Here is a 66,662-nt window from a genome sequence, read left to right as displayed (position 1 = left end):
CGAACCCTGGGTTCTAGCACCAGAACTCAGGTCCCCACACTTTTTTAGCAAGCACTTTACCAGCTGAGTTCTCACCAGTCCCAAGACATCAGGATTCTAAAAATCTTGCATGTCATGTAAAAGTCCCCCTCCAAGTGGGGATCTTGGCACAGTTGCTATGACAAGGCAATTTCTTAGCCTGTGCTATTGCTCAGACAGTGACCCTGAAAAGGAACTAGACAACTGAAATGTGGATTTCACTAGAGAGTGTCTGTGTCCATCTGAGGGGGGAAGGAGGTTAATATATAAATTTGGGGAGAGTGATATATTGTCTGTGCTTTCTTATAAAGTCAACTTAAGATTACACAAGAAAAAGAACTGGTTCGGGGCTTTTATTTTTCCCTTAGAAGAGGAAATAAATGATAGCAGCAATAGCTGGAAGTGGAAATGTATAACAGGGTAGCCACGGGCCTGTTCCAACCTCTGATGTTTCATACGCACACACAGATATCAAGAAAACCAGGAAGATTAAGACCGTGGTAGAGGAAGTGGTGGATGGCAAGGTCGTGTCCTCTGAAATCAAGGAGGTGGAAGAAAGGGTATAGCCCGCTGCCGAGGGCAGGCTGCTCCAGCTGAAAATGAGAGAAAGTGGCCATCAGAAAACGCCATCAACACTGTGCAGTGATTATGGTGGGATGGGGAGTCTACGTATCAGTCTCTGTAATTAAATATAAATGTTCTCGCTCTGCGCTGAAAAGTTGCAAGACTGAACCAGGGAGTACCAGCCTGTTTAAGTTATCATCACTGCCATTGTCATCACAAGGCCCCTTCGTTTATGTTGAAGCTCTCAGTTGGAGGCGCTCTAGAAAATTGCAAATAAACCTCTCTCTGTTTGAGTTTCGTTTTTCTTGTTTCTGAATTTCTAAAATCAGCAGTAGGGAGTCCGTGAGTTCTCCATGGAGGCAACTTCCTACATAATCTCATTGGATTTGTTTCCTTCAAGCAGGTCTTGCCTTTCCCCATTGTCTCTGCTACCTCTCCTGGTTCACCTTAATTCTTTGAATAATTTAAAAGAATTTCCAGTCACAAATGCTGAACAGGATTAGAGCAAGGCACACAATGATTGAAATGGGACTCAGTTAAGGGCAAAACTAGACTGAAGGTAGAATGTGTCTTCTTTTCGTAATAAATTGCTGAACTCATTGAGCGCCACTTCATTTGGTGAATCTGGAGTATCAAATGTCTCTCATGGTTTTTTGGGAACCGCTTTCATGAAACACAATGAGACACTGAGACATCCACCTTTGTAGCAGGTGCAGCTTAGTGGCCTCCCATGCGCCCGTGGGGTGTACAATAATTACCATTAATCATAGAACATGTCCATAACCCCCACTGACAATCATTCCCAGGCAACAATGATTCCCGACCCTGACCTTGGTCCCCAGATGTGTGCACACACATATGCACACACACCCACACGTACATACATGCGCATGCACCCACACCAGTGTCCACACTAATACAAATATGCATATATATATGAAAGCAGGAAATAAGGAAGCCCCCAGTAGGGAACCAGCTGGCCAAGTCACTGTGAAGACTGTTTGTGGGTGCTTACCAAAAATCTAAAGATTTATAGAACAGTGCATAATTTTCTCCATGTTAAATATTCCCTAAGTTATGCAAAAATGGAAGGTATATAAGACACAAATGTGTGTGTGTGTTTGTGTGTGTGTGTGTGTATACAAATTATTGCAGTGCTGGGGATCAACTCCATTGTCTTATGCTTGCTAAACAGGTGCTGTGTACCAATTCAAGAAGATCGGCTGTTCTTTCTCTCTCTTCCTCCCTCCCTCCCTCTCCCTCCCCCTTGTCCCTCTCTCCCCTTTCTTCCCTTCCTCCCTCCCTCTCACTCTTTATGTCTCTCACCAGTTTCCTGTGCATTCCAGGCTGACCTCCAACCTATGATCCTCCCGTCTCAGTCTCTCAAGTTCTGCTAATAGGAACATTGGCCACCACACCCAGCGAACTCCTGTTAGAAAGTCACGGTAACCCTGGTCTTTTCTCCCTGCACCTCAGCTTATGCAATCACCACACCAACAAGCCCAGGACTGTTCTTGCTTGAAGCATCTCCACCTTTTTATCCATCTACATGGCTGTCAAGCACAATTACGGTCACCTCTAAAACCTCAGCAGTAGAAGCTTATGACTAGTACCATCCTCCAACCAACTAAGCTAACAGGCATGCCATGGGGAGGTGGGCTGATGAACGCAGCATCCTGCCTTCAAGGACAGCCATTGAAGAAGAAATACGGCTCTTTCCGACTGCCGAAGTGACCCCCCTTCTGCTTAAGTTCAGAATAAGTTTTACTCACGCCTTCCGGAAAGCAAGGCAGTACCTTTTCACGGACACATTTAAACAAATTACAAAGAAGTTCTTCCAAGCAGAACAACTCCGGGTACAACAGGAAGCTTTTTAACCAAACAATAGGCTGGGACTCGGGATAAAACATCAGTTGGATGCCTGATCTCTACTTTAGAAGCCAATGGGTTCAGGAGAACACACGTGTAGAACATCAACGTGTTTTATGGAAGCTGAATATGGATATGGAGCAAAACTATTTAAAACACACATGTGAGCAGTAAGGATGGGAAGCACACATCTCAGCACAAAATGGGCTCCAAGTTCAAGAATACATGCTAGTCCTGTCCCTCTTATGTGCTCCTAACTAAGCGGTGATTTGGGTTTGGGTGCATCCCTTTTGACTCTGTAAGCAGATAACAGCCTCTGTCTTATTTCTCTAGTGGTAAAATGGAGCCCCTCAGCCTTGGGAGAGCATTGCTTGTGAGTAATAGTCAACCACAATGCCAATCACTTATGCTTTATAATAAGTTGGGACATGAGCCCAGAGGACAAAACCCAAACTTGAGACACATTTGCCTAAACACTGGTAGAATTTCACATGCTGTCATTTTGCATAAGTCATGGAAAGTCATTCTGTGGGTCTTAAGAAGTTCCAGGAAGGACAGAGCCAGGGTTCCTGGTTGGTATGTAGGAGAGAACTCCAATCCACAATTAGAGAGGCCAGAGTCACTTTGTGTCCCTTCCAATTTCACAGAGAGCAGCAGCAACAGGGTTGCCCTGTGTGTAGGATACACTGCAGATGCAAATGATACCTCTGCCTTAAGTCAACGTCCCGACCTTGAGATGATTCCATTGTAAAACGGGATGAGATTACCACCGCGGGAGCTCTCGGAAACACAATGTCTGTGACCTGCTTGCTTGGTTCAGTGTCTGCACAACAGCAAGAACGTGAGCACTGATAACAGTTCAAACAAGGACAAGCTCAGCCCACAAGCCTGGGACATAGTGTGTGTGTAGGACGCCTTGGTGAAAGGCATCCATCTGGTGCTGCAGGTCTTGGCATTCCCAATCAACACCTTCACATTCTCCCTACAAATGAAGCTAGTGAGTTGCAGATTCTCTCATTAAACCTTGTCTGCCTGAGGTTGCTGGTCCTTCCCATGTTCACAGTAAATGGATAACTTCTGCAAATCTCATGCTCAGAAGTCCTGCTTGTTCTTCGTGACTGCACATAGGTCAGAATTTATCTCTTGCCTGTGTTCCTTATTTAACATGGTGAAGGAGAGTTGTAATTGTATGTCACTATGGGCTCAGTATTCCAGACCCCGGGAAAGGGATTTGAAAAGGTGAGTTTCGGTCTATTTGATCCTGGGTGTTCCTTATTGAGGACGGCCCTGACGCTCACCTGTGACCCTCTGCATCTGTCCCTCAACCTCCAAAGGGCAGCTCCAATTGTGGCCTGGTATGACTCCAGATTCAAGATTTCTCCTCCGAGACGGCTGGATAACTCTCCGGATGTTAGGTGGCTATGGATACTGAATGAGAAGGGATCTAGGCTTCAGATCCGCACTCTACCACTGTAAAGCAAGTACCAACCTTGAGGCCAACTCTGATGACAGAAAAGCCAGAGGAAGAAGTGTTCTTTGGGGGTCAGAGTTCCCAGGAAAGGCAGAGATGCTATTAAACGCTCTGCTTGGGGCAGCCATGCACCAGAGCCTTCTGGGAATCTTTAATTGTTCTCACTAGGATGCAGACAGTGAGACCTTCACCCCCATCTACTGTGCCAGAGTCCATTAACACTCTTGAATTCTGTTGCTTGTCTCTGTATCAATACTTTCCTAATTCTGTAACACACATCATGACTCAGCAGTTTGACTTATCAAGAGAAAAATCAATCCAATATATCTTGAATACTAATTTTGTAAGACTTTGAGAAAATGGACCAGGCATTGGTAATATCCAGATAGTTGCTAGATATGTAATCTTAGTTAAGTAATAATACCAATTATGTTTAAAAATATATATAATGCAGTCATCTATACCTGTATCCTCTTTATATTAGAACATATAATATATAATTATATTATATTCTTTCTATATAGAGAGGGGCAGATAGTTATTTTTGAAGTTCAAGAATAGAATCATTTTACAATGAGGAACATAGACACTTGGGACATCATCTCAAGGAAGCATGTAACAGGAAACCCCTTCCCTTTCTCACCCATTGGAAATGCCCATAACCTAAATTCCTGAAGAGTTCTCCGTGCCCTGGAATTTCACTAATAGGTTCCTCCAGGCATTGACATTTTCTCTCCAGGAACACCTTTCAGGTTAACATACTTCCCATTGGAATATTGTTTTCATGACCCATGTATAAACTGTATCTGTTTCAAAGGCAAAAATTATTATCAAAGTGTAACAGAAATGTTAGTTTTTAAAAATGACGACACCAGATTAAAAAATTATTTTTATTAGCTTTAATAATGCATGGTTGTGTGTGTCTGCGGGTGGGTATGTGGAGATGATTGCCGGAGCCCACTGAAACTGGAAGTGTTAGATCCCCTGGAGCTGGAATTAGACAGTTGTGAGTTGCCATGTGAGTACAGGGAACTGAACCCAGGTCCTCTGGAAGAATAGCAAGTGTTCTCCAACCCCTGGATAAAATCTTAGGACCGTGCTTCTCAAAGCTTTAGCAAGCCAGTCTCCCATGGGTTGTTTTATGCTGCACCCCTCCTCCTCGAGCACTGAACTGCCATGGCTCACTGGCTTCTTAGGTATAGAATCTTTACCATTTCTTATTCTGGACAGTGCTTTTTCTTTGTGCGTATTGGTGAGATGAAAAGACCTGGGCGACACACAATCCATCCAGTCAACACACTTCTTACAAATTTCCCAAAAGGTGGTGTGGTTGAAGGAACAGCAGTGAACATCCAGCCAAAAGCCCCGTGGTTGACTAAGGACAATTCTGGTGTAACTGTAGCATTCACCTTCCGAACAGCACTTTCCCATGATCAACTGCTCTGCTTCCCACGGTCAGAAAAACAAGGACCGTGAAGCATCCTAACAGCAACTGTTTCTATAGTCTTGAAAGCTAAAATTCTAGTCTCTGTCCAGAAAAGGTATTTGCTTCCCGCCTTTCTCTTCTGCCCTGAAACTGTTTCTACTGAAAGAAACGCAAGCTTGATTGGCTGGGTTACAATATATTTCCAAAGGAGATAGACAGGGAAGAGGAGGGAAGCGCTTCAGGAAGCATGAGGGTCCCTTAGAACTCCATCTGTCATCTTCCTGGTGTGTGGGAGACGCTGGCAGTGCTGGGAACACATGCAAGGAAACAATGAAGGTGACAGATCCTTTACGACAGTCTAGCTGCTCCACCCAGCCTCCTTGTGTGTGTGACAGACATCTACTGGAAATGATCATTCAATTATAGCTTTATCAGTGAATTTTCATGATGCATAAAATCACATACCCACTGAGCTGGCCAGCTAGGGTGGGGGTGGGCATCCTAGCTGGAATGCAGCGATTGAACGCTTCAACCGCAACACCTACCTCCCAGCCTATAAAGGCATGACCCTTCTGGTATACCAGCATTAGGCCTCTCTGGGGTCACCACCTTGCCAAACTCCCTCTGCAACCACACCATGTCGCTTTCAGTCTGTACCTCTGGACTGTCCAGGAGGTCGTCCTCACAGAATGGGGCGGCAGGCAGACCTTGGGGTGCATCTGCTTCTAGTATCGCCTGTGGCTATGGGGGAATGGCCTCTGGCTTTGGAGTTGGCTGTGGGGTGCTCATTTCTGCGGCATCCATGTTTGGCTCCAGTTCTGGCTTTAGCGGTGGCTCTGCAGGCTTCTTACCAGGGCTTGCCACTGCTTATGGTGGACCTCTGGGAGGTTGCTTGGGAGGGCTGGGGATGGGAATCGGGAGAAGCTCTGGTGGTGGGTCTCTGTGTATCCTCTCTGACAATGACGGAGGGCTTCTTTCCGGTTCTGAAAAAGAAACAATGCAAAATCTGAACGATAGACTAGCTTCCTACCTGGGCAAGGTTCGCGCTCTAGAGGAGGCCAATGCGGAACTGGAAAGCAAAATTCGAGAGTGGTATGAAACACGAAGGACTGGAGGCTCTGGGCCCCAGAGTGATTACAGCAAATATTACCCCCTGATTGAAGACTTAAAGAACAAGGTAAGGGGAAGGGCTTTAGAAACCTTTTCAAAAAAGAATTACAATATTTTATAATAACTTTATAATAACATAAGATATTATTTTATAATAATAATAATCTCTTAACTCAGATCCTATTTTAACTAGATTGTACTTGGAGAAGTTTCTCCTCTCAGGAAATGCAGCTCTGTTAATCATAAAATGGCTGTACTTCCTCAGTCTTCCTAAAAGAAATGTACATTTCTTAACTTGTAGACATTATTTTATCAAGACACTTGCTTTTAAAGTGAAGCTGTATTGAACCCTTTCAGGAATTTTGTTCTTTGTTTGTTTGTTTATTGTGGTGCTGGGGAGCAAACACGGGGCTTCGGGCACGTGACCAAGTTTTCTCTCATCAAGCTATATCCACAGCCTTTGCCTTAGGAAAACGGAACTGAGGACTTTATACTGAGAGCGGCAACTGAAGCCCAGAAAGTCAAATGCCATCTGTTCTCTTCTAGATGTGGATTCTAGTTCGGGATGTTTAGATTTCTATGATTGAGTTGCAGGGAGTGCCTGCAGAGGTAGAAAGCAAGAGAGGAGCCGTGGTGCTTAAAGGGGATGTGATAAGAAAGTAGAAGGGGATGCTGGCCTGAAAAACTTTAAACAAGGATGAGGTGGAGATGGAGGGAAAGGCAGGGGTGGGGAGGGAAGAGCAATCAAAAGTAAAGATTATGAAAAGCCATCTAGAAGCTTAAAGCTTGAAAAGCTGATTTCAAAATAAAGAGTTTGAACGGAGGGAGAAAAGTCTTTAGCGTCGCCATTTATTCTTACATCCAAAACGACATTTGGAAACTACCGGTACTTTAGGGCTCCATTTTCATGTGTCTCCTGTTACTCTTCCAGATCATTTCTGCCAGCGTTGGGAATGCCCAGGTCCTCTTGCAGATTGACAATGCAAGGCTGGCTGCCGAGGACTTCAGGATGAAGTGAGTCTGTTACACCCATGCTAGGCAACTCATCCTTCCTCCCATTCCCCACTTCCTGCCTCCAGTGGCGGCAGAGGAGTTAGCTCGAGTCCACACGCTCCTCACCTCCAGGGCTCTCTCAAATCCACACGACCCTTTAAGAAGCACTGAAAGTCCAACAGTTCACTTTATATAGCTTTAAAGTATAAGTAGCTCCCGCCTGGAGCTATGAACCATCTCTTTGTAATGACTCATAATTCAGCACAATAATTGCACCTATGTTTAAGCCTGAATTTTCAATGTATCAAAATGAATTAATAATATTTTTTGCCAAGGGGTTAAACGAAGCGATTGTTTCCCTGATGACACATAAAACGGAAAGCTTAACCGTGCATTTTTTTTTATGTCCCAACTCCTTTCCCATGCCTCGCCCTCCTACACAGAGGGAAAACAACCTAATTTCCTTTCTGTATTACAAAATGTCCCCCACAGGGAGTTGTAATGACCATAGTCTTGAACTTGTAGAAGCCCGACAAAAGCTACTAACGAAGCATCAAGATTTAAAGCCACTCACAAAGAAGAAGAAAAAGAGTAACTATTAGTTTATCACCAGCTAGTTTGGGGATATTGTTAGAAAGTCAAACTACAGGGAGACTTCTCCCTGGGGTGCAAGAGTCACTGTTGGGGAATGTTAGTGCCTGGTTAGTCTTCGTTTTTCTTCTCTTTTCCAGATGAGCAGTAAGAAATCATACGCACATGAAGAAGAAAGGTCACTAAATCAAAAATTGCATCATATGCTCTTAATGCACTATTTTTCCTCCCTTTTTTTAGGGTCTCATGCATCTCAGGCTGGTCTATAATTCACAATGTAGCTAGAAATGACTTTGAACTCATGCCCCTTCTGCCTCCACTTCCCAAGTCCTGAGACTTCAGATATGTTCCCCTGTGTCTGGCTCTCCGTGCACAGATCCATACGTCAATAGCCCTGAAGATGTCCAGGGCCCGTGACAATGCTGTGTGTTCATGCTGACTACCTAAACTGTTGGCACTTGGTTTTCAGGTATGAGAATGAGCTGGCCCTGCGCCAGACCGTGGAGGCTGACATCAACGGGCTGCGCAGGGTGCTGGATGAGTTAACCCTGGCCAGAGCTGACCTGGAGGCACAGACAGAGAACCTGACTGAGGAGCTGGCCTACATGAAGAAGAACCATGAGGAGGTCAGAAATAGCCTTTTTTTCCCCTCCCAGACCCAAACATTACAATTTTGAATTAACAAAGCTAGAGAATACATTACCTCTGTGTTAAAATGACTATTAGTTTTGGTGTTCTTGTATGTGCACCCCCTAGCCTTCACCCACCCCTCCCTCCTCCCCCCCTTCCTCCCTCCCTCTCTCTCTCTTTCTTGTGTGTGTGTGTTACAGTATTGTTTGTTAAGGTTTACTAGATTAGAGTATTAGACTCAGGATGGCAAAGAGTATTCTGATTCTATTGCTTCCATTAAGTAATGGCAGGAATTTTAAACGGAGTATTTTTTAAAAACTAAAACAAAAGTCTGCAGATAATATGTAGGCCACATATGCTAGAGAAATGTAACCAGAATGACATCATATGGAACTCTGATGTGCACATCCAAGGCTGGGGCATGGAGAGGAGGAAGGGTTGCTGACAGTGGGCTTCTAAGGAAGTTCCTGCTGGATTCTCCATGACTGTGAAACAGTGTACGAACCAGGGTACCACTTGCAGCCCTAGCTTTGCAGCAGTTGCTGGAGCAACCTGCACACCAGGTCCCTTTCTTTTCCTTAATTATAGGAAGTGGGTGTTCAAGAAGCAGAGCCAACAACCACGGGCACAGAACGTGGAGCCCTTGGTCATTCAAGAAACCTGTGAAAATATCATGGTTTCTGTTCGTTTCTCTTAATCAGAATAAAAATAGGTTTTCAAGTTAAAAACGTACTGGTGTCTTGCATTAATATTTTGCTTTTATACCAACTCGGTCAAAAATGAAGTTTTATTATCATGGAAGAAGAGACCCCGTAAAGCAAAAGTACATAGGGACCCCACTAGTCACGTGAACTTCCACATCCTTCTCTCTCCTTGCTGTCCCTAGGAACTCCAGAGTTTCCAGGCAGGTGGTCCAGGTGAGGTCAGTGTAGAAATGGATGCTGCACCTGGGATAGACCTCACCAAGGTCCTCAATGAAATGAGGACCCAGTATGAAACCATGGCCGACCAAAATCGGAAAGACGCAGAGGCCTGGTTCCTTGAAAAGGTAACACCAAGACAGAGATTTGGTGCGTTCCCAGAAAGCCCGTTAAGCCAGCGCAGAGCTCACCCATCTACCCGCTTGGCTGTTGCAGAGCGGAGAGCTCAGGAAAGAGATCAGCAGCAACACGGAGCAGCTTCAGTCCAGCAAGAGCGAGATCACCGACCTGAGGCGCATGGTGCAGAACCTGGAGATTGAACTTCAATCCCAGCTCGCCATGGTAGGACAACACGCAGGGGGCGAGAGGGCCGCAATCTTGAACTTCCACAGAAATTGTTGCACCCACCATATGTGGGACCGTGGGCTGTCGTCTTGTCTTCAGACCCTCACACTGCTCTGTGTCTCTCCCATTTGCAGAAGAAGTCCCTTGAAAACTCACTGGCTGAAACCGAGGGCGGTTACTGCTGCCAGCTGTCTCAGGTGCAGCAGCTGATAGGCAACCTGGAGGAGCAACTCCAACAGTTGCGGGCGGATGCAGAGCGCCAGAACGCCGACCACCAGCGGCTGCTGGGCGTCAAGGCCCGCCTGGAGATGGAGATTGAGACCTACCGCCGGCTCCTGGATGGGGAGGCGCAAGGGTGAGCAGACAGATAGTGAGGTTGGAAATATCACAGGGACTGATAGGCAGTAGACTCTGGCCGCAGCGCAGATTGCTTTTTTTTTTTTTTTTTTTTTTTTTTTTTCTGCAATGGAAAAGAGGTCTGTAGTAGATTAAACAAGGAACAGTTCTTGCCAGTAAGCCTAGCACATGGAAGGCTGAGGCAGCAGAAGCCTGGACTACATCTATCTAGTAAGACCGTCTCCGGGAAGCAGAGGTGGGCTTGGTGAGTAGCTCAGAGGGTAAAGAGTTTGCAAACGTGAAGAACTGAGGCCAGAACCCCCAAACCCACGTATGTCTCGAATTTCATCTCTCCTACTAATTTCATCCCTCCTACTGAAGACGGAAGGTGGAGACAGGAATATCCCCAGAAGTTTATGGCCCAGTGTGTCTCAAACAAGGTTTAATCCAGGACCAACCTGGGGTGTAGCTGACATCCATGTGTGAAGTGGCAAACACACCCTTACACCTACACACATGAACGTGCATGCACATAGATACACACAACACACACACCATACACACACATAAAGATTATTTTTAAAGAGGAGGAAGAAAGGATAAAACACCAAATCTAGGAAACACATACCTAGAGTTTATTAAATACTACACAAAATTATCTAGTCATTTATTACTCAAAACTAATTAATAAAATGCTGCAGTGGACAAAGACTATTGTAAATGATCACTTACATGTCCTAGAAGATCCATCTGATGGCCTGATGCTAGGGACGGCACATCAATAGTATCCATCTGGACCACCTCCATCCCACGGTAGCAAGTCTGTCAGAAACAATAGCAGCTCAATATGGAGGGGAAATACTACTCCAAATTGTAAATCAAGAAAGCTAATTTCTGAGACCACACTGCCTCCCTTCAGAGCCCACTCACTGTAGGGGGTTTAGAAACCAATGTGTGTTGGCCCAATAGTTACCCTGGTGGTGCATCATTCAGCCAAGAAACTTGTAATAGCATCTCTATTTTCTGCATAGTGGCATAGACATCCTTAATGTTTAAACTCCAACAGCAGATTCTCCTTACCCAGCAATCTCATGAGCACCACCTTTGTTTTCTTTACAGCGACGGTTTTGAGGAGAGTTCGTCCCTTGCTGTCTCCAAACCTCAGAGTCAGGCACCATCAGTAGACTCCTCAAAAGGTACAGAGACAAGAATCATTCAAAACAAGTCAGAATCTTACTCGTTAAGGACTGAACTGTGACATCTCACTAAGGGTTGAGCAGAATTAACTTCTGATGTAGTTGTGTTCTGAGCAGGGGACACATCAGAGTCTTTCCTGAAGCGAAGTGAGCAGTGGGTAACTTATTAAACCTCTCAGCAGGCTAAGTCAGGGGAATCCACTCCAGGGAGGTGCGGTGGGCACCACACACACTTCAGAAATGCTTTGAAATGCTCCAGGCCTGGTGGTGCTTGCCTGCCATTCCAGCTCTTAGAAGACTGAAAGAAAGAGGACAGTGAGCTCCAGGCCAGCTCGAGCTACTTAGCAATACCCTGAGCTGAAAGAAAAAGAAAGGAATAGGGAAACAGAGAGATGGAGGGAGATATTGGGTGTCTTGATTTGTGCACAAGACAGCATCGAATGAATGAGTTTCCACTGAATAAAACTCATTGGGTTTGGAATGAAAGTCACTCCCAAAAGTCTAAGTTTGAAGAAAAGCTTAGGTTGAACAAGAATAAACTTTGGGTTGATAATTGGTTCGCAATAATCATTACCCCCTTTTTCTGTGTTTCACCTTTAGACCCAAATAAAACTCGGAAAATCAAGACAGTTGTGCAGGAGATAGTGAATGGCGAAGTGGTCTCATCCCAAGTTCAGGAACTTGAAGAAGCAATATAAGACCTCACGCCGGCTCCTTAGGAATGCAGAGTTTACAGCTAGAAGTTCTTGCTTCCATATGCTACATCTGTTTTGACCGATTTCCCCTTCTTTGGATTCTCTGTTCAGGTTGGGTCTTGTTAGCATGTTTGAACACAAGTCCCCGTGGCTGTGTTGATCTTTATTGTTCATTCACCTTACACCTTTACCTTTACACCTTCCTGGGCTCCTTCAGGAGTCTTTCCAGTAGGTTCTGTTTTCTGGTCCCCGGGACCATTTGTTTCATCCAAGAGCTTTGATGGAATAGCATTGTTTTAACAGAGCTGACTTTGATTAAAGATTAATGGCCATAAAATGAAGTGTGTGCTTCCTTGATTGCAACAGTAGTGTTGAGGGCATAGGCACACGCTTCTACGATATTGATAATAAAGTACATAAGCACTCAGACCAAAAAATAATGAGGTTGGAGATTAAGATTATTTTAAGGGGCTGTCCTCTGTGCCAGCCCACTGAGGTTGCTGGAATTTTATAATTTCCACTGTAGGAGAGGACAGTTGTTCGATTCGTTTTCTAGGGTCTTAATTCATACAGGCAATGAGTCCCTACACACTTAATTCCACCCTTAGTGAGTCCCTGTAGAATGGAAGATAGGAGAGTCAAGGGTAAACTTGGTCCTTGTCCGAGGGCAGAGGTAGACATCTACCAGGCTTGGTGACACCTTGACAAAGGGCTCACAGAAGTCCCAAGGATGCATGGGAGAAGTTCAAGTTATTTCGGGGCAGCTAAATGTTTCATTCAGAAGCCAACCAGGTGGTGGAGGGAGAAAAGAACAGAGTGTACACCTGTAACAAGATCCAAGGGTGGAGACCTCCCTTGCTTGGTTCTCCTTTCTCCTGTCTGGGAGTGGCAAGGCCTAGGGTGGGGCTTTTTATGAGAGAGAGTCTGAGCCAAAGCCAATGACAGAAGTCAGGTTCTGGGTTGAGATAGAAGGTAACCAAAGTCTAAACCAGAGAAGATGGTGGTTTGACCTAGGTTGTCAAATCCAAAAGTCCTGAACGAAAACAAGGGTGGGATTCAGTGAGGAAGACCCAGGACTCCAAAGTCAGAATGGGTTCCAATCCTAGTTCTGTTACGTAATCTTGAGCAGCTCCTCTCTGCGTGCCTCTGTCTCCACACGTGTGCCCATGACCTTGCAGGTGCACGCATCCTCGGCCATGGATGTGCAGGCCAGAGCAGAACATTGGGCTCCTTCCTCTGTCGCTCTTCCTCTTGAGACAGGCCCTCTCATGGAGCTAGGTGGGCTGGCCAGGGAGTTCTCTTGCTCACAGCGCTGGGATTACATGTTGTCTGGCCTGCTTCTCATGTGTGTGCTGGGGATTCTAACTCAGCTCTTCATGCTTGCAGAGCAAAGCTCTTTTTACCCCTTGTACCATCTCCCCAGGGCAGTACAATAAACCAACAGGAACCTAGAGAGTGTTGGCGCTAGACAGCGCCCACTTGAGGCAGAGGAGGGGATAGCATGGTTTCTTTGTTGCAATGCTCAGCATCTCAGGATGGATCTACTACTGAGCTGTGCGCCCAGGCTCAAAGTGCTCAGTGTGTGTGTCCCTTTATTGTCCACTCTCTGGAAGCAAAATGGGATAGAGAAACCCGGAGGAAGATGAGTAAGGAATAACGAAGTGGGTAGAGGAGAGAGGAAGCCTGGAAGACTTCTACAGCTGAGAAAAAACCTCGGAGGGTTACCCCATTTTTTGGCTGGTTGGCTTCAGCGTTCAGTTTCCTGAAGTCATCTTCCTCTTAATGTTCAAGTGGCTTCGGATCCCCTGTTCAATCTCCTCTAGCGTGCACTCATCTCTCTGTGTTTAGTATTCGCTCCCAGCACCTGTCATAGATGATCCTGACCTTTCAGACCCAAAGAGAGGTCCTAGGTCTACTCCTGAGCAAGATCCTCAGCCCCCATCTGACTAAACCAGAGATAATAGACTTGAGGGATCTCAAAGGGGTATGATCAATGCAAACCTAATGGTCATTCCTGAGATAGCTTGGTTTCTCAGCCTTCCTTCCCTTTGGAAATGCCCCCCAGCCCTGCAATGTGACTCAGAGACACCACTCCCTCTGGAAGCTTCCTCATAGGGCTTTTCTCTATGAACCTTGGGCTCCATCCTCCCATCTTCCCTCTACACCCACTCCCTGGTTAACCTCATCTAGCCCTGTGTTTTCATCTGTTGTCTATACTTCCGTTACTTCTTGGGGTGGCCTCCATCATGACCTTAGGTAGCCTCACCTCCTGACACACATGTGGAAGGAAGTGACAGAGGAGGACCTCCAAGGACAACCCCAGCCCCTAATATCACTCAACAGAATCCTAACTCTTCCCAACATTGAACTTAACTCTAACCCTAACCTAAATAGTACAAAGCAGAAGGAGGGAGGTGGCGGTAGGCGGCAGCCATGGAAGTGAATGTGATCAATGTATATAATATATAGGGATCAAAATGCTGTTTGCTGTGCTTTGGTCTCAGGGAATGTCAGACACCTACAAGGTTATACTACAAGGGAGGGCAGTTGTCTAAAAATGGCCATTTCACACATTCTCCCACTAAGGCTCCCATGGCTGGGATTTCATGGAAGGGCAGCAGGTTCCAAATCTCACTCTTTTTATCACGCTATCTCTGGGATATTCTTCAGTCTCTACCTGGTGTAGGAAGTCTGAAATTCGCATCCTCACTGGCAAGAGAGGCAACTAACACAGCACGCAGCCTAGCCCCCTTGGACGGCTGTGACGACATGCTTTAGACCACAGGAAGGGAGCATAAATAACAGAAGCTGCTTTCTCTCGGTTCAACAGGCTGACTGGGTGTCTGCTCAGGGCCCACTGCCTGGGCACGCGGTAGAGAATGGAAGCCACTCCCTGGGACCTCTGTTCCATAAGCCACTGGTCCCATCTGCGAGGGCTCTGCCATTAGACCCTCCCAAATGTCCCACTTTGTGATGCCACCACACTAGTGACTAGATTTTAATACACATATTTGGGGAGAATACAAACTTTTGGGCCACAACAATGACCTCACGAGAGTCCAGCTTCTACCACCAGACCACGGTCCCTGATTCAGTGCAGCTGTGAAAGGCCTGGACTCTGCAAGACACAAGTTGTGAAAATGTCCTTAGGGGAAATAAGTCACTGGGGGGGGGGGAAGCTAAGAGATCAAACAGCAAACGCCAAGCATCTTGTTTAAAATTACATTAAGCTCTAAAATTTTGCAAATTTAAATTCTTGTTTATATATGCGATTGCTGTTTTGTCTAAGCTAAGGAAGGGCCTGGAAGATGCAATGTATACTGATTTATTACAGCAATCTCTCAGGACTAGCAAGGGCCTTCACAAGTATGCGCTATTATTCCTTCTGTGTATGCCTTAAAAGCTTAGCAAGCAAGTGTATTGCTCTAATAATCAAGGACAAAATAGATTTTAGTCAACCAAACAAATGTGGTTGAGGAAAGGTTAACAGAAGGGAAACCACCCAAACAAACTGCCGCGCACCGCGGCCCCGATCTGCGCTCTATGCACTAGACCCCAGTTCGCGAGCTTCGGGCAAGGGGCTGGAGGTTGAGAACACAGACGCAGAGAGAGACCGACACGCAGACCTTTTAACACTGATACCAAAGCCCTTCTTTAATAGCACCATGTAGGCTTAAATACACTGCAGTCAATGGCCAACAGGTGAAAATCCCATCCTCTGATCCTCTAAGCTAGGCACAGCTTCTAGTAACTTTAATTAGAAGGTTCTAGGAGGGAAGAGCAGCTGAAGGCCAGGACTCTTTAATCCCAACACAAACCCTTAGGACGCAAAGCAAGATTCCTTTCAGCGTGTGTAGAGCGCCACCTGCTGGACCCTCAGAAAAGGACCTTGAAAAAACTACCTCCTTTGTTCAAATCATTTGAGATAAGAATATCAGATTTATTAGAAAAGAAGGAAGGCAAGAAGAGGAACAAGAGGTGGAGGAGGAAGAAGATAATATTTCTTTTCACTATCAACTTAGTAGGTAATATTTCTTTTCACTATCAACTTAGTAAGATAAGACTGTCTTATTTAACTAGTAATCACTCCCCCACAGGTCTCCTAGACCACTTAGGGAAAATAAAGTTAGTAATCAATGTTCAGAATACCAGGCAGGCAATCAGATCACCTTGAGCTCTTCAAAATGTACTCAAATATCGAATAAAATAAAAATGTATTCATACAGCTGAGTGAATGATCTTCTGTAGGGTAAATGTTTCTTAAATGTTAGACATAAATATACGTTTAAATGTTATAGAGATTAATATCATGGGCTGGAGAGATGGCTCAATCAGTAAAGCATTTGCCACATAAGCATGAGGGCCTGAGTCTGACTCCCAGAATCTCAGAGGCTGAAACATGTAGATCTTTGGGGCTCACTGGTCAGCCAGCCCTAAATTAATGGTGAGCCTCAGCCGAAAGAGAGACCCTGACTCAGGAAGCAAGGGGGACAGAGAGCCTGAGGAACTGCATCTAATGCTGACCCTTGACCTCTACAGGCTCATACATCTGTACAACATATGTGTGCACACACCTTAGAGAGAGAGAGAGAGAGAGAGAGAGAGAGAGAGAGAGAGAGAGAGAGAGAGATTAGTATCATAAACTCAAAATCAAACTAAAAAGCCAGCTGTTTGTATCTTTTATCACTGCAGCTGGTTCCAAAGGCTGTAGCTGCACCATTTAGCAACATATCAAGAAAAGGTCATTAAGATCAGAATTCATGGTCCTATCCCTAATCACCTGATAAAGTCCACACACTAGAACACAGCCCGTCAATTTATGAAGCACAGAAATGCCGATACAGAAACCCCATGGAAAGCGGGGACGTGGGCCATGCAACCAGAGTCCCAGCTACGCAGAAAGCTGAGACAGGAGGATCATTCCAGTCCAGGAGTTTGAGGTCAGTCTAGTGGCTAAGCTAAAGAAGCCAGGCACAAGAGAATACATCTCTGTGATCCCATTTATGTAAAACTTTAAGGCAAACAAGCCTCCTCTTCAGTGACAGCTGGTCAGTGGCCCCCTGGCATAGAAGGTGAGGGAGAATAAATGAACTGGCCTTCTGGGGAACTGAAGGACCTGCTGACTGTGGGGATGGTGACACAGGTGTAGCTAATCCTCAGGGCTCTTCAAGCTGTGAGCTTTGAGTAGGTCCATTGCTTTGTATGTAGATCACCGCAAAGACGATCTTAAATGATAGCATCATCGGGATGGGGTTGCTTTGCCTCTACGATGATGCTGCAGTGGAATCATGGGGCCATGTGGGATCAGCAGGGGGATGTCTGAATGAGTCGGTGCCTGCTCTGAGCACTGACTGTTAAATTGCCAGGGATGTGGAACATTACGGCAAAAGCCCAGGCTTCCTCATGCACATCCTCAGAGAGCTCTCGGGCACCTGCTCCCCACTGTGCACAGTGGGTCAGGGCAGAGTCAAAGGCTGGTGGTCCAGATGGGCTCCAGCTCTCTTGTTTGCTAGTAGTTTTATTTACCACTCTCATCTGTAAACTCATGGTAAATCAGTGCCTACCAAGCTGGGCGTGTCACACAGTGGGAGAATTCTTGCATAGGCTTCTTAGGTCCTGGGTTCAATCCCCACTCCCACGGGAAAAAAAATGAAGTGCCTACCTCACACAATTATAAGAATTGAAGAAGTTAACTCACTCACGGCACTAACTCAACGTCCGTCATCATCAGTTAGAAAATTAAACACAAAGTCACTCTGCGACTCAAAACATCGGCTAATTTGCATATGGTCCCCTTGACCCCTATTCTTTTCCAGCCCTTCATAGGCACTGCTAGATGATTTGGAAGACGGGAAAGAAACGCGCAAGCGTTCATCTGAAATAGTTCTCACCTGATACACAGGCAGGGGGTCAACCCTACCCTCCTCCCTGGATGGCAGGTGACCTTCAGCGTCAGAGAAGCCAATTCCCTGCAAGAGTTTCGTGAGTGGCAAACCCCTTCAGCACTGTAGGATGGCAGCGCTCCACAGCTGCTCAAGCTGAAGGAGAGAGCTCTACCCAGAAACCCCCTGCCACCTATAAAACAGACCAAGGGAACCTTAGCATGCCCAAGGCTTTACTCTTGTGACACCAGGGTTCGCAGTACAACTTACAATAAAGTCATGAATAAACCCACAGCTTTGCAGGCATGCAATGGTGTGTTTGCAAAGCTCAGGGTAGATAGGAAAGCTGCACAGAAAGCAAAAGTATGGGCATAGAGAATCTCAGAAATAATGTCTGTACTCGGGTCTTCCCTAAAATTCAACTGTGAATTTTAGTTGCAAAAAGATGTCGTTGTTGATGTTTGTTATACATATGTTCTGTGCATGTGTGCATCCGTGTGTGTGTGTGATGCGTGTGTGTGTGTACACAAGTGGCCGTTACGCGTTGTGCAGAGGTCAGAGGTTGCCATCAGATGTCTTCCTTTACTATTCTCTGTCCACCTTATTTTTTTATGCTTATTATTACTATTTTTGAGACAAGGTCTCTACGCTGAAACTGGAGCTAGGCATTGGGGCTTACATGTGCAGGATGCCACACGCAGCTTTGTATGTTTGCTTTTAACATAGGTGCTGGGGATCCACGCTCATGTCCTCATGCTTCTGCAGCAAGTCCGTTCCCTTAAGCTAGCTCCACGGCCCCTATACATGCATTCTTAACTCCCGGGATGCTGTTTCCTTCCTCAAAATCATGGAAACAAATGCATGACGTCGAAGCAGACCTTTGTTTAAATGAAACAATTCACAAAGGGTGGCGAGCTCTAACACGGAGAGCAGGTGGGACTTCAGACTCTGCTCAGACTCAGACTTCAGACTCAGTGATTGTCCTCTTGAGAAAGTTGCTCTGCTTGAGCTGGCTCACCTATTACAAAAAGATGGCCATGATATCGTGATATTCATAGGAGTTCAGCGTTTGGAATGGGGGGAAACGCCACACACACAGGACACTATGACTGAGGCTGGTCAGCGTGTTCACTGGGACCCACCACCTACAGTTACATAAACACGAAGTTTCTACCAAGGAAAGTGTACGTGTTTTGAAATATTTCATTTACTGGGAACTACTGAGGGATTTTTAAGGGATCACTTAAGGGTGCAATTTCGCTTTTCAAGTGAACAGGCTACAAAAATAATGTTTAAAGCAGTTTGAGTGTAACTTATTTTGAAGAAATATCCCATCGGTATTTTTTATATAGTGTTATGTATTTCTATATTTGCATATTAATCCAACAGATTTATTCACCATCACATATCTGTAAGTATAATAGTGCCAATCTGTATGACCTAAATGCAGCTACATGATTTATGCAGACCACACATTGCTTTCCTTATCAGATTGGTGCAGATGGAGTATGATGTCATTGTTGTTACAGTTCCCCAGATAAGATACACGACTGTTTAACAAAGGCGTGAGGAGGAGGCACTTGTGCGGAAGATATGACGGTCCTCACGCCTTTTTTATTGGCTTTAAAAGGAGCAACTATTAAACAGATATTCCTGGGGCATGTTTTTTAATGCTGCAAGACTCTTAAATATTTTATGACATTTTACATTATATGTAAGTACTTCCAGCACACTTTACGTTTGGGGGACATCTGTTCTAAGCTGTCTTATGGGCTGATTCTGGATGACAGAGTAATCCTGATGTTAAAATGTCCTATCTTATCAAATAACAGCTGGGTAAGCTGGCAGATGAATTTTTATCAGTTTAGAAAAAGAAAACAACATAGGCAGTCAACATCCAATCAAGAGATAACCCTGGAACACAATCTGCAGAATCCCACCCACACTGATCAGAATTCGCCAGCCAGGTCATACATTAAAAACACAGCAATGGCGTCTAGCCTCCCTGTTCTGGCTGTTCCGAGGCTGAGGGGCCAGGACAGTAGGAAAACATGACTGGGCTCCCCACTGGCATCCCCAGTGGCAGCTCTCTCCCCGGTGTGACCTTGGACGGTGTTTGCACAGCTTGCAGAGTGAGGGAGCTGGGAAGCTGAAGGCTGGCCAGCAGCAGCCTGAGAGTCGCTCAAGGGGAAGGAACGGCTCAACAGGGAGGAGAGCCCATGTGTGCGTTAGTCATGACTGTCATGACTCCCTGTCACCTGGAGGGTACACAGAGAGCAGTTGCTTGACAGGGGAACGCTTCTGAGGAGTGGAGGGACAGTACATGTCAGGTTGTATTTCCCAACAGCCACTAAAATAGCAAGTTACACAATTATTTGTCTCTAAAGTTTGGACAGGAGATATTTTATTGTTGTGCTGTTATATAAAAGGGCCTTTATTCAAAGATCTGTATGCGTTTTCATTGGGCACATTGAAGCTGCATTTTCCAAAGTATTGGTACCCTGAAATCTTAATCGCGCAAAACTGCACTCCAAAAATACATGCTGTGTATCATAAAACATATGTGTGCTATATGTTATATGTTGTGGCATATACACATAGACAAAGCTTTTATGTTATCATAACAATTTAGCTCTGAATCACAATTATGTAAGTGTCTTTAATGGTTATTAAACTTGTGCTTGATTGGCTCAGACAAAACATTAAACAAGAAAACATGATTTTAACAAATTCTTATATTTCAGTGAAATTGAGTTTGAGCTAAGCAATCCGGGAAAAAGTATTGTTCCATCGATGTTGCTCTAAAAATCCTTCTGTTGAGGCTTCTTACCTAGATCAAGCTCCATACCCCCTGAAACTAAAGATTTCTGGATTCCTCTATTCAACAGTACACTAAGCTCATTGTAGGCATATTTGCCTCTGTGTCTCCTAAATGCCTTGATCTGGCTCTTTTCCTCCACTGCCTTGACCATCACAACCCCACACAGCCTCCACTTGTACCCACCCCTTTCTGTTCTTCCCTCACAGAGCTGATCTCATCACCACATTGCTCAAAGCTCTTCAGAAGTTTGGAATAAATACCAAAAACGCAGCCAAGTCTGACTTTCCTCAAACTGTGAATCTCTTCCGTCTTCACCAGTCCTGCTGGCCTTGTGTAGTGTGACTTTACAGTGCACACACATGTGTATTCAAGCTGCGCACATGATATGATGATATACATACACACACATATACACAACACACAGTGATTACGCCAATGTAGTAAAAATTTAACCCACTTCTTCCCACTCAGCTTCCTTTCAGATATTCCCTTTCCCGAGAGAGTACTTCCTGCCTGGCCATGGTCAAACTAACTCCTACTCATCAGTGAGGTCTGCTCAAAGGTCACCTCTCCTGGAACTACTGCTCCCAACCACCATTAACCAAATCTGCCTCTCTTGTTAGAAGTATATACACATACTATATTGCGTTTTCCCCCTTGTACCTCTTAGCACAGTTCACAGTTCTGTATTTATTTGTGTGACATTTGAAACAATATAAGCAAGTTCTTTAAGAAGGGAGGGGAGGGAATGTCAGTTTTCAATCCAGGGGATATGCTGCCCCCTTCTGGCCTCCAATGACACCTGCACTCATTGTGCATATACACTCATACAACCATACACACAAATAAAAATAAATCTTTAAGAGAAAAAAACACAGCTCTATTATACAAGATACTTCACTTCCAGTGAGAAACGGTGTCTCAAAAACAAGATGTCCATGTGTGCACACACACACACTCACATGAACAAGAATATACACGCATGTACAAATATGAACACAATACCAGGCATCCAGAACACTGAATAAAACATCACATTTAGCCCGCTGCAGGAGGTTACCATACTTGTTGGATAGAGGTGCGTGTACAAGTGTCCAAATACTGAACGAAAGCTGTAATGTCCATGTCACTCTCTAGGCAGCTCGAGTACTTAGCATGCGGTTACCAGGTTAAAAGTGTTCAATAAATATTTGCTATATAAACCCAGGTGCTGTTTTCCGGAAATATCCATCAGATCATCGGCTGGCCTGAGACCTGGGCGGTCTCAACCTTGGTCAGAGAGGTGTCTTTTTACAACAGACAGCAGTTGGTGCAGATGCCCGACTGGTCAATGTGCTGACATCAAGAGACCGAGTGCTCTGGATGGGACACACGAACCCCACCACCAAGGCTCAGGAGCCTTTACAGAAGAAGCGGCTTAAGGAATGTAAGAGCTGGAGGATGCGGCTTTGTGCAGTCTGTGAACAGAGCTTTGGGGATCGTGAACTCACTGCAGCTGTGTTTACTTCTCTGTTTTCCACCACCCCTCCATGATGGTACTGAACATGCCAACCCACGCTTATCGACACAACAGCTAAACAGTTTCCAACACAGAGGAGAGGATGCTCTGAAAATATTCCACCTGGATCTATTATCTGTCATCACTCTGTTTAAATATGCTCAGCCCCCCCCAGCCGGAAATGAATTACTCTTATTTTGATCTTAATTCTTTTGGGGGGATGGGGAGGATTCAAGACAGGGTATCTCTGCATAGCAGCTCTGGCTGTCCTAAAACTCATTTTGTAGACCAAGCTGGCCTCAAATTCACAGAGATCTCCTGCCTCTGCCTTCCGAGTGCTGGGATTAAAGGCGTGTGCCGCCACCACCCGGCCCTTGCTTTTAATTCTTAATAAAAGGGTTTGATTGGCTGTTGCAGAGGAAAAGCACTGAAACAGGTGTTTCCATTTTACCGGGGTAGTCGTTGGATTCGGCAAATATTTTCACCAAAAACTTACCTACAGCATGGAAACCTGAGCTTGGTCATTTCACAAGTTTACGGATAGAAATCACGTGTCTCAGCGCCTGGCAGTTCAGCCGAAAGCGCTCTTCAGTTCCAACAGGTAGGCTTTTAGCTCATGCCGTTTTCTAAGGAAATCAACCTGAAGATTTTATTCCTACACATATTAAGAATATCAGAAGGTGTTTTGACAAAATGATTTTTTTTACTGATAGACATCCACTTATAGAAGCAGTATTGGCATTTCCTAACTCATCCACAGAGAGTACAATCAGCTAACTACCGGTATAAAAGAATTCTCCTATAGCAACTGGCGGAAGACTAGGTTTATAGGAAAGGAGGGAAAAAACATGATTTTAATATCAGAATAGTCCTATATTCTAGATCGAAACAGAGCATGTGTCTCTCAGCCCTTATCATCAGGGGTCTTCTAAAATTTACTTTTCTCTCAAACTAATATCGACCTGGCTTTCCGGAGGCAACTGTGAGCAGCCACAGACATGACTGCCGGTCATCTTACCTTGAGACATAATGTAACCTGCCCAGGAGAAAAGATGTAGACAGGATGCTGCAGACCTTTGCTAGACGGAGGGAAATGCATGGGGCTGGGTAAGAGAACCACTCTCTACAGTGGAGCAGATCTGAGCAGAGCCTATATGTATACACCCAAGCAGAGGACCATAAAACACTATGTAACATTTCCCTGCATGGTGCGGAGTGCAAGGCAATGGGCAAAATAAACCCGAAGCATCTGACCCATAAGAACCCCAAGTTCTTTGGCCATTGCAATCCAGACTTCAGTCTTAGAAGATAAACTCTTAATAAAATTATTTATGTCACGTGTGTGCCTGGTGCACATGGAGGCCAGTAGACAGCATGGGATCCCCTGGGACTGGAGCTATAAATGGTCATAGGCCACCATGTGGGTGCCAGGAACTGAACCCAGGTCCTCTGGAAGAAGAGCCAGGGATCTTTACTGCTGAGTCATCCCTCCAGCCCAAAAAAAAAAAAAAAATGAATTGTTTTAAATATGCCAGCATTTACTTGAATAGTTTCTTATTTCAGGGAGTCAGACTATTAGATATACCATGCCATCCCCAACAACATTCCAATGAAGACTTCCAGGGTACTAGAGGAAACAGTCTCCAAATTCATTCAGGCACATAACAGACTTAAATCTCCAAAGCTGTATTCACCAGAAAGCGTAAAGCAGAAGCACCGCACCGCCAAAGCCACAGTGACAAACAGCATGTCACAGCACAGAAACAAGACACAGACAGATGGCCCAGAATAGCATCCCAGGCTCAATCCGTGAAGCTGCCGCCAATTCTGCAAGGTTTGTATTCATCAAGTGTATGTAATGGACTTCATTATGAAATTGTCATACCTACATAAACGGCTTTTGTTCATTCCCACGTATCTGTTCCTGTTCTCTTCTCTCCCTTCCACTCTTCTGGACCCTCTTCCTCTTCCCAAGCAATCCTTGTACTTTTTTCGCATGGATTTGGCATATGACAGAAACATGAAGTATCTGTCTTTCTAGTCTTGACTTATGTCGCTTGGCATGCCGGCCTCCCGTACCGCCCGTCTTCCTGCAAACGGCATAATTCTGCTCTTGAAGACCAACCCAAAGGCAACGTCATGCGATGCTGGCCATCTCGAACCAAATCCCCAGCTCTTAATGCAGCATCTGGGAGAAGGTGGGTACACCACACACAGGTGAAGGGGGGTGATATTGAGAAATATCCCATGAGCTTGACCCATCGTTTCCATGCCATTAAAACTCACAGGAAAGGGAATTTGGGGCTCAGTACCATGTACAATTCCCCAAATCAATCCATCAATCAAAAACAGTTGGGTTTCTTTTCTTTTTTTTTTTTTTTTGGTCAGAGAACAATATTGGCTAAAGTCCAGTGAAAACTATTTAGTCTGTCATTTGGCATATTTTCCAATAAAAGCTTATGCTGATTGAATTTTTCATCTTGGTACCAATTAGGCTGTCATATATGTACGGCTCTAGTGGATGAGTCACCCAGAATTATAAAATCTGGGAACAAGCATAATGTTTTAATCACTACTCTACAACAGATGACTGTATAGCGCTCTACAGCAAAGGGCTGGCCACATTAATCGTGTTATAAAGTACCTACCGATCTAGCATGTTGGGAAGAGTGTCCTGCCTAGTAAGGGGAACAGCAATGTCTAGCAGCTGAGCAACTCAAAAGGCCAGGATATGAAAACTCAGGGAAAGTTTGTTGGGAGTGAAACAAATACCCAATATGTGTTACTAGATTTTGCAACGGCTGTGTCGCAATAAAGAAACGCGATTTTAATTGAAGAGGAAGATAATTGCAGTTTAAGAGCCAGCTACTTAATCAGCACCCCAATCAGAGAAGCCTGAGTGACAAACCTGGGCCCCACACCCAAGAAAAGAGGGTGAACCCCGCAAGCGAGTAAAGCAAATTCAAATTCCTATTACAAATGCGATCAAGACACGTGAGCCACCCCGGAGCCACGCCCCGAAATGGGGGGGATGCATGCATGCTCCTAAGGCTCATTACATTTAAATAATTTCCACAGGTTTAGATAAGAAAATGAGAGACGCTGTTTTGAATTGTATTTTCAGAGGGCTGCAGTGTTGCTCTGGAGAGGGGCACCATGGGATTAAACACGGCACACACTTCTCCAAATAGCATTCCTTGTGATAAGACCACAAACAGAAAAGGGGGAAAACACATTAACACTACAGATTTACAAGGGATCCAGGTGAAATCAGCTCCCGTGATGCTGTAGGGGGAAGCCATGTCATCTGAGGAGCAGATGAAGGAGCTGGAAGAAAAGATTTTGGAAACAAGGGACTCTCCAGCTGAATGGCCTTTCTGTCTAGAAGATCCCAAGCCAAGATAAAAAAATTTTTAAGAAATCATTTGCAGCATCTAAGGAACCCATGCAAGTCAGTGAGGTTTCCTATCACCGGAAATATTTGATAAGGGCTTCTTCTTAGTGTTGAGTACTTAACAAGACCAGAAAATGGGGGTGGGGAAGAAGAAATGAGTAACGTTTGAGAATACCTGTATTTTTTTTTATGAACACATGGCTGCTGACAAACAGTCAAAGCTAGAAAGAGGAGATGGTTTTCGCTCACAGATCAAATCTAGAAAACCAGTTGTGATTTCCTTGATTAACTTTATTAAGAACAGAGGCAGACCTCAGTTTGTCAGGAAGCTGTGTCGTTATCAATTAGTAATGTCTGCTCTGAGTCTGGAATAGTGGCTTCGAGGAGGCTTCATGAGGGTGCCGTGGTCCATGTGTATAACCCCAGCACTCAGGAGGCCGAGGAGGAGGAGGAGGATGGAGAGTTTGAGGCCAGCCTGAGCATACAGTGAGGCTGTCTTAGAAGAAATGGAGAAAGAGAGGCAAAGAAAGAAGGAGGGAGGGTGACATTTGAGAAGCTTTGGCATTTGTTAGCTCTGATCTGCGCCTAAAACTATTTTTCTATTTTTTTATCAGTTTTGCATTTGTTAGCGCTCATCTATAAAGTCCCTAAAACTGTTTCTATTTTTCATTGTCATCAATTCTTGAATGCATGCAGGAAACAAATTGCTTTGCCATCTAACTAGTCAAACTAATGCTTACTAATATTAATCCTAACCCCACTAATGGAAGTGTGGGGAACACAAGAAGAAGCAAAGCGAAGGGCTGTCCACAGCCTAGATCAAGACAGTTTTCTTAAGACACAAATGAGAATCTCTTAGAAAATGTGTCATGGTCCATAATCTGTTCCCCAGCTTTTCGGGTTCATAAACTGAATGTCGTCATACGTAGCGGTCACCTGACATTTGATGCCAGGCTATGGCAACTGCATTCACATGGTACTGATGGTGGCCTTTCCAGTTGAACGAAGGGGGCTGTATTTTCCCAGTCACCCCAGAACATTTCCCTGAGAACTCAATCTCCAACACTCACCACAGCTGGTTTCTTTTCTTTTTTAGTTTTTTGTGGTGGTTGTTTATTTTGTTTTGATTTTACACCCCGATCCATGTTTCCCCTCCCTTCCCTCTCTTCCCAGCTCCTCCCCCACTGCTCTCCCCCTCCCCACCCTTGCCTCATTCTCCTCCACAATTGGTTTTTCTAAACTCTAGGGATTTTTTTAAATGACACATGTCTTTTTTTTTAATTCCCTATTATAGATTTTAAATTATTTCTCCAAAACTTTGTTTTATTGTGGTCCCAAGGATACAGAGAGAAGTAATATGCCATCCTGTCCTTACAGGAAGCCATACCTTTGAGAATTTGGAAGCTAGAGAACAAGATACACAGGATGGGTAGATACAGACTTAAATCTTCAAACCCTCACTGAGGGCTCCTTATCCGTATTGTTTCTAACGTTCTTCACTTTCCAGGCTCCTGCCTGTGCTACTTCACTTCTGGGATCCCCGAGTCTGACTTCCTTTCCTCCTGGAAGGAAACATTTCCTAAAAGACCTCTGAAGACTCCAACAGCCAGCCCACTTCCGTCTCTCAATGTGTGTCCCATACATTCTTGTCCTAATGACACCTGTTCTCCTCCTTGACATTCCTTTGTCGTGTACTTGGAATGTTCTAGCAACACAAGATGTAGGTGACTTCATTCTCTCTCCACCCTCTGCTTCCCTAGTGATAAATGACCTGACTTCTGTGCCCTAAATTATCTGGAAAATTGTTGTTCTGGAATCTCCAAGGATCTTGTGGCAACAACATAGACTTTTTCCTCCTAGTTCTCCTTCTCCGTGGTCTCTCTCTGCAGAATGTGAAACTCGCAACCTCAGATAACCTCCTTCTGGTTACTGCCAGGTGAATTAGCACTCTTCCCTCCACACTGATTTCCTGAGCCTTCTCAGGCTTCCAAACCACTCCCTATTCATTTCTTTTACTGGGTGCTCGTCCTCTGAGCCAAGCCTAACTGTGAGTGTTTCCTCCCTACTCCGTCTACAGCTTCAGTTTGAGTGTTCCAAGGGCTTCGCCACTGCCTCTGTGAGGGTCCACTTAGCCCTCAGCTGTCTCCTAAATGCCCATCGGTCTCGGGGTTCCTTTTAGTTTGCACAAACGGTCAGATTAAATGATTTATAATTATGAGGACTGAGGCCATGAGTGTAGCTTTAGTTAATACCTTAGGAGTGATTCACTCCCTAGTCACAGAGACAATGGTGACTTAAAGGATCCTTCCAAAACAGCCTCTTTCATATCCAGGTCAGCCCATCTCCTGGAAATTCTCTTCCTCTCTTTCTCTCCTGCTTTCTTCTAGGTTCTGAGTCCTGGTTCGTTTTCTCCCCCTCTCTCCCTCTCTCCCTCCCTCTGTCTCTATCAGCCTCATTTACATATGACATGCTGTACATCCTCATTTACATATGACATGCTGTATATCCTTGTTCTTTTTTCTCTTATCTTGCACAATCCATGCTGTCCCTTTGCCAGTGACTTCCAAGCGCAGTCACACACACTTTCCTGGACCCCAAGACACACACTGCCATGGGATAGATAGCTTGACTTGGGTGTTCACTGGGAGCCCCATCGCCAATCTTCCTATCCCAGTCCACCGTCTTTCCTACAAGGCCTGCCTATCCCTTGCTACTCATGTCAACTAATGATATTCCTTGAGCCCAAACCTAGAAACTTCTGGAAATCTTAGACTCCCCAACCACCCACTTGTACCCAGCCACAATCAAATGCCACCATTTAGTCCTTATCTTTCCTTCCTTCCCACACCACTGCTACCTTCTTGGTGTCTCGTTGTCTTTTTCCTACCTCAGAACCTTGAAAATCCTACTTTGCCTTCCTACCTCAGTTCCCCTAAAATCCTTCTACCCAAACTTAGGCTCTAAATGTTAAGGCTGTGCTCATTTGATGGCTTTTTTTTTCCTATGATTTCCTGTTTGACGGCTCTCATTAGTCCACTCCATGACTCTGGAATCAAGTCCAAATTTCTTAAAATGGCATGAAAGGAACTTCCCAAAGTGGCCCCAAGCAATTTTCAGGCTTCTCTCTTGGCGCTCGAGCAGGGTATCTTTATGCCAAGCCAAAGTTTTCAGGTTTTCGTCCTGTGTGTTTCCAACGCCTCTCCACACGGAGGCCTCTTTGTCTAGGTTGTTGTTTTAGGCAATGGCCTCCCACTCATACTGAAGGTGCAGCTCTGTGGCTTCTCCTCAGGTCCTACAGAATCCAGTTTCCATTTGCCTGCAGTTCACATATTCAAACAAATCTGTGTTTGAAAACTCTTGTCCAGCAGGCATCTCTCTGGGTCTCGTTCCCCAAACTCCCCCCGCCCCGGAAGAGCTAGCTCCTTCCTTAAGGGTCAAGACTATGCCCGTGTCTCTCTCACCTTTGCATCTACGGAGCCAAGGAATGTGCCTAACATGGCACGGGTAGAGAATAGGGAATAACTACTATTCTAAACTAAGGACGTCAGAACCGACTCCTGTCCTTGTCCTGCGGGACAAGGGGCTGGAGACGACAAAGGGTTTTCCTTACCTTTCTTGTTACAGCAAACCTTATGGCCAAGTTGTATTAATAATCAAAACACTACAGAAAAAAAAAATCTCTTCTCTTAAGTTTTCGCACCCACGGTGCCCCAAATTCCACTCAGATCAAAGGTAGATTTTTATTTTTTTTTTCATCTAAACAGCTTCAGTGATAATCTAAACAGCTTCAGTGAGATCATCTAAACAGCTTGGGTGACTACCTCTGCGTTCCTTCCCCTCTCCCATCAGTAAATCACGCCTTAGCCTAAATGAGACCAGCCAGATGATAATCCACCTAATACCTATTCTCACGGCATCCTCTACAGGGAAGTGGAAGCTGACCGGCGAGGACAAACTAAACTGGGATGTGGCCCTGGGGTGTCGACCTCAGAACACAGGATTAACTGCTGACGGAGGGGCGGGGGGGTGGGGGGAGCTCTGTAGAAAGAAGGAGTCAGCAAAGCAAATATCTAAAATCAATGATGGAAACAGGTTGCTGCTGGCTCCTTCCCTTCGCGGAGCAGGGAACACCCTCTCTCACACTCGGTGCAGCCCCGCCTCTACACTGGGGCTTGGCTCGGCCGGGGAAGAGCTCATTGTCCTCTCTTACTTAACTCCTGGAACCTCACGGTGGTTTCCACCCCCTGCCCCCATTATCTCTCCTTTCATCTGGTAAGGAGGTGCAGAAAGGAGGGTGAGCTGGTTTCCACAGTCCCAAGATGTCAGTCACAGAGGCGATGCCATCTCAACCCTCTCTTTCCCACCTGAGACGTTCTTACCTCCCACCTCAACTGCACCCGAGAGAGGGAAGGAAGGAGACTCGGCTTCCAAACAACAAACACGCCATGCATCCAGGGCTGTTCCTGCCGTGCAAGCACACCTTCGAGAAACTCGAGCCAAGCGGTGAAGATCTGCTACTGCCAACACCAAGAACGGAAGCCAGTACATCTCACTACGGCCATTCCAGACTTTGCTAGTCTGCAGAGAGACTGCATGGTCTTGGTCCTGTCCCCTCCAGTCCCACGGCAACAGGAAACTCGTTGTTTTTGTTGAATGCGCTATGTGTGAGGTTTGGAGCTAGGGGCTAAATGTGTCCCTCCTACTCACTGCCCCCATATCCTCTAAGTCACACGTTAATATGATTTCTTCCTTCCTTCTTTCCTGGAAATGCTCCCCTCCCCTCCCCGTGCCCTGCCGAAGGGAAGCAGAGACGGCCTGGCATAAGCAGTACTGTGGACTACCCATCTACCATGCAGAATGCAGCCTCCTGCTTCCTCTAAGACCTCCAAGAAGAGACACCCACTCCACCTAGAACCCCATAACTCCATCTGGAGCCCTCGCTGTGCCGTCCGACTCTTTATGGCGTCTGTCTTCATGCAATGTTGACAGCGCTTCTCATAAACCTCTTACCCAGAGGACAAGCCATCCCAGTGTGCCCCTGAAGCCCCCAAACCTTTCAGATTTTCTTTTCCTATGTTCAAGGGAGCTCACTAGAGATGACCACTCAAACACAGTGTACAATTGAATGTCTTTGTTCCGGCTTGCTGGGACCAGAACACGGAGGGGGTTGTTCAAGGGTAGAGACCTCATTGAGACATCTCTCACGGCAGCTGCAGGGGGCTTTCTAGGAGTAAGCAGTTGAAACAGTTTTAATAGAAGCTTAGATGACCCGTTAACCCGCTGGAGGGGGTTCTGCACAGACAGGCCGTTTTTAACAAATGCTGAGTTAGCTAGGTCATCCTGATCCTTGGATCCTAGAGTAGAGTTGGGTAGTTTTCCATGGGATTCTCCATCAAGGAGAGCAACTTCTACTTTATAATGAAATGGACTCAGCAAGAAGACAAGATGGAGGAACTCTGCGCCCTCTTGCCCCGTCTCACACACACACACACACACACACACACACACACACACACCTGTGGCCATAGTGGTGTGGCTACACTTCAGTACTGGCTTGAGTCCTTTTCAAACCTACTGGTAATACAGACATGGAGGGTACCCAAGAAGGGGTTAAAAATTAAAGAGCTATTTGCAAAGTGTAGATATGGTATAGTGGAGCTACCATGGGCATTATGATCTCCAGTAGAGAGAACATCCCATAGAGATGGCCTTCTTGAGAAGAGGGGTGTGTGTGTGTGTGTGTGTGTGTGTGTGTGTGTGTGTATAAGTGTATGTGTGTATGTGTGTATGTGTGTGTGTGTGTGTGTTATGATCACAGATAACAAGACAACCTTGGGTGTTGTGATTGCTGGTCCTCAGGGGCCATTCACACGTTGGTCTTTTTTTTTCCCAGCGGGAGGTATTTTTCTTTGTGAGACTGCCTCTCTCATTGGCATAGAGCTAGCAAATCAGGTTAGGCTAGCTAGCCCGGGGTCCCAAGGATCTACCTGTACCTCCTCTGCACTGGACTTACAAAGGCGTGCCACTGACTCAGATTTTGTTTTGTTTTGTTTTGTTTTCATGGTTCTGGGGATCCAACTCAGGTCCTCACGCTTGTGTGACAAGCACTTATGGAGAGCTGGCTCTCACACCCCCAGGATTCAGCTTTCAGTAACAGGATATAGCCAAGGCTCAGAGGAGGCCAGGCGAATGCGTTCTTATAACCTTCTCTCTTCCCTCTTCCGTTCCCCAGCGGGATCCAAACTGAGCAAGCATCATGCATAAGGCAAGAGGGTGCAGTGGTCTTCCTGGAGCAGAAAGTGAGATGGAGAAAGGTCAAAGGTCAGCCGTCTTGGGGAATGGGCGCTCACTACTTCTTACATTACGCTAGTATGCCTACATGCTGGCTGCTGGTTTCTCTCCTCCCATTTGTGTAGTTCTCAAGGAACAATATTAGCAGCTTTGTTGACAGGCTTTTCCGGTGCATGCATGTTTTTCTTCTGCAGAAATGCATGCACCAGCGCTGAAAAGACAAATGTCCTGGCTATACCTTCCAATGCTCAGCATCTCTCTCAAAGACCTGACGTAAGCTGAGCCTTGGCAAACACTGTTCAGATGGAGGCATCTCCCCAGTCCACCCATATGCGTTCTTGAAGAAGGGAATCACACTTTTGCTCCAGGCTGGCCTTTTAAGTAGGCACAGTGTGATTTCAGCAAACTTCTGCCCAACATCTCCCCGCTGCTTCTCAGCAAGATCTGGAATTCCTGTCTCAAGGAACAGTCTTTGTTTCACAATTAAATGAGATGAGCTTGCGAGGCGGAAGCTGTTGTTCTGAACTGCATACGGCAAGTAGGCCAGGTTTAATCAGTGCCAGTGAGCAGTTCCACGTGCTAAAGCACCAGAAAGCCCAAGTGCCTGATGAGGTACAGAGAGGTTCACCAAGAAGAGAAAGAAGGAAGACCAGGGTGAAGATGCCAAAGACCAAGCATAGCTTCACTGTTTGTCCAAAGGCAACTTGGTCCAGTTTGAAGTACGCTTTAGATGCTAGTTCGCAGTACGCCTGGATACCTAGAACCACTGTGTGCGCAGATGTGGGCCAGGAAGATGTGGGCAGAGTGATGAAGAAGCACGCACGACAAGCGCACATGACCAGGACCCAGAAGAGCCCCATAAACTGCCCTTCAAATACCAGCTCGGCCAAAGGCATGGTCTTCAAGCCCGCTTGCCTTAAAAACTCCACTCAGTTCAGTTATAGGTAGCAAATGTCATCCTTTCCTAAAACAGCCTGTGATGATAAAAAAAAAAAAAAGGTTCCATCTTCACCACAGCAATTTGCATTTCCGGGAAAGACTTTGACAGCACAAAGTTTAATGCAGGGTCTGGCGATGAACGGTCAGGTTTAGGACGATGGGATCTAGCCACGGGCTTGGCGTCCATTCCAGCCAGGCCACTAATTCATCACTTCACGAGCTCCCATCTCCTCCCCTGTGAGCAGAGACTAACAGTTCCTGACTTCCAGGTTAAGTGGGTTGCAGGAGAAAGTGTGCATAAAGACCCGACGCTGTCCAGCAGAGTAGGCTTCCGCGACAAAAGCTGTTGCTTGTCTGAAACCCAGCCCCGCCACCAGCGCTGGGGATCCAGCCCGGGGCCTAGAGCAGAACTGTTCTTACGCTTGATGGTCTCCGTGTGACAGACTGTGACAACAGCCAACATTACAGTCTATAGGGTCTTCACAGTTTGGAGAGTAAGCGAGGGTTGAATGCTCTGTCCTAAATAAGACATGTATGTATACCACCACCAACCCCCGAGGCTCAGGGGACACCATGGAAGAAGGGTGTGGGGGGGGGGTGAAAGCCAAATATCTGGAAGAATCGCTGTGAAGAGGCATCCTCTGGGCACGACACAGTCTTCACAAACAGGAACACAGAGCAACTGCCCAAAACCAGCTATATCAACAGCCAGTCATGGGGAGCGGAGGGGCCTGCGGGGCTCTGCCCCTTACCCTGGACCCACTGGGCTGCCAACAGTCTGGAAGAGCCGGAGTCCCCTTGAGCTCGCCAGGCTCTGAGGAATACTTCCAAACCAATAGCACAGGGACAGCCCTAATTAAACTCAGCAAGTCACAAGACAAAGCAAAAGGACATGGATGTGGGGAAGGGATGAGGGGAGATACAGAGGGCTGGGGATAAGAGTGATCGGAAGGTACTATATACATGTATGAATTTGTCAAAGGAAAAACTTAATTACCTTTTTAAAAGAAATTTTTAAAAAACTAGAAAATTCTACTTAGCCCCACCTTTTAGCCAAAATAAATTTATACAAGCTGAGGAATTCCAAGGCACCAGGTGCACTGCTGGTTTGCCAGCAGGTTAAGTCGGGTTTGCACCAGTACTGCAAGTCCCCAAGACTTAGGAGTTAAAACCCGAAGAAAAGGCTTAAGTTCCGTAATGGGAGCTAGCAGCTTCTGGAAAAACCAGCGGTATAAAAGGATTAACACTGCCATTATGCACGGTGGCTAATTGCATCGATTTAATGATGCACTGGGGCTGAGCACAATCCTGACAAAGACTCCAGAAACCCAAACAGAAGAGGCCCTCAGGAAGTGCAGGCGAGCCGAGGTGCCCAGAAATCTGACCTCCGGACAGCACCACTCACCCATTCCTTCCTTTTCTCTCCAAATGACTGGTTTTTCCACCACAGCGCCACTTTTTCTAGTAGAAATAGTAAAGGAAACATGTCTCCTTTGAAAAACTAAGATAAAATCCCTATGGACTCATTAATTTTCAAAGCCACAATGCTGGAAAACACAGTTTTAAATCATCGCAAGGGGGGTTGAAGAGTTGCTCAGAAAATAAATGTGCTGAAATTCCAGCAAAGCCCTTTACGGAGGACTTGCCAGCAAACTTCGTAGAGTTGCCATTAGGATTTAATGAAACAGAAGTGCAGATACGGTGCTTAGCACAGGAGCCGGGACTCAGAAATTCAGATGCTTTCCAAATAGGATCTGCATACTTCTTAAGTGGGCTTAGTCCAAGAATTAATAATCTTGGGATGTGATCAGTCTCCAAGCCTGTAGGGCCAGAACGGTCATGGTCAATTTCCTTCATACGACTGCATTAGATTTAAATAATTATTTAAGTCTAGTCCCCCTGCATTCTTGCCTGCTTGGGAAAATACGTGACTCAGAGAAAGAGCTACATTTGTTATGAAATTAGTCATCTGTTTTTAAGTCAGTCATCTAAGAATTTTCTAAATAACATTAAGAGATTAATTTTACTCCATATGATTTCCCTCTGACTTATACTTTATGTACTTGATTAAAATAGCTAGAGAAGTGAATTATTACTGTGTAGTTTAATCTCTACATCACATCTCTAAGATGAAATCTTCACTATTCTCTCTAGATTTGCAAAAACTTCATAAGAAAGGGAGAGAGAGGTTATGCTCGGTAATATTATAGCTTACATCCATCCATTCCTTAAATTACCAACATGGATGAGCAACAAAAAACATTCCTAAAAGAATTCTGTAAATTTATCAGAGTGAAAAATAGCTGCTAAATTTTGATACGTTCATCTGCCGTCTTTTTCGATTGGAGTTTGTGCGGGTTGGTTTATTTGGTTCTTCCAACTTTTCTATTTTCTTACGAAAACCAAAGGGAACACTACATTTCTGCTTTCTGTTCTGTGTCGCCGTTTGCCCCTCCAAAGGCAGTTTATCCACAGCCGGCAGCTGTCTGTTACAGAACCGTGTCAGCCTGACCCAAAGAAAAATCCTGTAATGCACAAGAGAACTGTAAAGGCTAAATTTAATTTATTTAATCTACATTTAATCCCCCTTTACTACTTCCTCACCGGGGTAAGAGAAAGCCAGCCAGGGAGTGCCCTAAATCCAGATTTCATAACACAGCTACTTGTCTCAGTGGTTTACTGGTATCAGGACGGTCTCAGCAGATCAAACAAATGACTTGACTGAAGAAGGAAGACGCAGGTTCAAGGCCTACTCTTCTCGGATACACATCACCCAAAGGCACCCTGGGAATGTCATGTAGAATCCTGGAGTTCTTATTCTTACAAAACATTTTCACACCTACGAGCGTCAGAACTTTATACCAAGAAAAATCAGCTTTTGACTAGCCTTTCCGTTTTCAACCTGCAAGAGTGTCAACATGTCCAGGACGAATGCTTGGAGAACAAAAGCAAAGGAAGTGGGGGGAGGCACTGAAAACCCCTCAGAGAACAGTGAGTCTCTATGAGGTGGGCCAAGAATCTAAAGAAGCCAAATGTCCAATATTCTCTAGAAACATAATGAGGAGGCCTGCACGCAATATCACGAAGCTCAATGTAACAATAGAACTGAGAGAGACAGCCATGAGCTGGCCTAGTAGTAAAAAAATTCTCATGAATGAGATGGCATCTCAGTCACAGTCTGCAGCTGAGGTGCGACATTTGAATGGTGTAAGCCATCCACAGAGAAGAATAAACACTGCTCCAAGCCGAGAGCAACAAGCAAGGGCCTCGAGATGGAACCACACACAGCGTTTCAGCTGAAAGTGAAAAGAAGGCCTGCTTGTGATTAAGGAAATGTTAGGTGTTTCCGTTGACTTATATATTGCTCATATTTTAATATTAAGTATCATTAGGCTACATATTTTATGGAATAGTAACTTGAAACACAGAAAAGCTGTGCGTCTTGCCCAAGGCCACGTAATTACTTTATGAGAACGTGGCTCTCCCGCCACCCTGCCACCTTCACCGCAGGGGGAACGGGGCTGGCTGGACAGGGGAGAGCGGGGCTATAGAAAAGACATCACAGAAGCTTGAGCATGCAGCCGAGGCGATGACAACCCTGCTCCCAGAGCATCAATCATGCCGCAGTGCACAGACTAGATCTCAGTTGCCACAGTGAGGAGCCAAGGAAGAGAAAGGCCGCAGATGCTGGTGAAATCATCCTGGGGAAATATTTGAAAGCCAAGTTTACAGCATTGGCAGCAAGACGTGATAAAATTCATCAGCTATTGGGTGGGAGGAAAATGGATAAAGTGGGTTTAAAAAAACAAATGGAAGCAAGCATCAGCACAGAAAAACGGATGGCAAGTTCGTCATCAAGTAACAGGATCGAAACTCTTTCCCCTCTGCTCCTCCTCTCTGGCCATTTTCATCCTTTAACCCTCTCCTTTCATTCTTTCAGTGTGTGTGTGTGTGTGTTCGTGTTCATGTGTACATGTATATGTATGGTCAAGCCTGTGAAGATCAAAGGAAAATCAGGCGTCTTTCTCGCTGTCCAACTTATCGTTGTGATAGGGTTTCGCACTGAACCTGGAGCTTACCAATAAACTCGACAGGCTGGCCAGCCAGCCTCAGGGATCCTCTCATCTGTCTCCTAGCCCTGGCGGGATCCTCATGTTAGGCTTCTTCACTCAGATTCTGAGAGACCGACTCAGCAAATACGAGCACATTTGCAACCAAGCTGTCCCCCATCCCCCATTCTTTCAGACTTTGCAGCCCTAAGTGGGTTAGGTTGTAAGAAACAGAAATCAGTGACAAATGCAAAAAATATTGTCAAACTCTTTTTCTATGCCTGCCACCTGCTGTCCTAATGCTTGATACTTATGCACTCATTAGGCTCCCAAGGTAACTCCAGAGAGAAAGCAAAATTGTTATTCCTACTTTAGAGCGAGGAAACAGGCTACACAGTTAACAGTGAACCTGGCTTCTAACCCACGCAGTCTGACTCTAGAGCTTACCCACTGAATCTACACTACCCTCCAAACTGCCACCAGGCAGTTTCCATCGCACTACAAAGACACTGGGGCGGCGGTGATGGAAGACTGGCTGCAGATTGAAGATTATTGAATTTTACAAGTTTCCCAGTGATCAGGCATGGACCTTATCAATAGCTTGTCATAATTACTCAGCTCTACAACTCTGTCACACGACTCTTGGAATCCTACGGCGCACTCCCTTAGCATTCTCTCCTGATCTTCAAACGTAACCTAGATTGTTCTATCGCTCTCTTTGATCTGTGGGTATGTTTACCTCTCCAGGGGCTCTCTAGACCCCTTGAGGAGCAGGAATTAGATCTTGGTCACCAATGTAAACCAGGTCATATTGCAAGTGCTCCACTAAACCTGTTGAAGACATGAATAAATTAATGAATATGAATATGGACCATATGTTCCAGCCAAACTGGTCCACTTCGAGTCTCCACCTGCTTGGTCTGTCAGTCCTCACTTTCCAGAACGGTCCTCTCTCTGCTGCTGCCCACACTGCACACTCTAACCCATCCTTCACAGGACTCAGCTCAACTCCTCCTATACCGCGAAATTCAGCCCAGTGGCCTCAACAATCCGGCGTCAGTTCAATGGCATGGGGACTAGCTGCTGTCTTCAATTCAAAACCAGACCCTAGCACAACAAGCTGCGCTCCTCTGGGATAACTCCATAAACTTCTAAGGTTTAGTGGTCTCCAGCTATAAACATAGGCAAATAATATCCTTCTGAGAGAAGCGGGGAGTGAAAGAAAACCACCTGAACACCAGGCTAGGGAAATGAGGGCTCCTCCCCGCACCCACACTCCTGTACCGATCAGGTAGCACTTAGGTGGCAGCATTTAGCATCTCCCTTCAATCAGACTTCAACGACTAGAGAGATCTTTGGGGACAGGAACTGTATCTCATCCACGGGCCTTACACAGAAACGTAGCCAACATTAAGAACAAAGCGATTGTGAGGTGGGCTGTGGCAATCACATGCGAGCGGCGGCAGGGCTAGAATCACGCATCTTCATGTAGCTTTGCTGTGGAATTATCACACGGCGCCTCTGTGATCTCGCTCGTGCCCAAGGCTCGACCAGCAAGTGCAATAAAGTCAAAGGTTTGCCCCGCAGCAGCGTGGCTCTCTCCGTGCCAATCAATCAGCCTTAGGTTAGGTTGGGGGCTTAATGCTTGCCATTGGCACAGAAAATCAAAAGCTAACACTAAAGCAAACCTAGGAAAATCAAACCCCCAAATCTGTGGTGGTTATCAGTAGAATAAAAGCTCTTTGCTTTTTCCATAAGTTTCAATACCCAGGCTTCCCCTCTCTGAACCTGCCAGAGTCCTCTTTTTCCTCGATTTGTCACGGCCTCCATTTATTGTACATTATCTTCGCAGGAATCAATTCCCATGCTTAGGGCTTTCTGTTTCATTCGGTTGCTGCCCTACTTGCAAGTACTGACAAGCCAGGGGAGCTGCAATCTGTTGGTAGTAACCTGCAGCCTAACAAGCTACTCTTGGTGAATGCCCTGGGCCACGTCCCCTTTCCCTGCAGAAACTATTTCTGTAGCTCTCGCTCCGTGGGATGTGCAGCTACAAATTTCATTGGAAGCAGCAATTACTAATGGAATCGTGCCAAGTCCCCGTGCTTTCGGTATTTTCCTGCTTCCATCTCCTTTTGGTTTTGCTTTTTCCCGTGGGGAGAAGCACGGGGTGAGAACTGGAACCTAACACCAAATTCACCACAGCAGAGAAAGGATACATACGGTGGGATAGTAGATGGCAAAGCCAAGACGGCCACAAGTCAGCAGCCATCATCAGGAAAACCGCCACCTTCCTCGGCTTTGCCCTCCTAACACAAAATCAACAGTAGCTGCTGACCCTGTGCCAGTGGGTGACTCTAGAGATTTATAAATCGTCCTATCTCAAAAAGCATCACATAATTCTAAAACCCGTGTGGCTCTACACATATAAACGCATGTGTAATATATTTTAACAAGAGCAATATCATAGCCTATGGGTAGATACGAAGCAATTTTAGTCTTGTAAAGAGCCAATTAAATATTTCACTGGTGCCGTCCCGCTGAAATCTGTGCATGGGGTATCCAAGGGACTGTGTTTGGCTTGTTTATTAAGAAGGAAAATCTAGTTTGGGAGTAGAGGTGAGAGTCTGTATTACAAGTCTCAAAGTAGTACCATTCTATAGCCTGCATTCACACTGTTACAAAAATCCTTGTACTTGCAGTCAGACAGACCCAAATTCTCCCTCTGGAACCGGTCAGAGATAACACACTGCAGGCGAGGTCCTCACTTCTGGGGCTTAGGGTTTCTGCACGGTGGTCTTCACACGACTTTAACCATGAGTTTAGAAGTATCAAATAACCCAGAATAGCTTCAAGATTTTAGTTGCATCATTACATTTGAAGATTCCTTAATTGTTCCTTGTGTACAGTTTCTTAGGTAAAAAATGAATATACTTTAATTCACCAAATAAAAAATCATCTACATAAGAGATTGTATATGTGTGCTGTGTGTGTATAATACATATTATGTATATAAATGTGCATACATAATAGATATTTTATATATATTTCCTACATTGTGCTTCTTAAATGTGGCAACTTTGAACACTAACAGTTGAACATACTCTATTTTTGCTGTTCAGTTTCCTGGTCCTTCTGACAGCACTGACTCCAGCACACTCGCTACTTACTGCAGTTCCTAAAGCTGTTTAAAATGTCAATCTGAAAATTCGTGTTTCAACTGTACTTTGTAACCAGATTTCTTCTATTTTTCCTAGTTAGCAAATACTGAATACTGCCTAAGTTAGCATTACTCAATGGTCCTCAAAGGCAAAATGGACTCATCTGAACTCCACCCATTTTCAGTTTCAACACAGCAAGTCTCCTGTCGTACCCAGGGCAGATACAAACGCATTGAAAAGGTATTGGTTATTACTGCATATTAATTTATGCAATCATCAGCCAAAGATGCTAAGCCGACAAAAAGAAAACTGTCCAAGCAAGCAAACCTGAGGACCTGTGAGCCACGCCCTCTCAGTATATAAAGGCTTGTCCCTGTCCTTGGTAGCAGGCACTCCCTGGGCTACCCTACATCACCATGTCTGTTCGTTACAGCTCCAGCAAGCAGTACTCTTCCTCCCGCAGTGGAGGAGGAGGAGGTGGTGGAGGATCATCCCTCAGAATTTCCAGCAGCAAAAGCTCCCATGGTGGAGGGTTTAGCTCAGGGGGGTTCAGCGGTGGCTCCTTTAGCCGTGGGAGCTCTGGGGGAGGTTGCTTTGGGGGCTCTTCAGGTGGCTATGGAGGTCTTGGAGGAGGCAGCTTTGGTGGGGGCTATGGAGGAGGCAGCTTTGGTGGGGGCTATGGAGGTGGCAGCTTCGGAGGTGGCAGCTTTGGTGGAGGCAGCTATGGTGGAGGCAGCTTCGGTGGCGGCAACTTCGGCGGAGGCGGCTACGGAGGAGGCTTTGGTGGTGGATTTGGAGGAGATGGTGGCGGCCTTCTCTCCGGAAATGAGAAAGTGACCATGCAGAACCTGAATGACCGTCTGGCTTCCTACATGGACAAGGTCCGGGCTCTGGAAGAGTCAAACTACGAGCTGGAAGGTAAAATCAAAGAATGGTATGAAAAGCACGGCAACTCAAGCCAGCGCGAGCCCCGGGACTACAGCAAATACTACCAAACCATTGAAGACCTTAAGAACCAGGTAAGGGGCATTTAAAATCCCAGCTTCAAATCATGCCTACCCATGTAATGTGGACAGGTGAATCTAAGTTAAGCATAGCACGGGCTGATCACTGTGCCTACCTGTTTGTTTTTCCATGTCTAGTGGACCCAGGTCTCATCAAAGATGTTTATGAAGGCAGGGCATGTCTTTTACACCGAGCATGTGTGTTGCCTGTCTTCCAGGAGGACAGAATGACTGAGAACCTTTTAGGTTTTAACAAACACAATGAGTTCACAGTCAAAATATGCTAGATCATGTACAAATGTAGGAACTAAAAGAATTTTAAATGGGGATAGATAGATAGATCTCAATCATTAAGGCTGATAACAAGTAAGCCATACCCAGCACCAACATTTGCAGGAGACCCAACTTTCCAATAGAGAAATGATATACTCCCTGTCTCTAGGGAGTCTGTCAGCCACATCTGGAGGTTCAGGGTAGATGCACTGAGAAGTATTTACAACAAATTAAGCAAATACAGATGGGAGTCGCTCAAAAGTTGGCGGCAACACAAGAAAATCACAAACTGTATAATAAAGAGTCCTCATTGCAGGAATATACCCATATAGTCCCAGCCGGCGTTCAGAAAGGAATCATGGCTATAAAAGTACTGAAAAAAAATATTATATGGGCAAGTTTGTACTAGTCTATGCTTAACCTAACCTCCCTTCAAAATTCTGGAAGAGAACTATATAAAAATGCAAAACGCCTATGCTAACCTAAAAGTCATCAACCCATCTCTTGTCTCTCCCTCCAGATCCTCACCCTGACTACTGAAAATGCCAATGTCCTGCTGCAGATCGACAATGCCAGGCTGGCAGCTGACGACTTCAGGCTGAAGTAAGTTGAGTGGGTGTGGTACTAAGAAAGGAGGTGTTTCCAACAATGACTCTGGAGGCCCACAACAGCATTTATATTTTCCTGAACTCATCCACAGCAAAACAGCTCTGAGCTATTGAAGTTTTGACTGTAATATCTTTGGGGCGACTTTTAAAGGAAGATGTGTCTTAAAGTAACAGTTAACTCTTTGCATCAAACTATTGCTATTCCTCCATGAATTAGTGTATTACAAACGGTGCCAGGATATGAAATCAAATCTGTATTTATAGTCGGTCTTCGTCCAGGTCTGCATTCCTCCATTGGTCTGTATACCCAGGGTTTGTATTCTGCTTGTTTCAGATATGAGAATGAAGTGGCCCTGCGCCAGAGCGTGGAGGCCGACATCAACGGCCTCCGCAGGGTCCTGGATGAGCTGACCCTTAGCAAGGCTGACCTGGAGATGCAGATCGAGAGTGTGACTGAAGAGCTGGCCTACCTGAAGAAGAACCATGAAGAGGTGACAGAAAATTACATTCCCCCTTTAAGGGGGAGGGGTGTCATCTTGGTCACGGCGCACTCATTAAATCTAACTATTCCTCAAACAGGAAATGAGAGACCTTCAAAACGTGACCACTGGTGACGTGAACGTGGAAATGAATGCGGCTCCAGGAGTTGACCTGACTCAAATGCTGGACAACATGAGAAGCCAATACGAACAGCTTGCAGAAAAGAATCGCAAGGATGTAGAAGCCTGGTTCAATGAGAAGGTAAGTCATTGCCCTTCTCGGCAAAAGCTCCTTGAGAGCTTGTGATCATGCCCGGGTGTCCTCATCTTTTCCCGTTTTTAATCTTTTAGAGCAAGGAACTCACCACAGAAATTGACAGCAACATTGAACAAATGTCCAGCCATAAGAGTGAAATTACTGAATTGAGGCGCACTGTGCAGGGTCTCGAGATCGAGCTGCAGTCCCAACTGGCCCTGGTATGTTAAATCTTGTAAAATGGCTTTCATTTTATCCTGCAATGTTTCATGCTAAAAATGGGGGGGGGGGGTTGTAAAAAGTGGAACCGAAATCACAGCTTTGCAGGGTCGGGGAAAACTGTTGGCATCGTGCTCAAACTGCAGGGCTCCTAGCCACTTCCCTTCTGTGGCGACGTCTTGCTGGAAGAATTTCCATGTTTCACTGCACTTACTAAAACCTTCTTCTCAGAAACAATCGCTGGAAGCCTCCCTGGCAGAAACAGAAGGTCGCTACTGCGTGCAGCTCTCCCAGATCCAAGGCCAGATCTCCGCCCTGGAGGAACAGCTGCAGCAGATCCGGGCTGAGACCGAGTGCCAGAACTCCGAATACCAACAACTCCTGGACATTAAGACCAGACTGGAGAACGAGATCCAAACCTACCGCAGCCTGCTCGAAGGAGAGGGAAGGTATAACGGAAACCTGCGAAGTCCCCTGATTGCTCTCGTTCAGGGTTGCCCATAGCCAAGCTTGCCCAAACCCAAGGAAACGCCAGCGGGCGGGGCAAAGGAGGCGGGAAGGGGAGAGGGATGTCTTCAGGAATCAGGGCTGTGTATGAACATCTATGGATGGACAAGTGTTTGAGAATTAGTAGACAAGCTTGACTGGATGGTATTTTCTCAAAACATGAGTCTGGAGCGCAACCTGACGCTTCCATGCTAGAAGCGACCGCATCTGACCCTCACCCCCCCCTCTAGTTCCGGAGGCGGATCCTACGGCGGCGGGCGCGGCGGCGGCAGCCACGGCGGAAGTTACGGAGGCGGCAGCTCCGGTGGCGGCGGCAGCCACGGCGGAAGTTACGGCGGCGGAAGTTCCAGCGGCGGCGGCAGCCACGGAGGCAGTTCCGGTGGCGGCTACGGCGGCGGAAGTTCCAGCGGCGGTGGTCACGGCGGCAGTTCCGGCGGTGGCTACGGCGGCGGAAGTTCCAGCGGCGGCCAGAGCGGAAGCGGAGGATTCAAGTCTTCTTCTTCCGGGTCCGGTGGCGACCAATCGTCTAAAGGACCAAGGTCAGCAGAAACTAGCTGGGGTAATCTGAATTAGTTCTAACTTTCTCCGATGATTTTGTGGCTCTTTCAACTCAAGAGCTGATTTTAAAACAATGGAAATCTCCATTTAGATTTTCATTTGTGTTTTTAATAGACGACGTCAATTTGGAAAAAAAATGCTTTCTGCAGCGTGGAATTTTTTTTTTAGAACTCGGAAAAGATGTGCATTATCTTTTGTAATCTAAGCTTGTTAGCTTGTTAGGATCTATACAAATCGTTTCCCCTAAATTCTAATTTTTTTTTCTATTCACAGATACTAACAAAACCAGAGTGATCAAGACGATTATTGAGGAGGTGACACCTGATGGTAGAGTCCTTTCGTCTATGATTGAATCAGAAACCAAGAAACACTTCTATTAAGCTGCATAAAGAAGAGTCTCTTTGCACAGGCCATTGCACAGACGTGTGGGAAAATGTCCAAGAAAACACTTCTGTCCTAATGGTCTATGGAAATAGGTTTGCTCCTTGAAAGGGTTTAAAAGGTGTTTTGTGGTTTCTGTGTTTCTTCTTTTCATTTATCAGAAAGTGTCCTTTTATGGAGAAAAAAAAAAGACAACTTTCTCATTTACTAATGAATTTCTCATTTACTAATGAATTTCAATAAACTTTCTTACTGATGCAAATGATCTAAATCTGTCAGAATTTTTATTTAATTGTGTGGGTGTGCTCAGACAAATATGAGTAATGTGGGTGAAAAAGTTCATCTTTCCCCCAAAGGTACACCTTCTAAAGATACACAATCAAAATTGCTATGCAGCCAATGAAGTTATTTTGTGTGCCGGGTGATGCCAGTGTGTCCAAACAGACATCTCTAAGTCTCCTGCTTTCCCCAGTTCTTTTGTAAACGATACAAAAGACCTTGTCCTTGCAGTGTACACTGAATTGTATCTCTCAACTATTTAGACCACACCCGTGCTGGCTAGTTTTGTGTCAACTTGACAAAAGCTAGAGTCATCTGAGAGGAGGGAAACCTCAACTGAAAAATGCCACCCTAAAGTTTAGATTATAGGCAGACCTGTACACATTTTTTAAATTAATGACTGATGGAGAATGGCCCAACCCAATGTTGGTGGAGCCACCCTGGGCTAGTGGCCCTGGGTTCCATAAGAAAACAAGTTGAGCAAGACTTGAGGAGCAAGTCAGTAAGCAGCACTCCTCCATGGCCTCTGCATCAGCTCCTGCCTCCTGGTTCCTACCTTGATTTCCTTCAATGATGAACAGAGGAAGCCTAAGCCAAATAAACCTTCTCCTCAAGTTGCTTTTGGTCATGGTGTTTCATCATATCAATAGTAACCCTAAGATACCAACTGTAAGATTCGGTGCAAGAGGGACCTTTGCAGCATCCCAGTCGGGTCCAAACCGCAGTGGGCAACAAAGTACGCCACCGTGTAGAGAGAAAGAGCTTGTGCATGTAGTTTTATTCTTGTAAAATACAGGGAGCCGACTTGGAGGGTTCACCTTGAACTGGTCAGGTGCACTCCTCCCTCAATTACCCGGCCCTAAGCAGGCCACCTTTCCCTGGTCCTGACACCCTCCCCTTCAATAGCCAGCACCTTAAAAAAAAAAAAATCCTAAACTTAGCCTTGTCCTCTGCTCTGCCAACACCTCGCCAGGTCCAAGAGATACCGGACAGTTCCACAGAGCCTGGGCAGCAGTGAAGCAACGGGCTACCCCAGGACGAGGCAGCACCCAGCTGTCTCAGCCTCCCCTCTCCCTGTCCCAAATCAGTAGGAAGCAGTCTTGAAAACTTGATGCCCTCATCCCCTTAACCTGCCTTGCCAAACTCTTCATCTTTTTTAACCACAAAAAAAAAAAAGTGAGGAATGTTTTTATCCAGGCACACCTTGGCCCTGTCCCTTGGGCACAGTCACCCCTTGGCTTAAGGCAAGCAGTTCCACTGTATGCAGTGCAAAGGCCCCTTTAAGAAACAAGCCCCGCCCACTCCTGATCTCTCTCCCACCTTAGCAAGCCCTCTCAGACCTCTCCTCTCCTTTTCTCTCTTTCTCTCCCCTCCCTCTCTCTGTCTCTCTGTCCATCTCTCCCTTTTAATAAAACTTCATACTCAAGCTCTCTGCATGTGGCCTACTTTGTCACCAGCAGCGCTTTGGGCCCGACTTGCTATGGGGTGCTGCAAAGGTCCCTCTCACACCGAATCTTATACCAACTGACATTACTTGATACTCTACTTGGAAGTGCTAAAGGGGAAAGTCACGGTGTGGGTTCTGGGTTGCCCATGCCTGTTGAGTAGCAACTTCAGCATCTTTCTGGGCTTGAATGCCAGTGTTTCTCAAGATCTGAGTCCTGATCCTTTGCTTTTTCAGTGGGACTCTACTAAATAACCCCTCCCCTGGTATATAACACACTTTAGAATGTGTCCTAGTGGGAAGTGCCCCTCCTCAGACATTGAGAACCAGGCTTTCTTTTCACACCAAGAGTCTCTATAAGAGACACTTTCTCAGTCTATGTACTTGGAGATTCCTTTGTCAATCTATGTACTTTGAGACACCTTTGGGTTACTAAATTGTATCCCAGTGTAAATCTAAACTAGATTATAATACTAATGAGGAGAGGACTGGGTCTGTGTTACTTATCACCGTGAACCCCACCCTAGCACGGTTTTCAACACCAATTGTTAAAGCCCAATAAGTACTCGTTGAGCAACAAAATTAGTGAGTCAGATCCAAATAAGTAAATGTAGTACCTCCCAAAATGAACCCAGAAATGCTGGGGACTAAGGATCAAAAAGTATTCACTGCCACTGTATGACAATACAAACGAGACCAGCCCTTTTGTACAATTAGTATATGATTGTTTTAAACACTTCGTAAACAAAATGGAAATGATTCAGTTGAGCCAAAAAGGCAAAAAGTACCCAGGGCCTTCCATGTGTTAGAAGCTTGGTTAGCTCTCCGCCTTCAGTCCTTCCCCTTCCTCTAGTAACAACAGCCCCCGTCCTAGCAGAATACTAGAGAAGCTCGAGGGATGAAGGATGCGACCAACTGTGAATGTGGAGAAAACCATCCAATGCCAAACAACCAAAGCCCTGGACCCTTGGTCTCCTTGTTCATCTGGCACTGGAAAGGTAAAGGGTGAGGGGACCAGCCCCATTAAGGAGGTAAGAAACTCTGTAAGCGTTAGTGCAGAGAACCCTCCCAGCATAGAGAAGATGGAGGACAGAGACAGCAGAAACAATCTTTTCACAACCAATCCCAGGAGCCTGCTGAATGAAAAGGAGGACATGACTGCTCCTAGGTGTGGTCGAGAAGGTTTTCCTTGTAGGTATGGGGAAAACACGGCCAGAGGCATCTGGAAGAGTCCAGACTGGGCACGACCAGCAGAGTAGACAGGACCATGAGAAGAAAGAGAAAGGGGAAGAGTAAGAGAAGAATAGAAGAGAGAAGAGCAAGAGAAGGGACTATGGAGCGGGGAGAACCAGGAGAAGCACACAAACAAACAGACTAAAAGCCAAAAATGAACAAGAGAGTGTATGACCAAACTGGCTGAGTTACATAGGAAAGAGAAGCTGGGGAGAGGGAAGCGAAGCTCATGGGCTGGAGAGGTTTAGGCTGGGGCAGGGATGAGAAGTGTTGAGTGAGCCAGGACTCCATAACAGGGACTTGCAGTGCTGGGAGTGTCCACTTGGATATGGTAATAGGCACCTCAGCTAGTCATTTGTCCTGAATTCCTTCCACACTTAACCTACCCAGAAGAGAGCTTAGAGTGCCCAAGAATTTAATTCAGTGGCTAAGGTGCATCCACGCATTCAGCAAGCACAGTTGTGCAAAATATGTCACAAACATGCTATATCTTGAAAGTAAAAAGAAAAAATATTACGACTTAGTCACTTCCTGTCATATATACCACGGAAGATGTGACCATTAAGGGACCAAAGATCATGGACAAGGTACCAAGGCAGTCAAAATGGCATCTCGGAGAAGGTCTTTAGAAAACCTGACTCTCTTGGACCAATCCTGGGGATGGCAGGACACAGCTAATTAGAAAGAATGTGGTATCTAGACCAGCCAGGAACGTGCTTAAAATGCACGCTCCACGCTATGGCTGCTCTAAGAAAACTCCCTCGGTATCATTATTGGTTCTCCTTAATTCAATCAGATCTGGAGAGCCCATCTCACTGTGTAAGGGAATATATTCATAACCCCTGACAGTTACAGAGGGGATTTCAATGAGGGACCATTCCATTTCCTACTGCAAGAATAATTCTTGGTTTCTCTCTCTTCCACTTACCCCTACCCTTACAACAGCTAGTCGCTGCCAGGTGCTGATTAAACCGTCTTCACAGTTATCATAATGCCGTCTAGCTCAGCCCTGGCGTGGGTACCCTAATGTCTCCCCCAAATTACTGTGGCTATCTTTCTACTGATTTCTCACACCGATTCTCATTCCGTCACCAGTCACCCTCCACACATCAGCAACAAAACAACAACAACAAAAACAAACAAGCTCCCTGCTTATATTTCTCAATGGTTACCTTTCACTCTCAGAATCAAATTTCAAGTCCTCCCCCCCCCCCCGCCCCACCAGCCCAATACACCCTTTTCTCAGGCGCCTCCTGGCACACCACCATCCATACGTCCTCCAGTTCCTGGAAGGCACCACACTCTTCCCTCCAGCAATGGTTTGGCTGTGGTTTGAGTGTGCTCCCCAAAGGTGCACGTGTTGGAAAGTTGATCACTGGGACGGCAGTGCTCAGAAGTAGTGAGACTCCTAACGGGAGCTGGTTAGATCCTTGTGGGCACCACCCTTGGAAGGGACCGATGGAGTGCTCAGGAGACCTGGGTTAGCAGTCTGTGAGTGCTGCTGTGGAGGAGTGAGCCGGAGAGACCGCTCAGCGGTGAAGAGCACTGGCTGCTCTTCCAGAGGACCTGAGTTCAATTCCCAGCACCCACATGGCAGCTCTCGGCTGTCTGTTACTTCAGTTCCTGGGGATCTGATACCTTCACACCAATGCACATAAAGTAAAGTTAAATAGATTATTTTTTTTAAAGAGAGTGGTCCTGACAATCTCCCTTTTCTGACACTCCCTCCATGACTCCGTCTTCATGAGGTCCTTACGAAAGCAGAGGACAATACTCTGGTCTTGAATGTCCAGAACTATTAGCTAAAACTAATCCTTTCATTAGAAAGAATCCAGTCTCCGGTAACTTATCCTATTGATTGACTAATAACTAATAATAAAATAACTAATAACTAACATCTCCTAGGGTTAAATATAAATATTTTATTCATAATTATATTCTAAGAATGTCTCTTCATATCCCTACCTAGAAAATTTTTCATCTTTCTTGTATTTCCTTAATGTCATTTCTTTAAGAGTACCCCAGCTGAAACTAAGTCTTCTTCAGTAGTTGTAGATTGTTTCTTTCTCTAACTTTTAACACAATTTCTATTTTATGATTATTTACTTAGGACAAACTCCTCATCACCCTCCCCCCAAAAAAAAGTCCTTAAGAATTGAGAATGTATATGTTTTTCTTTCTGTAGTACCTGCTTCTAGCATAGGGCCTGGTATATAATAGGTGTTTGTTAAATATGTCTTATTTTAAGGCTTATTTAGTTTTATTTGGGGGGGGGGTTGCCTCACTCCACTCTTGCAGTACCTGTTTTGGCCAGAAGAGGGCGTTTTATACACTGGAACTGGAGTTACAGATGCTATGAGCTGTAAGGTGGGTGCTGGAAACCAAACCCAGGACTACTGTAAGAAAAACACTGTGACCAAAAGCAACTCGAAGGAAGAAAGCGTTTATTTCATCGTAAATTTCCCAACCACGGTCCATCAGTGGAAGAAGCCAAGGCAGGAACTCAAACGGGGCAGGAACCAGAAATGAAGCCCAAACCGTGGAAGAGTGCAGTTTACCGGCTTGCTCTCAAGCTCAGACTCTGTTATTTCTTATACCTCCCAGGACAATCTGTCCAAGGGTAGCACCACCCACAGTGGGCTGGGCCCTCCCACATCAATAGTAAATAAAGAAAATGCCCCCATAGGCTTGCCTAGAGGCTGATCTGATGGAGGTATTTTCTCAATTTAGGATGCCTCTTCTAAGACGAAACTAGTTTTGGTCAAGTAGGAAAAAAATAAAAATTAATTAATTAATTGATTGATTGATTAATTTTTAAAAACCTAGACTACACAAAAGGATCTTTCCCTTCCTAACTTTGATTTCCAGCGTCCTTGTGATGATGTACAAGAAACTCCTTTGGAATCTATACAGCGCACCGTCAGTACAAAGTAATCTGGTTTTATGAAGGTGAAGACTGCCCTACACCCCCAAGAAGCGACATCCATTTGAAGACCAGCACTGCCCCCTGGTGGAAATAGTGGGCAGGGGCAAGTATGGCCACCAACGTGGAAATCTAACATTTATTCAAATATACACTTCTTAAGAGGCTTTTATTTGTGTGTGTACCATTTGCATTATTAATTGAGAAATAATGTTTACACACATTTATTTTATATAATATAATGTCTTGGAATTGGCATATTTGTGAAATGACTAAATTAAACTGACATATTACATACCTTTAATATGATGACATTTAAAATCTACTTGTGTTAAATGCATTGTCGTTTTCTCCCGTACTTTGCCATGAAATGTTCTCTTAGAAATATTTTATTTACGTATGAAAATGCAGCCATATTATACCAATTAGTTGTCTGCTTGTTGCTCAATTTTAATGATAATTACTTTAAGAAATAATTAGCAGCAACTAATAGTAATAATAAGGAAGCCATCTATGGAATAATCAAGCACTGGAGATACTTTAAATTCTTAATATATGCTAATGTGCTACCCTGGTGTTTCCATTTCAACACCTCAAGAGAACAAGGAAGGTGCACTGTGACTTCACAGTGCACAAACATCTTAGACTGTGGGTGAGAATATGCAAAGTAAGTATGCAAATCGGCACGCATAAAGAGTAATTATTCAGAAGGGAAACAGTGTCCTTAAGTCATTTTTCTCCAAGGGTGTGGCCCCCTGCTAGCTTGTCCATGCTCACAACCTTGTGATATGAGCACTGGCAACTGGACCCTCTGGTTGGGAAGAGGATGTGTGGGTGCAGGTCCGGGAGGAGTTGAGGAGGGGCATGAGTGTGATCAAATGGCATTGCATTCATCTATCAGATTCTCAAAGATTAAGTAGATCTCAGCGTGAGACTCTCAGGTCACTTGGCATGTGCCTGCTAACCCTGAGTAAAATGCTTGGCATTCTGGGTCTTATTTGCCTAACCTGCTGATAAGGAGCTGAATTAAGAGCTATCTGGGGCTCTTCATAACTTTCAAAATATCCTGCAGTTTTGCCCAGGTCTTGCATTTAAAGACCATGCCAATGTTGGATGCAGCACCAGCTCACCACGGCACCAGGCTTATCTTGTCGACATCTCTGACTAGTCTAGAAATGACACAGTTGCATACCACCTTCTTCACCTGAACCTGAAGCCAGTCATTCCAAAGTCTCCACAGTCCCTCCATTGAACCCACTTCGTCTCACCCTTCTGAGCCACTGCCTCAGGGAAGGCTGTTTGTGCCTATCTCCTTCAGTTTCAGCCTCACTTCTGCAGCCCTTACACACACACACACACACACACACACACACACACACACGCCTGTGTGCGCATGCACACTCGCACACACAGACACATGCACACTCACAGACTCACACACTCTCACACACACTTGTACACACGGACACACGCACACTCACAGACTCGCACACTTGCACACTCTCACACACTTGCACGCACACACAGCACCACCACCAGTGATAACAGCTGCCATGTATTGCAGTGTTGCCCTTGCCAAGCACGATGCTCAGCGCACGCTCAGGTACCTAAACAAACTGAGGAGATGGGAACTTTTAAGCCACATTTTGACGATTTATTTGAACTTTTTCTGCAAGTCTCTCTTGGGAAAAAAAAGGAAAGGAAAGAAAAGATTTAAAGGAGAATCTATGTCTTTTTTTTGTTTTGTTTTTTGAGACAGGGTTTCTCTGTAGTTTTGGAGCCTGTCATAGAACTCACTATGTAGACCAGGCTGACCTCAGAGATCCCCCTGTCTCTGCCTCCCGAGAGCTGGGATTAAAGGTGTGCCCCACCACCGCCCAGCCTGAGCCCCTCATTCTTATCCTCCCACCTCCAGGCATCACAAGACATTTCATGTCCAGGAGTCTCTGGTCTAGTATTTGATGACCTAGTGTAGGAGGGAGTAGCCAAGTGTAGCCACTTGTTCATCCCGCCAGCTAGCTTAACCCTGAAATAACCCCACAGAAACTGTATTAATTAAATTATTGCTTGGCCCATTAGCTCTAGTTTCTTATTGGCTCTTATATTAATTTAACTCATTTTTATTAACCTGTGTATTGCCACATGGCAGTGGCTTACTGGGTAAAATTCTCAGCGTCTGTCTCAGGTGGATCCACAGTGTCTCTCTGCTCTGCTTTCCTCCTCCCAGAATTCAGTTCTGTCTTCTCTGCCTACCTAAGTTCCACCCTATCAGGCCAAGGCAGTTTCTTTATTCATTAACCAATACAAGCAACACATAGAGGGGACTCCCACATCACCTCCCCTTTTCTGTTTAAATAAAAAGGAAGGTTTTAACTTTAATATAGTAAAATTACATATAACAGGAATCAAGCAAGAATTAGTTATAATATTTTATTTACTTTATCTTTTATTTTAATTAAGGAAAACTATAACTATTTTTTAACTCCATCTAAGCTAGCCAGGAAGCCAGGATGAACAAGCAGCCTCCCTCCTACAACTTAGGGCCCTATTATCCTCTTGACTTCTCGTTCTAATGATATCGGATCCAGTCCCCAAGGCTGGTCTCTGGATTTGGACGACATCTGTGCTTCTGCCTGCTTTAAACTTCTGAACATTGGTCTCCACTCTCCAATTGCTAGAGTTTGAATGTGGTTTGTGTAAGTCTCCTAAAGCTTATGTACTGGAGACTTGGTCACCAGGGTGGTGGTTTTGAGGGATTTGGACCTCTCGGTGGTTGGACTCAATGGAAGATGGTCAGTTCACTGTTCATTAGGAACCCTTCCTCAAAGAGGATTTGTGGAGTTTTGCTCGTGGGACCCAGCCAGCTCTTGAGAAAGAGCCATTTTTAATTAATTACTTTAAAACAATGTTTTCTCACTTTACATACCTATCCCAGTTCCCACTCCCTCCCCTCCTCCTGCTCCCTCCACCTTCCCCCACCCCATGCCCCATTCACTCCTCAGGGAGGGTAAGGCTTCCCATGGGAAGTCAACAAAATCTAGCACATCGCTTTGAGGCAGCACCAAGGCCCTCCCCACTACATTTAGTCTGAGCAAATTATCCCTCCAAAAAGAATGGGCTTCAAAAAAGCCAATTCGAGCACCAGGAAGAACCCTGGTCCCACTGCCAGTGGCCCCACAGACTGCCCAGTCCACACAACTGTTACTCACATACAAATGGTCTAGTTTGGACCTATGCAGGTTCCGTGAGCTCCCACTAGCTCAGGTCAGCTATTTCTGAGGGTATCTGCATCATGGGCTTGACCCCTTTGCTCATCTTATTGCTCCTCCCTCTCTTAGACTGGTCTCCAGAAGCTCAGCCCAGTGCTTAGCTGTGGATCTCTGTATCTGCTTCCATCAGCTGCTGGATGAAGGGTCTATGATGACAATTAAGGTAGTCATCAGTCTGACTACAGGGCAAGGCCAGTTTAGGCACCTTCTCCTCTATTGCTTAGAGTCTTAGCTGGGGTCATCCTTGTGGATTCCTGGGAATTCCCCTGGTGCCAGGTTTCTCACTTAGCCCCATAATGGCTCCCTCAATCAAAATATCTCTTTCCTTGCTCTCCCTTTTTTCCCCCATCTTGACCATCTGTTCCCTCATGCTCTCCCCTCCCTCCCCTTCTCCCCTCTCCCCATTCTGCCCTTCTCCCCCACCCACTCCCAATTTACTTAGGAGATCTTGTCTATTTCCCCTTCCCAGAGGGATCTATATATATGGCTCTTAGTGTTCTCCTTGTTCCCCAGCTTCTCTGGGGTCATGGACTATAGGCTGATTATCCTTCGCTTCATATCTAATATCCACTTATGAATGAATACATAGCGTGTTTGTCTTTCTGGGTCTGGGTTACCACACTCAGGATGGTTTTTTGTTGTTGTTATTGCTCCATCCGTTTGCATGCAAATTTCAAAATGTCATCATTTTTTTACCACTGAGTAGTATTCCATTGTCTAAATCTACCATATTTTCTTTATCAATTTTTCTATTGAGAGGCATCCAGGTTGTATTCAAATTCTGGCTGTGATGAATAATGCTTCTATGAACACAGTTGAGCAAATGTCCTTGTGGTATGAGTGGCCATCCTTTGGGTATATGCCCGAGAGTGGTCTTGAGGTAGATGGATTCCCAATTTTCTGAGAAACTGCCATACTGGTTTCTAAGTAACTGTACAAGTTTTCCCTCCCGCCAGCAATGGAGGAGTGTTCTCCAGAAAGGGTCGTTTTAAAGCCAGGCCACCCAAAAGTACTCATCCTTCTTCACATGGCTGTTTCACTTCCTACGCCTCAACCACACTGTGATGGGACAAAGGGACCCTCACCAGAAACTGAAAAGATGGTGTTGCCCTGTCCTGGACCCTCAGCTTCCAAAACGGCCAGTGAAATCGACCTCTTTTCTTTATAAAAATGGATATAGTCAGCTTCAGGTGTCTCGTCAAGGCAACAGAAAACAGATTAACAAAGCAGCTTTAACCAGCCATCTCTCGACTCTGTCCACATCGCGGTCACTCTCGCCTCCTCCGTGATATAAAGACAGCCAGTGACTCAAATGCTTTCCTCATCCTACCTGCCCCTCTGACACCATTTCTTCTTTCTATGTGATCATGTCGTCAGTCACTCAGTCTTCTTCTCTAGGGCCCCGTGGATTTCCTGGGCACTGTCCTTCTTGCTCCCATCTTTAGATCCCCCCAAACCTACATCGTTCTGTCTACTCCTGTACAGAATTATTTCCAAATACATAATAGAATGTCGACTGAAATAAGAAACCCATTTATTTACACCTTGCTGAGTAGGCATTTGCCCAGAGCCGTGGGCTTACTCTAAACATTGATTTTTTTTTTCCTATCAGCAGCCATCTTTAACTGAGATATCCCAGCAACTTCTCAAATTCAACCAGTCCAAGACTAATCTTGGTGTTCCCACCACAGTCCTCTCTCAGTTAACATTATGACTCCCAGCATCTGCAATCAGTTCTCAGAGGCAGGCCCAGCCACTGCGCACTTGGTTTTGCAGTATTTGGCCAGCTGAGGTGGGAGGATGGCTAATTAAAGGCTAACCTGAGCTACAGAGCAAATTCCAAACCTGGCCCATGGTAAGAGCCCGTCAGGAGAAAAAAAAAATGCCAGTTCTTCCTTTACTCTCAAACAATCATGACTTCCTCTCAGCTCCTCCCTGCTCCACACGCCGCCATCTCTACCACCTTCACCTTCCTCACCAGGACCGTCCTTCAACCCTTCAGTCTGCCTCATCAACTCATTTCAACCTGGTTCTTTTGCTGCTTTTTAATTAAAATATAATGGCATCATTTCCCTCCACTCCCTTTCTTTCCTCCAGCTCTTCCCACGCCCCCCACTCCTCACCCCCATTCCCTCTCAAGTTCCTGGCCTCTTCTTCTTTAACTGTTATTGTTACAGACATATGCACACATACATAAAGTACAACCTGCCGTGTCTGCTCAGTGGGGCTTGCATGTACACGATTTCAGGGCTGACCACTTGGTACGGGGTCAACCAATGACAGGGTTCCTCCCTGCGGGTAGACCACTTCCTCTACTCTCAGAATCAACTTGCTATTTCTCTCTGCTTTTTACTTAATATTCATCCCAAACCCTTGGGTCCAGCGCACAAAGCTGAACAAGACCCAGCCCCTGTCTGGCACTAACAATCCCCTAAAGACTATAAAAATATTCTTTCATTTCTACATTTATTTAACTCCACATCTTCCATTTCTGGGTCTAACACAGCACACTAGACACAGTAGTCATGAATGGTCATATACTGTGTCGTTGGCCAAGACAATACATAGGTATTACAGCTATGGAAAGAAGGGGAAATTACCAGGGATGTACTTACGTAAATGACATGGTTTTTTTTTTTTTTTTTTTTTTGGTTCTCATGGGATTAAAATACCTGTTTCTGTATCTAATAATCCTTCGTGCACCTGTGTGGCAAGCCAGGCAGACAGGGCCCTATCTCAGCCTTCAACGCTCTATTGGCCCCTGTACCAGATAATGACAGGCTGCTCGTGGGGTCTCTAGATGAAAGAGAAGGTTACTCACGCAAAATTAAAAGTCAAAATAATGAACTTAATATAGAAGCAAGCCGTACTTTGTGTACGATAACATATATCCTGAAGCAACACCGGGGGACGTTAGGCATTAATTATTTCTTAAATCGCCCAATTATACATCATTTCATGCTAATCTAAATGATGCCGTTTCTCTCTCGGCAGACACCACTCAACTGGAGACAACCCCCATACCTGTGTATAAAAGCCCCAAGAACCCACAGGCTGGTGATGCTTTGTTCTCCTTTGAAGTCACTGCTGCCCACAGACAAGGGGAACGTTTGCCCTGGCACCATGTCTCTCCGGTTTTCTGGCGGATCCAGGCACGTTGGCCTACAGTCAGGATCCCTCAGGCCACCCAGCGGAGGCGCAGGATTTGCAGGCGGCAGTGCAGGGGGCAGTTCGGCTGCTGGGAGTGGATTTTCTTGGGCCTTAGGAGGGACACTGAGCGGTGGCCCCGGTGCGAGCCATGCCTCTGGTGCCCTGGGGAACGCTGCTGGTGTGGGCTTCGCTGGGAACGAAGGGGGTCTCCTCTCTGGGAACGAGAAGGTCACCATGCAGAATCTTAACAACCGCTTGGCCTCTTACCTGGATAACGTGAAGGCTCTGGAGGAGGCAAACACAGAGCTAGAGAGACGGATCAAGAACTGGCATGAGAAATATGGACCCGGATCTTGCCGCGGACTCGACAACGACTACAGCCAGTATCATGTGACCATTGAGGACCTTAAAAGCAAGGTAAAATCACAGACTTGGAACTAGTCAAATTTTTAAAACTTAATAACTTCCAGCAAAACTATACAGAATCACAAAGGAAAATGAGTAATGACTGTCCTTTAATTTTTACTGAATTTTAATTAAATAATTACTCAAAATTAGGAACCTTGATTCATGAATTTCAGTGTAGCTCAAATGTTAATTCCACTGTATTTTGAAATACACATATATAATAAATTATTCTGTTTTAAAAATAAGACAATTATATGAGAATAAATTTAAAACATAGCTATTTTTTAATTAAATTCTAAATATTTTGATAATTGTATAAGTTAAAAATTAATGCAAAGGCTTAATTGTTTTTTAAATAATAAATAACAAAAGCAAGGTTATTTCTGTTAATGCCCATTTAATGTCTTCTAGATTATCTCTTCCACGGCTGCTAATGCTAATATAATTCTGCAGATTGACAATGCCAGACTGGCTGCTGACGACTTCCGACTAAAGTAAGTGACAGATGGCAGCCATGGCCCCCAAACGAGGTTCCTGTCTGTTTGTGTTGTTAAACAATTTCGTTTTCATCTCAAGTAAAATAAATTACAACCCAAAAGAGTAAAGGCAACAAAGGATTTCTGTCACAAAACGCCAGTCAACTTGAGTCAAAATATAACATATTCACTACACCCATGAAATAAACTGCCCACGTATCTCCATGCCTGCCTAAGGGAATGCCAAGCACAAAGTAATGTTCCTTGGCCATTGTTCAATCCATAAAATTGTCAGCTTAGGTAAGATTACAAAAATGGCGCTTTCACGAAACTGGGGAGTTGTTCATATTGCACAGAACCGGGGGAAGAGTCCTGCTCTGTGTCCAGCTGTTTTGGTTTATGACAGGGTCTCACCGTGTAGTCTAGAACTCACAATCCTCCTGTCTCAGCCTCCTGAGTTCTTGGATTACAGACATGGGCTACCACACAAGGCTTTTTCTGTAGCTTTTTATAAGATTTAGAGTCCTGATTTGGTTTCGTATTTCCCATTGACATCGGGTTGAGTTCCTAATGAGCTAACTTCCACTGCGTTTAAATTCACCCCCACCCAGGTACGAAAATGAACTCACCCTTCACCAAAATGTAGAGGCAGACATCAACGGATTGCGCCGTGTCCTCGACGAGCTGACCCTCTGCAGGACGGACCAAGAGCTGCAGTATGAATCCCTGAGTGAGGAGATGACCTATCTCAAGAAGAACCACGAAGAGGTAGGAGAAGCCTAAGTCCCATCCCAGCTCTGCCCGTGAAAACTCTCGAGAGGGAAGGAAGTCGCTGCGATCCCAGCACCAATCCGTGCTCAGGGAAGCCACACGTGAAATCTGCTTGCCTCCCACGGGAACGTTAGAGGAAGGGAAGTTAGAGAGAGAGGAGAGTCACACAGCACAGCACAGTGAGAGTAAGGCCACAGGAGAGTGACCCCCAAACATGAAAGCCAGAGAAGGAAGAGAAGAGACGGCAAACACAAGAGAAGGGCTTGGAGCACAGTGGGATCCAGGTCCCCCCTAAAGTCACAGCAGCTTTGACTGCACTGAAGGTGGGGGGGAAAGCTGCTCATATTGGGGTGCCCTGGGCATTTCCTACACTCTCCCTGGTGGGTGTAGGCTAACCGCAAGCGGTTTGATTTTGAAACTCCACAGCAACAAGGATTTTCCTTTATGTGGAATCTTACATAGAAAACTTCAAAGTACAGAAATAAGTTAGTAGCAGCTTTTTAGGACGTGTGTGTGTGTGTGTGTGTGTGTGTGTGTGTGTGTGTGTGTGTGGTTGGGTTTGGTGTGGTGGTTCAACTTTTCTGTTTGTTTTTTGAGACAGGGTTTTTCAGTTTAGACTTGACTGACCTGGAACTTGCTATGTAGACCAGAATGGCCTTGAACTCACAGAGAGCTGCCTGTCTCTGCATCCCAAATTCTGGGATTAAAGGTGGGCACCATCACCATCGGGCTGGTGGTCCAACTTTACAATCCCAGCAGTTGGGAGGCTGAGGCAAAATGATCCCCAAATCCAAGGCCCAGCCTGGTCTACAGAGCAAGTTTCTGTTTAGACTAAGCTACAGAGTAAGACCCTGTCTCATAAAAACAAGGATGGGTGGGAGGGTAGGGGAAGGAGAGAGGGAGGGAGGGAGGAAGGGAGGGAGGGAGGGAAGGAAGGAAGGAAGGAAGGAAGGAAGGAAGGAAGGAAGGAAGGAAGGAAGGAAGGAAGGAAAGAAAAGATGGATGACTGGTGTGAACACAGATTAGATAGGACCCAGAAATTACACATTCCTCTGGGAACTTTGAGACTTCTAAAACCTTCTCGGGTGGCATAAGGACATTCACTTGCGCTTCGCTCCAGGAAATGAAGGTTCTGCAGTGCGCAGCAGGAGGCAACGTGAACGTGGAGATGAACGCTGCACCAGGCGTGGATCTCACCGTCCTGCTGAACAACATGCGAGCCGAGTACGAGGCCCTGGCTGAGCAGAACCGCAGGGACGCCGAGGCAGGGTTCCAAGAAAAGGTGAGGGGAGCCAGACCCGCTGCTCTCTTCCACCCTAGCAAGCCAGACTCGGTGTAACCCTGTGTAATCTGCCCTCCAGAGTGCCACGCTGCAACAGCAGATCTCCAATGACATGGACGCAGTCACCTCGGCCAGGTCGGAGCTGACAGAGCTGAAGCGCTCCCTGCAGACTCTGGAAATCGAGCTGCAGTCACTCTCGGCAACGGTAGGTGCTGACACCAGGCCGCCTGCGCCTCCTGATTCCCCAAAACCTATGAGAAGCCCTTCTTTTCTCTCCTATAACAAATGCTTACCAAGAAAGGGAAGACAGGAGGGAAAGCATCCCAGGAGACAGAAAGAGAGGCGCTGTCTTCCTCACAGACTTCTTGACACCCAGATTTCCTTCCTGGATGGCGCCCAGGGTTCGTTTAGTTAAAATAACCAGTCTGGTGCCCAGTTCCACCCTGAGCATTGTTCATTCAGCCCCCAGAGCATGCTGGGTAGTGTTCCTGTTTAAAAAAAAAAAAAAAGTAAGGGACAGAACCAACACTGTTTGGCCACACAGGCCAGGATGGGGGTCACACCAACATCTAACACTGAGAAAATCATATTGAGAGGATCCATGGGCCTGGAGAGATGGTTCTACCACTCTTCCAGGGGACCCAAATTCAGTCCCGGGCATCCATAGTGCAGCTAACAACTGACTGTAACTCCAGTCTCGAGGCATCTGATGCCCTATTCTGTCCTCTGCAGATGTAGCATCCATGGGGTGCACGTATGTGCAGGCAAAACACCCATACACATAAAATATTTTTTTAAGAAAGGTTCCCAGCAACTCTAACATGGGCACTCTTGATCCTCTCACCCTACATAGAAAAGTCCTCGTCCCACAGCAAACACCCCATAGAGCCTGGTACTCAGCCTCTTAGGCACATGGGGGGTGAGGAACATCATCCGGAAGACTTCAATGGTTACCATGGAAACAACCCAGCTCAAAACCCTGCTTTCGGTCAGGACTATGATTGGGCGGTATCCAAAAGGCTTGACTCTGAGAACTGTGGAGAGCATGTGGTCCATGGGTTCCCCATCTTCACAAGAGATCTTGTAAATCCCTGAGGACAATGGGGTGTCATATAGACAAAACGAAATAACTACTAAGCAACTGAGAACAGTGAGCCTGTCACCGAGGAAACCAAGGCTCAGTACACTAGAAAAATTTTTGATTTAGCAACCTTAAAAGCACAGATGCAGTGTTCTCTCACTAAGCAGTGTTGAGACAGATCTGTTCTTACCACTAGCTGAGCCCCAACTTACCCAGCATGCCCCTCTTCCCCTCACCCTCAGCACAGCTGGCTCTCTAGACCTTCCTTGTGCAGACTCGCCTCTCTGAAACCATCAGAACCCTGCACGGTCTTGTCCCGCGGAAGGGGTGAATTCTCCCTGTGTTTCTGAAAAACAGGGTGGGAAATAAATTCTCAAATTCCTTCACCAGAATCAGAAGCATTTTCACATATCAGCAATGACATCAGGGCTCAGAGTCTAGGGTCAGCCCACCCATTATAATTATTTTCTCATAGAAACAACAAAAATCACTAAGCACTTAGAGTCAAGGCTCAGATCAACTATTCTGGAAGTAATGCTTTGGGGTCAGGAAATAGCACACACACACACACACACATACACACACACAATCCATTTAACTGCAGTATAAGCAAATTACAGAGTAATACTGGTAACTTAGCTTCCACACTTGAGATTCTTTGGTCAAAATAAATTGCAAGGTCAGTTCCCCACAGGTGAAACGCCAAGTCAATTACAGGTTGGAAGTTATCTATATAAACATCCGTGTGTTTGCTTCCTGTGTTAGGCAAACTTCCAAGTTCATCTGGTTCTCTCTCATCAGCACCCAGCCTTCCCAGTGAATGCAGTTAAGAGAGCTCTTGCCCCCTCCTACTTCCCAGGGTATTAGCCATCTTATAAAGGAATGCCCAAGGCAGGGAAGTGAGGCTTTAAGGTTCTGGGTGGTGGGTACACCTCTCCCTGATGTCTTTGTCACCTCTTCTTCTTCATCACCATTCTGGTCACTCTTCCACTGGAGAGCCCAGCAACCTCTCTCCACATTCAGCAGCCAGTGTCCATCTGTATCCTAAGGGTCTGAGCTCATTAGATCGATGCTATGATGAATATCTTACTACCTAACTCCTTCTTTGTTATCTTAGGAGTGAATCAGTACATCATATATTTGGCAAAACACAAAATCATCCTTAAAATTATCGTGCTACTATTGCGATAAAGAAGTAGGATGACGAGCTAGGAGATAGTTCAGTTGGTAAAGCACCTGCCAGGCAAACACAAGGCTGTGAGTTTGAGCTGCAGAATTTATGCAAAAAAAGCCAAGCAGGGAGGCATAAGTTTGTAATCTCAGTGCTGGGATGTAGAGACAAGAAGATTCCTGGAGCTCACTGACCAGCCCTTCTAACTGCGTCAGTGAACCATAGGCCGCCTTTAAAAATGATTAAATAAATAAGTAGATATCACTTGAAGAACTTGACACCCGAGAGTGTCCTCTGGCCACCACACGCACACATACACACATACACACACATACATACATACATATATGGAAAGATAAAAGGAAAGCATTTCAAGGTAAAATGCATTTATGACGTAAACACCGAGCCAAACTGCCTGCAAAAATGCTAGGCAGAGCCTTGTGTCTCCTTATCACAGAGACCTTATTTCCTGTGATGTAAGGGCTGCGGTCACGCCACACGAGAGGAAGGAAAATGAGAGAGCGGCAGAGGTGGTGGACATTCTGATGAGTGATACCAGAAGTAATCACTACCCAGGCGAATATCTACATATGATAAGCTGACGGGGGAAATTATCGTGATTGCAGCAGGGATCATGTGGCAGGACAAATTACAGTCTGTGGAAAGCGAGAGGAAGTAGGATTCTCACAGGAGCGGTGTGGACACCGTGACCTGTGTGTTGTGAGCGCTGGCCTGCAGAGCCCGCCCTGTTAAAGGACTCATTCAGTCTTAACTTCTTTCAAAAGAGGACTTTGGTGACTGGCAGAAAATCCAGAATGGATCAGAAAAGGAAACAAGAGCCCGGCAGGCCTGGGAATAGGATGAGAACAGGGCATTAAAGAGTAAGACTTCAAAATAACAGACAACCCCAAAACAACAATTTTAAAATACAAATCATCCCTTGTGGATTTCTTACTGTTCCGTCCTCCCTAAAGTGCTTTTATTTACATGTTGGTCTTAACAGAAATTGTTATCAAAATATTAACTGTCAAATACCATACAGGGATCTGATAAGATGGCTCAGTGGGTAAGGGTACCTGCTGCCAAGACTCAGAGTTAGTTCCCAGGGACACATATGGTAGAAGGAAAGAACCAACCCCTGCAGGTTATCCTCTGACGGCCACACATTTGTTGTGACACATGCCTACCCGCTACTACACACACACACACACACACACACACACACACACACCTAAGTAAATGTTAAAATACAATCTTGGCGGGGCAATCATTTATCCCATATCGGGCCATCCAGTGCCTGTTCACCACCTGGTTAATGCCAGGCTCCACTGTCTTATTGTGACCGGCCCCTACTTGCCCAGGGAGTGGTCCTGCAGATGCTAAGAGACCAAGGGCTAGGTTCTCTGGTGGTTTCATCCCTTGCTATGCTCTTTGATGTCTCAGAAACACTCGCTGGAGTGCTCCCTGGCGGAGACCGAGGGCAACTACTGCTCTCAGCTGGCTCACATCCAGGCTCAGATCAGCGCCCTGGAGGAGCAGCTGCACCAGGTCAGGACCGAGACCGAGGGCCAGAAGCTGGAACACGAGCAGCTGATGGACATCAAGGCCCACCTGGAGAAGGAGATCGAGACCTACTGCCGCCTCATCGACGGAGACGAAAAGTAAGACCATTGGGAAGTTCCCCGCAGTACATGCTCTACCCCTCCGCCTTCCACACTCTCAGCCTGCTGTTTTTCTCTCCCACTGTACAAGTGTGCGTCTTTGCTCACTTCTAGAATCAGTTCCTCTATATTTGTACGTAAGAGAACCCCCTTATCCCCCTCGGAGGACTCCCATCTTTCCTGCACAATTCCTCAGTATTGCCCATGTTAAGCTTTGGGATTTCAAGATTCTCTTGACCCCTGACCCTTCCCAAAGCCCCTGATCATGGCTTCAGGACACATATGTATATATGTAGACATATGTACATATTCTATATGTATGTGTGGCTGTCACAACAGTGCATATTTTATATGTATCTTTCTCAAGCTAATGCATATTTCTTTCTTAACTTTTTAATTCTTGGACTTAAAAAAAAATCAGAGGGGAGAGACGGGGAAGACGGCTCAGTGGGTAAAGTGCTTGTCACATGAAAACCCGACTTTGGGTCCCAGCGTCTGTGTAAATGCCGAGTATAGTGGATCGAGCCTGTCACTCCATACCTGGGGTCAGAATGAGAATGCTGGGTGCTTGCTAGATGGATCCACTGCAGACTGGATGCTGGGTGCTCACCAGCCAGCTCTAGCTGATATGTGAGCTGTAGGTTCAGTGAGAGACCCTGTCTCAAGAAATGTGGTGTGGAGGGGCTAGAGAGATGTCTGAGAAGTTAAGAGCACTTGCTGCTCTTACAGAAGACAGGGTTCCATTCTCAGCACCCGCAGGATTCACACTGTAACGCCAGTTCCTAGGAAACTGAAGCCCTTTCCTAGCCTCAAGGGCACTGCGTGCATGTGGTGCATACGCATGCATTCAGGTAAAACACCCATACCCATCAAATAAAAATAAATAAGGCTCTCTTTAAAACTGAGGCTGAGAGCTATAAAGGAAGATTCCTGATGCCAACCTACACACACACACACACACACTCACAAACACATTCACATCTACACATGCACTCATACACATACACACACACATAAAGGCTCACACGCACATAAACACTCACACATTCACACACAGACACATATTCAAGCACAGACACATACACACTCACATATATACACATTCACACAGACATACACACATACATACATATACACATACACATATTCACACAGATTCACATACACACATACACACATCACATACATACACACATACTGATACATACACACACACACACACACACACACCATCACCACCACCACCCAAAAGAAAAATATCAAATGGAAATAAATAACTTGTAATCACTTCCCGCTCCTGCACACAAAATCATAACATTTTCTTCAATAGTAAAAACTGAGATCTGCTAAGACAGTATGTCAATGAAAAGTTTCCAAAGTGATCATAAACACCAATATTAAAACAATAAACTTTTCTTTCTTCCAGTTCCTGCTCCGGCTCAAAGGTCTTTGAATCTGGAAACTCGGGGAATTCATCCAAAGGTAACAAAAACCTCGTTTCATTTCTGTAGCGGAAACTCCGTTCCCATCAACAACACTCACACGTGGTAGCCGAGTCTACAGTTAAGTGGTTTTAACTACTGGAAATGTTCCCCAGACACCCCAAAAACCTTACTATAAACGCGTAACACTCCCTCCCCAAGGAATGCGATGCAGTGCGAAAAGCGAACGGTGGGCTCCCCTCCCATAACCTTTTAGGAAGGACTCACGCATTCACCTGTGTTTTCTCTCTAGATTTGTCCAAAACCACACTGGTAAAGGCGGTGGTTGAAGAAATAGATCAGCGTGGGAAGGTGCTGTCCTCGAGGATCCACTCCATCGAGGAGAAGATGTCTAAGATGAGCAACGGCAAGGCTGAGCAGAGGGTTCCCTTCTAGCTCCCACACTAGAGGGCAGAATAACGGGGCGGAGCCAGCGCAGCTACTCCGGTCTAAATCTCAGGGAGAATGGAAACGCTTTCTACTATCACAGATAAAGTGACCTTCGACAAAATGCCTCTTTTCTTGGTGACTTTCGCATGATATTGGGTGTTTCTGTTCCAAATAAAGAAAATAGTTGATGGGGACACGCTTCCATTTGCTGGTGGTTAATATTAATTTGAAGATCTTTTTGGAAAACGTTTTCGCTGAATTTCACTCTAATTTTCAATAAACATCAGTATGATCACGTGACATTTAAATTTTAGATATTCGCTAGGCATAACTTTTAAATCCCACCACATCTGCACAAGTAAATTATCTGAGAATGGTCAGAAATTCTCCTGCAACTGACACACTCCACCACGAGATGGCGCGTGTCTGGTATTTTTGTCAACCTATCTCAAGGTTGCCCACAAAATAGGGTACCATTCCCAGTCTAATTGGCAAAATAATCTTTGAAAAGATTTACCTCAACGAAGCATGTGTTCATGACTTTTCTAGGACAAATTATAGAAGGTTTTCCCCATGAAGGCCCAGACAGAAATAATTTAGGCATTGCAAACTGTAGGTCTATTGCAACCGTTCAGCTTTTTAATCGCTGTTAAGGGAAACAACCATAGATTGAAGGGCACAGCTACTTTGAATAAAACTTTATGTAGAGGCACTGAAATTTTTGAATTGCAAATAATTTGACGTTTCATGAAAAGTTATTCTTTCCATGTTTTCAACTGTTTAAAACGTATAAGCCAGAAACTAAAGAGATGGCTCAGCAATAAGAGCGTTGGCTGCGCTTCCAGAGGACTGGGGTTCAATTCCCAGCACCCACACATGGCAGCTCACAGCTATCTATAACTCCAGTTCCAAGGGATCTAACTCCCTCTTTGGGCTCCTCAGGCACCAGGCATCCATGTGGTACTCAAACATGCATGCAGATGGAACACCCATGCACATGAAATGTAAACACTTTCACTTTATTGTTGTTGTTGTTGTTGTTGTTTGGTTTTTGCTTGGGTTTTTGTTTTTATTTTTTTTTTTTGGTCTAGTTTTGTTTTAGATGCAGCCTTGGTTATCCTGGAACCCACTATGTAGTTCAGCCTGACCTCAAACTCACAGC

At 45.5% G+C, this 66,662-nt stretch overlaps 3 protein-coding genes and 2 long non-coding RNA genes across 7 annotated transcripts; 3 read left to right on the top strand and 2 right to left on the bottom strand.

Moving 5' to 3' along the window:
* The first annotated feature begins 5,923 nt into the window (after positions 1-5,923).
* Krt12 (keratin 12) lies at positions 5,924-12,228 on the top strand. Its single transcript, XM_050157197.1, has 8 exons — positions 5,924-6,525; positions 7,390-7,472; positions 8,512-8,668; positions 9,559-9,720; positions 9,809-9,934; positions 10,072-10,292; positions 11,393-11,469; positions 12,070-12,228. The coding sequence occupies exons 1-8, from the start codon at positions 5,986-5,988 to the stop codon at positions 12,165-12,167; spliced, it is 1,464 nt and encodes a 487-aa protein (XP_050013154.1). The 5' UTR covers positions 5,924-5,985; the 3' UTR covers positions 12,168-12,228.
* Positions 11,002-30,389, bottom strand: LOC126510554 (uncharacterized). Its single transcript, XR_007594428.1, has 4 exons — positions 30,240-30,389; positions 15,193-15,282; positions 11,354-11,461; positions 11,002-11,095 (listed from the first exon to the last, which is right to left on the bottom strand). It is a non-coding gene; the product is annotated as an uncharacterized lncRNA (long non-coding RNA).
* Positions 30,390-39,439: 9,050 nt separating this feature from the next.
* Positions 39,440-44,746, top strand: Krt10 (keratin 10). Of its 2 annotated transcripts, none has more exons than XM_050157049.1 (8): positions 39,440-41,215; positions 41,994-42,076; positions 42,416-42,572; positions 42,661-42,822; positions 42,912-43,037; positions 43,267-43,484; positions 43,773-44,101; positions 44,374-44,746. In XM_050157049.1, exons 1-8 carry the CDS (start codon positions 40,613-40,615, stop codon positions 44,478-44,480), a joined length of 1,785 nt encoding a protein of 594 aa, XP_050013006.1. In that variant the 5' UTR covers positions 39,440-40,612; the 3' UTR covers positions 44,481-44,746. The 2 variants fall into 2 exon arrangements, with proteins under 2 accessions (XP_050013006.1, XP_050013007.1); XM_050157050.1 differs by having other exon boundaries at positions 39,445-41,215; positions 43,773-44,081.
* LOC126510481 (uncharacterized) lies at positions 40,974-43,063 on the bottom strand. Of its 2 annotated transcripts, none has more exons than XR_007594411.1 (3): positions 42,926-43,063; positions 41,317-41,439; positions 40,974-41,107 (listed from the first exon to the last, which is right to left on the bottom strand). It is a non-coding gene; the product is annotated as an uncharacterized lncRNA (long non-coding RNA). The 2 variants fall into 2 exon arrangements; XR_007594412.1 differs by lacking the exon at positions 42,926-43,063 and adding an exon at positions 42,002-42,448.
* An 11,962-nt stretch (positions 44,747-56,708) lies between the features above and the next one.
* On the top strand, positions 56,709-65,506 carry Krt28 (keratin 28). Its single transcript, XM_050156900.1, has 8 exons — positions 56,709-57,196; positions 57,599-57,681; positions 58,275-58,431; positions 59,555-59,716; positions 59,796-59,921; positions 63,412-63,629; positions 65,056-65,111; positions 65,364-65,506. Exons 1-8 carry the CDS (start codon positions 56,753-56,755, stop codon positions 65,504-65,506), a joined length of 1,389 nt encoding a protein of 462 aa, XP_050012857.1. The 5' UTR covers positions 56,709-56,752.
* Positions 65,507-66,662: the final 1,156 nt, after the last annotated feature.

Source organism: Alexandromys fortis, unplaced genomic scaffold, assembly GCF_014885135.2.
Source record: "Alexandromys fortis isolate MF-2015 unplaced genomic scaffold, M_Fortis_MF-2015_v1.1 scaffold_31, whole genome shotgun sequence".
In the NCBI taxonomy this organism is placed as follows: Eukaryota; Metazoa; Chordata; class Mammalia; order Rodentia; family Cricetidae; genus Alexandromys; species Alexandromys fortis.
The sequence above is the reverse complement of the archived record's forward strand: the minus strand, read 5'-3'. Positions and strand labels throughout refer to the sequence as shown.

What these genes read in the sequence shown, in the direction of transcription:
- Krt10 (XM_050157049.1), top strand. Translation starts at nt 40,613, where the DNA reads ATGTCTGTTCGTTACAGCTCCAGCAAGCAGTACTCTTCCTCCCGCAGT. An exon ending in TGCAGTCCCAACTGGCCCTG is followed by an intron (nt 43,038 to 43,266) that starts GTATGTTAAATC and finishes CCTTCTTCTCAG; the next exon opens with AAACAATCGCTGGAAGCCTC. An exon ending in GTCAGCAGAAACTAGCTGGG is followed by an intron (nt 44,102 to 44,373) that starts GTAATCTGAATT and finishes TTCTATTCACAG; the next exon opens with ATACTAACAAAACCAGAGTG.
- Krt28 (XM_050156900.1), top strand. Translation starts at nt 56,753, where the DNA reads ATGTCTCTCCGGTTTTCTGGCGGATCCAGGCACGTTGGCCTACAGTCA. An exon ending in TTGAGGACCTTAAAAGCAAG is followed by an intron (nt 57,197 to 57,598) that starts GTAAAATCACAG and finishes AATGTCTTCTAG; the next exon opens with ATTATCTCTTCCACGGCTGC. An exon ending in CTCATCGACGGAGACGAAAA is followed by an intron (nt 63,630 to 65,055) that starts GTAAGACCATTG and finishes TCTTTCTTCCAG; the next exon opens with TTCCTGCTCCGGCTCAAAGG.
- Krt12 (XM_050157197.1), top strand. Translation starts at nt 5,986, where the DNA reads ATGTCGCTTTCAGTCTGTACCTCTGGACTGTCCAGGAGGTCGTCCTCA. An exon ending in GCCGAGGACTTCAGGATGAA is followed by an intron (nt 7,473 to 8,511) that starts GTGAGTCTGTTA and finishes CTTGGTTTTCAG; the next exon opens with GTATGAGAATGAGCTGGCCC. An exon ending in TTCAATCCCAGCTCGCCATG is followed by an intron (nt 9,935 to 10,071) that starts GTAGGACAACAC and finishes TCCCATTTGCAG; the next exon opens with AAGAAGTCCCTTGAAAACTC.